We start from the raw sequence: 68,898 nt of genomic DNA, 5'->3' as shown, positions 1-68,898 counted from the left end.
ACACACACGCCAATGCCTGAGGTAGGTAGGAGAGCTGGTCCTGTGGCTTTGACCCCTGCCAGCTGCAACACTCAGGGGAGCAGGCCCTGTACCATGCCAGCGCAGCACATAAGAGCCAATACTGATAGCACCAGATATGGGAGAGTAATTCCCATTACCCATCCGTCACAGGGTAGCATGGATGGGAGAGAGCTCCCCTCCTTCTTCCCTCACCCTGCTCATCAAAGCCTGGGGCAGGTGGGAGAGCTAAACCCGTTGTCGTAAGAGCAGGAGAGCTGTCACTGACCTTCACCAGCTGTAAAACTTGAGAAAGCAGGCCCCGCACCTCACCAGAGCAGCACAATGGAGCCAACCCTGTTAGCAGAACTGTGGGTGAGCCATCCCCCAAATTGTGGCCCATGAGAGCCATCCTCTTTTCCCATCTGGTGAACCAACCCTATAGTTCTCCAGGCCCAGATCCTTCACCTGTCTCAACATCCACCAGATGTATGATCTGCTGGGACTGATCATACAAAGGCACCTGACACACAGACCCCAGAGTTGCAGGATCTCCACAACACAGGGTGACAGCCGGATGGCTGGGAAGAGTCCTAGTGCAGGCCCAGCGTTGATCATGGAGTGAAAACCAAAGGCCTCAAATTAGACCAAAGACTCTGCCATGAACACTTGGGAACGGAGATGTATGGACCAAAGGGCCTACGGTGTGACCTGATGGGTTGACTGCAACTTCCATGATGAGATTTTTTTTCCTATAATTAGTTTTTCATTTTACTTTCTTCCTTTTCTCTCTTGAATTTTGTTTTGTTTGGGGGAGTGCATATGGAGCCTTACCCTCTCTGAAGAGTGGATGGGGGTGGGATGGGGTGGGAGAAGGTGGGGGGAGCTCTGAGAAGAAGGGAGAGAAGGGAAACTGGGATGGTGTGTAAAATGAAAAATGATTGTTTAAAAAATAAATTAAAAGATAAAAAAGTATGATGAAGTACTCTCAGAAGAATACAGAAGAGTTAATTTATATCAAGGTGAGACCTTCCACACAAGACATAAGAATACCAGTGGCATTCTGGGAGATGCATGTAGCATGTTGGCAGATGAAGGTGTAGAGGGAAAACTGCTCCTGCCAACACTAGGGAATTCCTCTGACCATCCTCCTCCACACCAGTCTTTAGAGAGTTTGGGTCATAGTGTCACAAACAAGTTCCCTTTAATTAATCCTAAGAGCCTTCTCCTTCAGTTTCTATCCCAGGAGTCCCTTGGACAAACACTTGTCCCTGGTCTCAGAAAATAACAGGGTATTTATGAAGGACAGAAGCTTCAGAGGGACACTAAAGACTTGGCGCTTATAGGAAAGGAGAGTCTGTGCTCAACAGTGGGCACCTTTGTGGGAGCCATCTGTCACCTGAGTTCACTGTGACAGATAAAGGTAAGTGGGAGTTTAATTTCCACTGTGTGGCTCTTCCAGCTCACAGTGGAGCTCCAAAATAAAAGTCTCACTATGGAAGTGACATTTATTCTAGTGTTTGGATATCAGCACAAAGGGACATCAATTCATGTTCTCAATGAGTCCTGAGATTCAAAAAGAATTCTGGGTCAGAGAAAAGATTATGACAGAAAAGATTTGTTTTCATGCTCCATTGTACAAACAGGAGAATGTCTAGATTCCAATCATGATGAGAGAGTTTATTTATCTATTATTTGTTCCTTATGTTCAAAATCCGACTTCTTTATTCATCATGCACAGTGTTCACACTAATGTTGAAATGAAATCAGAAGATTTAGATGAATCTATGATTTATGTATAGATATATAATTATATTATATATACATATATATATATATATATATATATATATATATATATATGACATTTGTCTTTCTAGGTCTGAGTTACTTCACTCAGGATGATTGCTTCCAGGTCCACCCATTTTCCTGAAAACTCCATAATTTCACTTTTCTTAACATCTGAGTATGTTTCATTTTGTAAATACCATAGGTTCAGGATTTATATTCCTATGGTGGACATTTATGCTGTTTCCATGTCCTAGCTAATGTGAATTGAGCAGCAATGATCATGAAAGTGCTTGTGTCATTTCTTAAGATGTACAGTCTTTCAGGTTTATTCCTGATGGTATAGCTGAAGCATGTAATATATACATATACACATATACACATATACATATATATATATATATATTTGTATCTTTCTATGACCCTCCCTATTGATTTCCACAGTAGTCTCCCAGTTTTACTCCCACACAAAAGTGGTTCAGTTGCAAGTGGGCCTGTTTGTCAATGATTTGTGTCAAATCCACTATTACCATGGTCCTGTTCAGAAAGTCCTTTCCTGTAACAAGGATTCAAACATTTTTCCTATTTTCTCCTCTTGTCAACTTTCAGCTTTAAGGTTTCTGGGTCTTATGCTGAGGTCTTGGTCCACTTAGAGTCGAGTTTTGTAAAGATGAGGAATAAGGATCTATTATAATTTTTCTAAGTGTAATTGTCCAGTTTGACCATTGCCATTACTTGAAGATGCTGACTTTTCTCTATTGTGTATTTCTTTTACTCCTTTGTAGTGAATCATATGTCCATCAATATATGGTCACATGCCTGGGTCCACAAATCACCCAGCTTATTACATTTCGCTGGCATTTCATTTGAACAATGCCATTTAAAAATGTATGGGTTATTTTCCATGTAATTAGATTTCTTAGATGTACTGTGAGTAATAGGAGAATTCTATCAGATAGTAAATATTTTGAATTTTTTTTCTTTTTTTATTGGTCAAATCTTTATATTTTTATATATATTTAGCTGAGAAGTTGAAACACATGATGAAAAGGCAAGTGTCATCATTCTGAAAATTATACAATTTTTAAAATACTTTTCATTTACATAACAAAGTGAGATGTGTTAGCATGGCAACAGATGTCTACGGAGGAGCTACATCCCCCAGATGTAAGGCTCCCTGGAGAGAAATTTAATTTGTAAATGTTTAATCACATGTTAAGGTGTTAATTGACATTGCAAAGATTTCTTTCAGGCAAAATTATTTTTGTGACTTGACTTAGATATTAAAATGGAAATTAGACGAGAAAACAAATGCATTTGGCTATTGCTGGTGTGCAGTCAAAGCTGTATTGAACTGTAAAGGTATTTTTATTTTTTTATTTTTTTTATTTTTTCTTTTTTTTTATTGAGAAAAAAAATTTCCGCCTCCTCCCAGCCTCCCACTCCTCCCCCCTCCCCCCACTCCTCTCCCCCTCCCCCACTCCTCTCCCCCTCCCTCTCAAGTCTGAAGAGCAGTCAGGGTTCCCTGCACTGTGGAAAGTCCAAAGTCCTCCCCCCTCCATCCTGGTCTAGGAAGGTGAACATCCAAACTGGCTAGGCTCCCACAAAGCCAGAACATGAAGTAGGATCAAAACCCAGTGCCATTGTCCTTGGCTTCTCAGCAGGGAAGCACATTCTTAATTAAGGGAGCCATCTTAGGGTTGGGAAGAGACTTGGACCTAGAGGGGCTTCCAGGTGCCCAAGGCGAGGTCCCCAGTTAGTTCCTGGGGCAGCTGAAGATAGGGAACCTGAAATGATCCTATCCTATAGCCATACTGATGAATATTTTGCATATCACCATAGAACCTTCATCTGGCGATGGATGGAGATAGAGACAGAGACCCACACTGGAGCACTGGACTGAGCTCCCAAAGTCCCAATGAGGAACAGAAGGAGGGAGAAGATGAGCAAAGAAGTCAGGACCAAGAGGGGTGCACCCACCCACTGAGACAGTGGAGCTGATCTATTGGGAGCTCACCAAGGCCAGCTGGACTGTGACTGAAAAAGCATGGGATAAAACCGGACTCTCTGAATATGGCGGACAATGAGGGCTGCTGAGAAGCCAAGGACAATGGCACTGGGTTTTGATCCTCCTACATGTTCTGGCTTTGTGGGAGCCTAGCCAGTTTGGATGTTCACCTTCTTAATTTTATTTTCTTAAAATTTACTTTTAAAAACTATCTTTTCTCATTTTACATGACAAATCTAGTTCCTACTCCCTCCCCTCCTTCCACTTCCTCCACTATCCCTCACATCCTATCGCTCCTGACCCCCCATCCACTCCTTAGAAAGTGTAAGGTTTCTGGCTTTTAGGAAACCATTCTCTTTGGAGGGATACCTTGTTTAGACAGTAAATACTTTTATGGGTTTCAATTATTTTAAAATCTTTCCCTCTACATCAGCCTGGGGCCAACTTAATGAACACTCCCTGGTACTGGGGGTAATATCACCCACAAATTACCAATAATTTCATGAGAGTAGTGCAAATTCAGGTATACTTGAATTAGCCAGACAGATCCAGAAAGTGCCAAGAACATATGAGTAATTTGTTTCTGTCATTTATTTTCCATGAACAACTGGAAATATCAAACTATGCACTGGTATTCTTTTTGCAACTGAATCAACAGCAGGAGAAACATGGTCAGACATAACACTATGCACGTGGTTGCAAAGGGTGAATATGATATCTGAGTATCTCTCGTTTCAAATGGAGGCAGTAATAAAATGTTGAATTGTAAATAAAACATTTACCATTAAGATGGGGACAAAATGGGTTGCAAGCCATAATATAGAAATGATATAGGGGAAAAAGTGTGATCGAAGAAAATGAAGAGTTTTAAGACTGGTGTGGGGCAAAGTGTGGAGGGGAGAGTGACACTGGATTCAGTAAGTGAACATACTTCACAGGCTATATGTCATGGATGTGCTCAGAAATGAAAGGAAATATCATTTTATCTTGGCCACTGAAAGAGACATGCAAAGCAAAGAATATTTCCAGGTAAGTTTCACTGCAAATCATTTCCACAAAGTTGTTTATAGATAGAGGTAGAGTGTGTTCACATATGAACTCATGAAGTATTCTATAGAAAGGGCTAATGTGTGATGTCAGATGGGCTTTCTATGTCAAGCTATAGAGTGTATTTTGTTGAAGAAATGGGAAGAGACACAGTGAATTTGACTTAGGGGAAGATAGCCAGTTATCATAAGGTGCACAGTCTATAGTTCTTGGTAATGGAGGAGAAAACTGGAAATGTTGGAAACTAAAAAAATATAGAAATGAAGAAAAAGCTGGAAAAACTGGGAAAATGAGGGATAATGTGAGGAAATCAACAGTTGCAGGCTTTAAGGACCATTGGAATGAGAGAGGTAAGAAGATACAGAACACATACTTGGTCTATAGAATATGATTCTACTGAGGATCTATCATAGGCTAAGGGCAAGACCATGAGTCAAAGAGATGGAGCTGTGCTCTTTAAAATAAACATCTTAAAGGCGGTGGTAATAAGTTTCTATGCATGGCCACTGAAAGCACACAAGAGCATCTGTAGAGTATGGCAATGATTTCAATGATGGGTCTGCTGACTTTGATGTTACTGGGGATAGCTGAGACAGAAAAGGCACAGAAGTACATTCTGTTCGTAGGCTGAGGTTTTGAGAAGTGCTCTCTGGGCTGATAGATTTGCGGTGGGTTAGAGTCAGGGCGGTTTCATCCACAGCAGAAGTCACAGGTCACAGTGGGCTAAACCAGATGGTACATATCTACTTAGCCACGGGTAGTGGTAATTTTCAGCTTTCAGTGGGTAGTAGAGACCCCACTCCAAATATTAGAGAAAGGAAAGTGACTGAGAAGCCAGGAGGCCAGGTATCATCTCAGTGTGCATTCATCCAAGAGTTTCCATCGTGGGGAGAATACCTGCTGTGGAGGTAAGGGGAACTGTGCTTCCAGCAATGTCAACATCAACAGAGCACAGTGTCGCAGGGATAGAGAAGCAAAGCACAGGCAGGTTCCGGGTGAGGGCTGCTTCACTCATCCACGTGTTCAAAGGATGAGGAAGGTACAGATGTCCCACTTGACCCAAGAATACAGGGTGAAAGATTCTAGGTGGGAAACCCAAAGTGAATGAAACACCAAATGGTCTGGTAAGGACACAAGAGACAGAGGCTTTCCTGATGGAAGTACACTCACTCTCTCCTTTTCTGTCAACAGAGAATTTTGAGACGATCAAGTTTAAAACTCAGGCTTTGGAGAGGTGAACAGTAATATGTTCTCAGAAGCTGGCAGACACACAATGATGATTAGTCCCAATGAGACAATGGTGACTGAGTTTGTGCTGGAAGGGTTCTCAGAGCACCCTAGTCTAAGGCTGCTCCTGATCGGCTGCTTCCTGACCCTCTACATAATGGCTCTTATAGGAAACACTGATCATTGTTTTGGTTACCTCCAGCACTGGGCTCCACAGTCCCATTTACTTTTTCCTGTGCAACCTGGCCACCATGGATATTATGTGCACCTCTTCTGTGCTGCCCAAGGTGCATCTCCTTCAATGGGTGCATGACTCAGCTCTTCTTCCTTGTGTGGTCTGCATCCTCAGAGCTCCTGCTGCTCACAGTCATGGCATATGACCGCTACGTGGCCATCTGTCATCCCTTACACTACACTTCTAGAATGAGCCCATACCGATGCAGGGCTCTGGCCACGGGTGTTTGGTCCCTCTGTGCTCTGAATTCATCCATCAATACTGGTCTGATGACACGGCTGTCATTCTGTGGCCCCAACATCATCACCCACTTCTCATGTGAGATTCCTCCACTCCTCCCACTTTCCTGCAGCTCCACATATGTGAATAGCATCATGACTCTCATGGCAGATGCCTTTTATGGAGGCATCAACTTCTTCCTCACCTTACTCTCCTATGGCTGCATCATTGCCAGCATCCTGCGCATGCATTCTGCTGAGGGCAAGAAGAAGGCCTTTTCTACCTGCTCCTCCCACCTCATCGTGGTCTGTGTGTACTATTCATCTGTATTCTGTGCCTACATCAGTCCTGCTTCCAGCTACAGCCCAGAAAGAAGCAAAGTGACTTCAGTGCTGTACTCGGTCTTCAGCCCAACCCTGAACCCCCTCATCTATACACTGAGGAACAAGGATGTCAAGCTGGCCCTGGGGAGGCTCCTGCCCTCTTTCTCACATTAAGTGGAGATGTTCACGCTCTATTCCTGGACTGAGGTTGTTCTCAGGAAAGCCCATTTAACAGCCGAAAAGATGCTCTATCCTTTTTATACTGAACACATTCTTCATTAACTTTCTTTCTTATTTTTCTTAAATGCTGAACCACTCCAGGGCTTGTGATGCAAATCAGCTATGTTGAAGTAGTTAACTCTTCATTCTTCTGGGAAAAATACTTTTTCTTTTTTTATTATTGAGAAAAGGAGAAAAAAAAAAACAAGTTTCCACCTCCTCCCAGCTGCCCATTTCCCTCCCCCTCCTCCCACCCTTCTCCCCCTCCCCCCACTCCTTTCCCCCTCCCTCTCCAGTCCAAAGAGCAGTAAGGGTTTTCTGCCCTGTGGTAAGTTTTAGGTCCTCCCCCCTCCGTCCATATCTAGGAAGGTGAACATCCAAACTGGCTAGGCTCCCACAAAGCCAGCACATTACGTAGGATCAAAACCCCGTGCCATTGTCCTTTGCGTCTCATCAGCCCTCATTGTTCACCATGTTCAGAGAGTCCAGTTTTATCCCATGCTTTTTCAGTCACAGTCCAACTGGCCTTGGTGAGCTCCCAATAGATCAGCTCCACTGTCTCAGTGAGTGGGTGCACCCCTCGTGGTCCCGACTTCTTTGCTCATGTTTTCCCTCCTTCTGCTCCTCATTGGGACCTTGGGAGCTCAGTCCAGTGCTCCAGTGTGGGTCTCTGTCTATCTCCATCCATCACCAGATGAAGGTTCTATGATGATATGCAAGATATTCGTTAGTATTGCTCTAGGATAGGGTCATTTCAGGTTCCCTATCCTCAGCTGCCCAAGGAACTAACTGGGGACCTCAGCTTGGGCACCTGGGAGCCCCTCTAGGGTCAGGTCTCTTGCCAACCCTAAAGTGGCTCCCTTAACTAAGAATTGTGGTTCCGTGCTCCCCTGTCCAACCTTCCTTTATCCCAATCCTCCTGTTTCCCCAAGGGCCCCCCTCCTTCCCTTCTAACTTTTCTCTCTCCATCCCACCCCACCCCCAAGATCCCAACTTTCTCCCCGGCAATTTTGTCTACTTCCCTTAGCCAAGAGGATAACTATATGTTTTTCCTTGGGTTCACCTTCTTACTTAGCTTCTTTAGATTAACCTATTGCAGACTCCATGACCCTTATTTATGGCTAGAAACCAATTATGAGTGAGTACATCCCATGTTCATCTTTTTGGCTCTGGGATACCTCACTCAGGATAGTGTTTTCTATTTCCATCCATTTGCATGCAAAATTCGAGAAGTCATTTTTTTTACCGCAGCGTAGTACTCTAATGTGTAGATATTCCACACTTTCTTCATCCATTCTTCCACTGAAGGGCATCTAGGTTGTTTCCAGGTTCTGGCTATTACAAATAATATTGCTATGAACATAGTTGAACAAATGCTCTTGTCATATGATAGGGCATCTCTTGGGTATATTCCCAAGAGTGGTATTGCTGGGATTACAGACCTGGGACCCCATGTTTGGAAAGACATTTCTATTTTAATGTCTATGACTTCTTGAGATTTGTGGGGAGGGACCGCTGATAGGCCAAGCTGGAAGTTGACAAAAGACCAAGGAAGTGTGGATGCAAGGTACCAGGGGGAGGAAGGGAACTGCACCAAGTGATAATGAATCTGGGTTATCTTGCCTCTAACAAGCACCCGTGGAGCATGGAGCTGCCACTTCCCTGGGTGTGTAGACAGCAAAGACCCAACCGATGGAGACACACATAACTGACAGGCCGGCCCTGAGCATCCCTTCAGCCTGGCCCCTCTCCAGCTCACAGTTTTGATGAGTCTCTCCACTGGTCACTGGCCTCCTGGGATACAAAGCAGGAAAAATAAAGCTTTAGAGAAAAATCAGGCTGGGGTGGGATAAGTCAGTACAACTGTGAAGTTAATCAGGGCGTGCTGGTGCGTGCCCGAGCAGCCAGAGGAGCAGCTGTGATCTTCAAGGGGGAAGCCTTGTGTCCCTGACTGTGTCCTACACTTCCAGAGTAGCTCCTCTCAGGGACAACAGAGACAGCTCAACACTGCCACCCCCAGCCCAAGGTCTTCTCCCCCCCCCCCCCCCCCCACTTGGACCCACCACACAGTAAAGCTGGACTATACCACAGACAAGAATTTTAGGATGAGGCAAGGAAAGCTTTTAAGATTGAAGAGAGATTTCAGTATGTAGAAGGAATGGGAGGGGTCGGGAAGGGAGGAAGGGAGGGAGAGGGAAGGTAGAGAAATTATAGTACCCATCAAAGCTATAGGTGTGGGTTTCTTGAGAAAGATACTCACACGTTACAATAACTGTATATGTGACCCTCTGGCTAAGTTATGTTCTTCAAATGATATAATGCACATGTTTTAAAAATTAAGCAAGCCTTAGGATGTAAACAGGCATGAGCACACTATGCCAGCAACATAGAGATGTTTAGGTCTTTCTTCAGGGTCAGACTTTGAATGAAAATGAGGACATGGCCAAGGCCAGGTATGGTTGAAGGGAAGGTTTTATTGTGGACACGAGGGAGAGAACAGCTGATGGAATCTGGAAGAGTCCAGACTGAACAGGGCCAGCAGAATATACCAAGTCATGGGGGAGGGAGGAGTGGGAGAGAAGAGAGAGAGAAGAGTAGAGATAGCAAGAAGGCCCTGAGGATCAAGGAGTGGAGCCAAGACAGCCTGGGGCCAAAATGGCTGTTAGGTTGGAAAGAGAAGCTGGGGAAAGGAAACAAAGTTTGCTCAAATGCTGGAGAAGTTTAGGGTAGGGCACCAGGTGGTGGTGGTGATGGGGGCGGAGTTGAGGAGTGCTGAGAGCAGCCAGGACTCTGTAAGGGGTACTTGAGATGCTGAGAGCACCTGGGGCCAGAGACTGCTTTGATATGTTAAATGGGCATCTCAGTCTTTCTTCCTGAGTTTCTTTGAGACCTAACTGGGTTCACAAACTGCATCGATTTCCTTGGTTACAATCTACCCCTTCCTTACTCCAGACTTCACAACCTACCCCTTCCTTACTCCAGGCTTCCCTTCTGAGCTATTGGCAAACACAGATTTTTCTTTTCCAATTTTATGGTGTTTGTTTGGTTGGTTTCTGTTTGTTTGGAATTGAGGAGGGTGCTCAGGGCCTTGTACTTGCTAAGCTCTACCCTTGAGCTGAACCTCAGCTCACACACCACATGTGAATTATGCTCTGTATGTTTATAGGTTTCAGAGTGATTGCAGAGGGAGTGAGGGTTTCAAGGATGCCTAACTGGAGACAGAGGCAGCTACAGCCACCCAGCTGGAGAGTTCCTGAAAGGGCAGAGTGGGGCTGCAGGGTCACAGGGTCACAGGGTCACAGAGTAGAGCTATAGATGCAGGGGGCAGGACTTCAGCTCTGCAGAGGGAGGTGAGGTCTGGGTGAGTGGGCAGATGGACAGACAATGAGCAGTGGAGACAAGCTGAGCTAGAGCCCCAGAGACAGTGGGGGGGGGGTTCTCTACCCTTCTGTCCCTTGATGCACACAGCAAGTGGTCATTTGACAGGTCCAAGGGACCATCACCATCAGACCATAGCACACCCTCATGGTGGGATGTGCACCCTTGCTCGGTCAGGTGTGTTCCGGAAATCCTTGGTTCTGGTATTTCTGGTACGCCATATGTGCCTGTGTTCCTAAATGACTTTGGTAAATTTACAGAGATTCTTTTTTAGCTCCTAGAATAAGTTACTTCTCAGCCTGTGCCTCACAAGTGGTACCTATGCGCATGGTACCACACAGAGTCTTCCTTCATCCACATTATCGCTCTACATGGAACCAGGCACTGTGGCAAAATGGAGTCACTCAGGGCAAAGCTGAACATAAAAATCACGGTTACATGCAATATGCAGTCACTTCGTGTAGGATGCAACCCGGTCTTTCTATAAGGTTTAAACATTCAGGAAAAAGCCACTTTACCCTTTTTTTCTGGTTAATGAATGGCAGTGTGAAAAATACTGATCTCACTCAAAAGGGATACAAGATGATTTTTTCTGAAGCCAAAAATGAGTGACCATGGCCTAGGAACACAGATTGAGGACACCACAAAGGCCATGTTCCAGTGTGGTAGCAGTTTGAAGTTTTTATAAGAACAGTTGCAAGTCAAGGCACTTTTCTTTTTTATTTATTTATTAAAGATTTCTGCCTCCTCCCCGCCACCGCCTCCCATTTCCCTCCCCTTCCCCCAATCAAGTCCCCCTCCCTCATCAGCCCGAAGAGCAATCAGGGTTCCCTGCCCTGTGGGAACTCCAAGGACCACCCACCTCCTTCCAGGTCTAGTAAGGTGAGCATCCAAACTGCCTAGGCTCCCACAAAGCCAGTACGTGCAGCAGGATCAGAAACCCCATTGCCATTGTTCTTGAGTTCTCAGTAGTCCTCATTGTCCTTTCAAATATATTGGTGGGCCCATCAGGAAGTTGGGTCACAGCACAGCCATGGGCTTTAGGTGTTGACAGTGTTTCTATCCTTTTGACTTGTGGAAAGAAGCAGTCTCTCCCGGTTAGTTTTCTGTTCAACTTGACACAAGCTAGAGTCAACTGGGAAGAGGAACCTCTAGTGAGAAGATGTCTCCACCAGATTGTCTGTGGGCATTTTCTTCATCAGTGACTGGTGTGGGGGGAGCCAGCCCACTGAGGGCAGTTCCACCAGGGCAGGTTAACCTGAGCTGTGTAAGAAAGATGGCTGAGCAAGCTACAGGAAGTGTTGTGAGGAGTGGCAGGCCACTTCCGCCACCCGGCTAGCTTTGCCGGAAATAATTACACGGAAACTGTATTCTTTTAAACACTGCCTGGCCCATTAGTTACAGCCTCTTATTGGCTAGCTCTTACATATTGATCTAACCCATTTCTAATAATCTGTGTAACACCACAAGGTGGCTTACAGGAAAGATCTTAACCTGCTTCTGTCTGGAGTGGGAGAATCATGGCGACTGACTGACTAGGCTTCTTTCTCCCAGCATTCTGTTCTGTCTACTCCGCCTACCTAATTTTCTGTCCTATTAAAGGGCCAAGGCAGTTTCTTTATTTAACCAATGAAATTAACACAAAACAAAAGACTCATCCCCCATCAAGGAAGTGAGGCAGTAAGTGGCCTTCCTTCATGGTCTCTGCTTCAGCCCCTACCTCAAATTCTTGCCTTGGCTCAACAGACTTGTAACCCACAACCTCTTTCCTCCCGAAGTTGCTTTTGGTCATGGTTTTTATCACAGTAACAGCAAACTAAGGCAAGGTTTGCTTGTACATTCTAAAGGATATTAGACAGCAGATATTGGCTCAGATACAGAGGAGGGCAATGAACGTCTCTTTAGGAGGGTAAAATACCCCAAGATCATCAGGCCCTGGAACTGCAACATTCCAAGGTCTTCACATGACAACAGTTCTATTCAGCCAATTAGTCTTTGTAGACACAGCTTCTTTTTGGTTTTTTCAAGACAAGGATTCTCTGTAGCTTTGGAGCCTGTCCTGGAAATAGCTCTTGTAGACCAGGCTGGCCTCGAACTCACAGAGATCGCCCCCCCACCTCTCCCCCACCCCCGCCCACCTCCGCCTCTGCTGGGATTAAAGGAATGCACCACCACCACCCAGCAACACAGCTTCTTTCAGTGAGTCTTGGTCATAGCGCCCCTGCTGGCTTGGCATTGTGACATTATGAGGCACATCAAAAAATCTGGGGATGAGAGTTGTATGTTAATCGCATAAAACTCAAGGTTACAAACATTTTAGCCCTGTGGAAGCAGAGGGTTTGTTTTGTTTTGTTTTAAACAGAGTCTCATGTAGCATCAAACTTGATGCGCAGCCGACATTTGTCATTGTTAGCATCTTTGTCTGGGGTATCGTTAGGGAACGGCACATTGTCTCTGAAGGAAATTTTTGGTTTATCAGTTGAGTCGAAGTTTCTAGACTCTCAGTCAGCCTGAAAGGCAAACCAGATCTTTGCGTTCTCAGACCCTCTTAATTCCCCTATTCTTTCTGTCTTCCTTCCATGACCCAGGCACAAGAACGAGCACACCACAACCCCCTCCTGTTAGACAGGGTGGGGTCAAATCCTCCAGAGCAGTCAGATGGTATTTGTTGGAGAGAGTCTGTTGGCTGTTTGCTCAGTCACAGCTGGGTCACAAGGTTCTTACACAAGTGTGTGGCCTCAACTTGGGCCTGGTTTCCTTTGAGGCAGGGATGACTAAACAGCTTTGGGAAGACCTCAGGGTCACTCCCCTGCAGGTCCACCTCTGGCCCTTTGTGATGGGCATGTAGATAACCAATCCAATTCTGAGGCTGCAGGACAAACACACGGTTATTAATGCTAAAACTAATGTGGGGTACTGTGGGGTGTCTTCAGGGAAGCCAAAGAGAGGAGGCTATTGAGTTATTAGCCTAAGTAGTGACGTGTATACACACATTTGATTGTATGGGCTCCCCAAACCTCAACAGGCAGGCAACAGGGGAATTAAAAGAAGGGAAAGAAAAGAAGAATGGAAGAAAAAAATGAAACAAAATTTCATAAAAGCCAAAAGCAGAAGAGAGACTCACAGGTTTGAGATGAACATTGAAACCATGGCATGTGGAAACAGTTCACAGGACAGAGTCAACACTGTGTTGGTCTGTGCAGCTTGGCAGGTTTCCTCTCCAGCACTCACCAGTCTGAGGGAGGCAGCATCAACCCCTCTAATGTGCCCAGACTTAAGAAGTTTCTACTCTGGTTTAGAGGCAGGGCACAGGACACAGAGTGGGTCACACACATCATTTGTGCTTCAGAGCATGTCTCCAGAGTCCACACTTTCACGTGACACAGGACTTAGGCTCTAAAATCAGGAGGTCTTAGTACATGCCACAGGAAGGACCAAAGTGCGATCGAAACTAGAGGCAGTGGAGAGTGTAGGGGGATAATTACCTCAGCCCGACCTCTCACCTCACTCCAGCAGCAGCTGCCCCAGTTCTGAGCAGAATGTTATTATTTCTTCTCTGGTGGCCTTGCCCAATGAGCACAGGGGAGACATAAGAAACTGGAGATTGAGAGGAAGTTCGTGAACTGAGCAGAGGCTGCGGGGACCTCTCTGACTTAGCTCTCATGTGTGACAGAAAGCACATGTGCCCCACACCAGGACTGAGATGCTGACCAGCAGAAGGTCAGCACTGTCCTCAGATGACAAGCCCTGGCCACATCCACAGAGTTCACACCATGCTTTCTTTCCACTTTTCCACTTTCATTTTTTCATACAGAGAGATATGTAAATATCAAAATGACAGCAAGGTTCTCTATAGCAATGACACTGAGCTCCAGAGGATGGTATAGAAGGCCTGAAAAATTCTAGGGGCAGTGTAAGCAGTAAGCCTATATTGTAATTGATTCTGAGTCAACGCTCGTCAATAATTGAGTGACTAAGTCCATAAAGGGAAGGGACAGCTCCACCTTACAAGAGAATTTCAGTTCATAAGTGTAAAAGTACGGAGAGGAACAGAAAATCACCCTAGAATATTCTAGCAATCACTGCTGCAGGTTAGCTTCATCATTGGATGCTTAAATTATGTGGTGAGAATTTGAGACTAACCTGGGCTACATTAGGCCTATGTGAAAAACAAAGAAACAAACAAGTAAAAAACAAATGTTTAAGGGGAGCCCACATGACATGACCACTCAGACACAGTTTATAGCCAGTTGGAAATCTTTATTCCAACTGTCTGGAACTATACCCAGGTATTCAGGACCCAAGTATAATGTCAAGTGTTTAGGGTAAAAGATTTTAAAAGGCAAGACCATACCCTGGTATCTCGCCCTGTAGCTGCAATAGTTTAACAGATACTAAGATAAACAGTTACTTGAAGGGGCAGTCTGGACAAGCAAGCAGGTTAACAGAAGCTAAGTTAGCTGAGGCATCTTGACCTCAGGTTCCTAGAATAGAGGTGGGTAGTTTTCCATGGGTTTCTCCATCAAGGAGATAAAATTTTGGAACCTAAGTGGTCTCAGCAAGAACACAAGATGGGGAAACCTGTGCACTATTTTGCCCTGTAACAAAATTATAGTGGGAAAATGCAGAAATCACTTAACCATGTGGACAGGTCTGCATCACTAGCATTAACTTAAAAAAAAGCAGGAAAAAAAGAATGAAAGATAAAAGAAGAAGAAACAGCTCTCATCTCAAAGGAATAAAAGACATGGTTTATCTTGGAGCTAAATATGAATGACCAGGGGGCAAAACCATAGATTTTCAATCTCCCAAAATACTATGCTCCAGGAAGGTAGCAATTTCATGAACCTTTTATGATAAAAGAACACAGTCATAAATCAGGACGATTTTCAAGCATATTGATGGGTACATCAAGTTGGTGGGTTATAGCCAGCTACGGAAACTGCTAAAGGCCTTGGATTGTGTCTGACAACACTCTAAGCCCTTCCATTGGTGGGATACAAAGGTTTTGCTAGTATGTGCTAAAGGTATCTGTCAGGTATTAGGTCTGGCTATGTCTGTTAGTGATGGGATACTAAATCTGATACAGCGCCATGTAAGGAATGGCTATTTAGTCAGTTACAGGTGCCCCAAGAGAAACTACAGCTAGGTTGTGGACCTACAACATGCCAGGCTCTCCCCATCACTGAAGTTTTCGTCAGTCACTTGGCTTTGCAGACACAGCTTCTATACAGGAATTCTCATTCTCTCCAGTAACAAGTCCGATAAGCTTCATGCTCCCTGACTTGATGCTCAGAGAAAGGCATGCTCCTTGGAGCGTCCTTGCCCCAAGCCTAAAACTCACTGTAACCATGAGGAAAGCTTCAGAGAAATCCAAACTTCACAACATTCTAAGGGATGTCAAGGTTGTGAGAAACAGAAAGACTGAAGACTTAGCCCAGAGTAGAGGACTCAACAGTTACATGCAACATAGAATCCTGGAAGAACAGGATGACATTTGTGGAGACCCTGGTGGAACGTAGCTGGTGGAGTAGGAAACCATGGGGCATGAAGTTAATTTCCTACTGCAATGTAGTAATAAGGCGGCAGCAGGGCTGCGTCCCCAACACCCCATCCGCCTGCCCTGCTAGCTTATGCCCCGAAATAATTACACGGACACTGTATCCTTTTAATCACTGCTTGGCCCATTCTCTTCTAGGCTAATTCTCATATATTAATTTAGCCCATTTCTAATCATCTGTGTGTAGCACCCCAAGGTGCACTTACCGGGAAGATTCTAGCCTATGTCCATCCTGGGTCGGAGCTTCATCCCGGGAGCGGGGCATGGCGTCTCTCTCAGGCGTCTGCTCCAGAGAGAAGAAGCTGTCGAGACTGACCTCACTTCCTCTTCCTCCCAGCGTTCTGTTCTGTTTACTCCTCCCACCTATCCTCTAACCAATAAAATGGGCCAGGGCAGTTCCTTTATTAGCCAATGACCTTCCTCCATCATTTCCCCTTTTTCGGTTTAAACAAAAAAAAAGCTTTAACTTTAACATAGCAAAATTACATATAACAAAACAGTTATCAAGTAAAAGTTACAATAATCTTTATCATAACTAAGGAAAACTATAACTATAACTAACTATTCTTAACTCCATCAAAGACTCCAGAAAGATACAATACTATATAAGCAAACAAGAAAAAAGCAACTTTTAAAATTCTAGAAATGACAGAGACATCTTGCTGCCTGGACAGTCACCCAAAGTTCCTCTGTACCATTGGGGCATCCATCTTCAGCCTTCAGGCCCATGGTATCCAGCAGACATTTCCATAAAGCAGGAAAATTCAAAGTCAGTTCAGTCACTATCTGTTGTGTCCTGCAGAATGTCTCGCAGACTCTTTCATGAATCAGGAACCCCGAAAGATCATCTCACCTTAGGCAAGTTCAGTAGTCCTCTCTCTGCGGGTTCTCTGTGTCCAGTTTATGCAATAGTCCAGGCAAGAGCAGTTTCTTGCCCAAATGGCTATCAAACTCCATAAGGTGCCTCTTCGATGCCCATCTTCCTCTTGAAGTAGATTGCTGCTGCCAGGAGCAGAGTGTCTCATTGTCATGAAAAGTCCCCAGTTATTAAAACATTAAATGTCCTATTCTATAATCTTTGAAAGACATGAAGAATGTCTATCTAAAATATATCTCTATATATCTAGAAAATCTAACTAACATGACTACAATGATTATCCATTAACAACCTATATTTCTTAATTATACATTATATATTTAAATGAACTACACAATCACAATACCCTAATCAAAATCAGAAATATATATACATATAACAAAATTGACCCTAAATTTCTATCAATAAAGCAAAGTCTATACTAATGCAAATTATTCATACCTATATCATATCCTCCTTTAAATGTAAAAGAACATTTAGAAACCATATTTGGGAACATGGGCACAGTTTTTTCTCTCCAAACTGCTTCCTGCTGAATGGGGGCGTCGTTAATTAGGTCTTTCATGGTATAACCTGTGTGCTAGTTTCATCTCAGTTGGCAGTTGAGCGAAGCAATTTTCTAAAGATGTTCACTGTAACCCTTCAGGAGGGTGTGGTCCATCATACCAAATTGGAATAGAAGAAATGAACAGCGTCTCACCCTCTGTGAAAACAAAATAAGAAACTCCTTTCCAAGCATCATGTCCTTAGATCCAAATTTCAAATTCAAGGCATTTTTAAAATATCTATGTTGGATTAGTTCAGCAGCATTTATAAATAAATATCTTTTAGCATCTGTTGCTCCTTCCTCAGCATTTAAATAATTCAAAGAGAGCATAATAGCATACAGTATCAAGATTCTCTGTGTATTTTCCATCTTTGTACAGCTTTGTTTTAACCTCTATTTCGTTTATTTTTACTTTTAACTTTTTGCTTTTTGAGACAGGTTCTCTGTATCTTTGACCTGAAGTAACTCTGTAGACCAGGCTGTCTTTGAACTCTCAGAGATCCGCCTGTCTCTGCCTCCCAGGCATTGGGATTAAAGGCGTGTGCTACCACACCTTGAAGTCACAGAGGTCAATCTCCCTCTGCCTTCCAAGTGTTGGGATTAAAGGTGTGTACCACATGCAACAACTCTCTTCCTTTTTTTTTGTTACTTTAAGAACTTTAAATTTTAGTCTGCATATATTTTTTAACACACTTCAAACCATTTAGAAATTTTCTTTGTCTTTGAATCTCTCTTTACTGTATATCTCTCTTTTTCTGACCACACGAGTTCTTAATTTACCAAGCAATATCAGTAGGATTAAAGGCGTGGCTTTGCCGGCTGGATCCAGCCCATTCCTTAGCTTTCCAGCCTCATGGCTGAGGTACTGGCTGTAGCCAGCAAGCGAGCTTCAGCAGCCTGTGCTTGCAAACCGCAAAAACCGCCTGCGTAAAAGAGTCAGAGTTTGTCCTGGCAGGACAGCCCAGAAAGCCGGCATTTTTAAACGGCGCAGCTTTTTTCCTGCTATGGTTGAAAACCGAAAAGCATGCGTTCAGCTTTTCGTCAACACCGTTTAAGTGTTTCGTGGCAGGACCTCTTAATGAGCTGCAGGCTTTGCAGCTAAAGCTGAGTCAGGAAGCTTCTCTTAGAAGAGGTGCTTGTTTGCCTCTGGCAAGCAGAGTAGAACCGAGAAATTGCTGCTACCAAGAAACCAGGCACAATGCTTTCCTTTTGTTCTAGAATTACTTCCCAAGCTGTCTCAGGCTTTATGTGGAAGCAGTTGTCCATGTGGGCGCCATATGAAGTAATAAGGGCAGCGGGGCTGCGTCCCCAACACCCCAGCCGCCTGCTCGGCTAGCTTATGCCCCCAAATAATTATACAGACACTGTATTCTTTTAAGCACTGCTTGGCCCTTTAGCTCTAGCACTTACAGGCTAATTCTCACATCCCGATCAACCCATCTCTAATAATCTGTGAGAACCGGTCTTACCAGGAAGATTCTAGCCTAGTCCATCCTGGGTCGGAGCTTCATGCCGGGAGCGGGGCATGGTGTCTCTCTCAGGCGTCTGCTCCCGAGAGGAGAGATGTCAAGTCTGACCTCACTTCCTGTTCCTCCCAGCGTTCTGTTCTGTCTACTCCTCCCACCTAACTTCTAACCAATAAAATGGGCCAAGGCAGTCCCTTTATTAGCCAATGACCTTCCTCCATCACTGCAAGACATACTGTGTCTGTGTGAGACGCCAGCGTGAAGGAGAGCTGGGTAAAGCCATAGGGCAGAACTCTACACAACTCGATACTTCTCTGTGAGTATAAAACTACTTTAAGATAAGAACACACACAAAACAGTGAGCTTATGTAGAATTACTTTTGCCCTACAATTTTATACCCAATCAAACTATGCATCCACTGTGACGACAGAGCAATGACAGTTCTCAGACATGGGAGTCACATGTGATGACAGAATGGTGGTTCTCAGACATGGAGGTCACATGTGATGACAGGACAATGGCAGTTCTCAGACATGGGAGTCATATGTGAGGACAAAACAATGGCTGTTCTCAGACATGGAAGTCACATGTTCTTTCACCTCCTCAAAGAATAAACCAAGCTGAAGATGGAGATTCAAGTAACACTGTGGTCAGCACTAGAGAAAGTCAATGTGTTTCCAGAACAATGCTATGGAGAGGCCCCAAGGCAACCAGTATGGATGGGAACCTAGGAACTAATGTTTCCTCAGAGGCTTCTAACTTACCAAACACCTACTCATTTAATTATACCAGTAAATTTTCAGTTTGATTTTTAATATTTATTTTAAAATGTGTGTTTGCTCACATGTATGGATGTCCAAAATGTGTGTTTGCTCGCATGTATAGATGTCTACCACATGGCACATGACCACAGAGACTAGAAGAGGGCACCGGGACCCCTGGAACTGAAGTTATATATGGTTGTGAGCGGCCGTGTGTGCTGGGAACCGAACCTGGATCCTGAGCATCATGATTAGCCAGGGCTCTTAACCATTGAGCCATCTCTAACCTTACTTTGATTTTTGAGACAGGGTCTCATTCTATAGACCACCCTGTCTCAGTATCCAAAGAGCTGGGATTATAACTGTGATTATAAAGCCACCAACTTAGATGTTTTCTTTTTTTCCAATCCTGGGAATGAACCTTATACATGCCTCCTTGCTGAACACAAGTGTTCAGTACTGAGAGTTTGGAGCTGTATTATAGAGACGCACGTAGAAAACAGGGAGGGAGGGAGGGAGGAGGGAGGGAGGGAGGGAGGGAGGGAGGGAGGGAGAAATGGAGGGCAAGGGGGAGAGGGAGAAGGAGAGAGAATTGTAACCTGTAACCTGCAGGGAGAGAATTTCACTAAAAAGAATTACAGCCCCAGTACCCCAAATAGCTTGTTGTAAACAATATTTGCACAGTCTAAGAACATAAACACTAAGTATTCATTTAACCAAATGCCCCTTTGGGGAGAAGGGAAGGAGGGAAGTTTGTGGTAGAGAAGGAACGCAGCCCCCCGCAGCTCCTTACTACATACTATGTCTCCAACTGGTCTCAGCTTGGCTCAAAAGATCCTTCTGCCCCAACCTCTGGAATAGCTGAACCCACAGATTCACATTTCCAATACCCAGACTGTTTTGCTTACTTTTTGTTTCTTTTTACTCTTCCAATTTTCCATTCTCAGCATTGCACATCTATCAGTTTTAGTTCTGGGGTTTTTTTATCGTACAACTGGAACTCAGGGTGTCGGCCCTCTGGCACCACAGCCAAGCCCTTGTAATAAAACAAGTCTTAAAGGAAGTTCATCCAGGAAGCATAATATACTGGGTTGCCTCGTCTATTAACTTCTTAGGTTTAACTAATGGGTGTGATTGCTTCCTGTAGTGAAGCAAAGGTGAGAAATGAATTACATATGCCATCTGAGGGATGTCTAGATGTGCTTCATGAAGAAGATGCAGTCTCCAATTAAAGAGTGAGTGGAGGATGGTGGTGCCCTTGTCCACCTATGCCGGACATGCACTGCCTCGTACTTTAGGGCATGGGAAGTCAGGGAAGTATAGCAGCTAAGCTGCTTATCTGAGACTTTGCACAATTAATCTCTTTATAGATGATTTTATGTTAACATAATTTCTTTATTGATTCTTTGGGAATTTCATGCACCATAATTCCACTCACCTTCCAGTTCCCCTGTTGCCCTCCCCTTACTCCTGCAGTACCCCCAAAAGAAAAATTTTTAAAAAATCAAACCAAAATAAAATAAACAAAAAAATAGGCACAAAAAATCCCAAGAAATTAAAACAAAATAACAGAAAAAAAACTCTTGGCTTCTCTTCCTTCCCCTTCTCTCCAATACCTCCTCATTTGTCCTGGTGGCTTCGGGAGCAGTATGCCACATGATACACCCTTTTGTCCAATCAGCTTTAGAAGCAAATGTTCATAGCAACGAGTGGTTGGTCTGGATCAAGGGCTCTGGTTTCTGGTACACCGTCTTCACTGGATCCTCACCAGAACTCCTCTGGGCTACCCAAGGACTGCCCAATCATGCAGAGACATTGAGTTTTGTTTACACCTACACATCATAGTCCATTACTGAAGGAAGTCAGGGCAGGAGCTCAAACAAGGCAGGAGCCTGGAGGCAGGTGCTGAAGCAGAGGCCATGGAGGAGTGCTGCTTCCTGGCTTGCTCATCATGGCTTGCTCAGCCTGCTTTCTTACAGAACCCAGGACCACCAGCCCAGGGGTGGCACCACACAGAGTGGGCTGGGCTCTTCCACATGAATCACTAATTAAGAAAACGCCCTACAGGCCTGCCTATTGCCCCATATTATTTTCTCAATTGGGGTTCTCCCTTCTCAGATGGCTTTAGCTTGTGCCAAGTTAGCATAAAGTTAGGCAGCATGCTAAGAAAGCACTTACCAACTGAGCTACATCTCCAGCCCAGGATTTATGTTTTAATAAAAAAAAAACAAGCAATGGGTTTTATTTTGACATCTTGAAACATACTTTGCCCTTATTTGTCTTCTTCCCCACGGTTCCTCTTTTCTCCTTCAGCCTTCATGTCCCACGTGTTCTAATTACCCCCTCCCTTTCCCACAACCGCAAAACTGCTTCTTCCACTCCCATGGTTCCTAGGTTCTTTATCCTCCACACAACAGATATGATGAGAAGTCAAGCACAGGGCAATTGATTCCTAAGCAAAACATAAAATGTCCATGTTTTATTTATTCATTGTATGTGTCTGGATGATTAAAGCATGCATGCATGTCTATGCAACTTGTGTGCCCGGCATCTGAAGAAGGCACTGGGCATTCCTGGGAATGGAGTTACAGACAGTTGTGAGACAGTGTGTGGATGCTGGAAATCAAACTCAAATTTATAGGTAAACATTAGCCCGAGGTGAACACAGCCCCTAAGGGGCGGGACTTATCCCTACATCTCCCCTTTTTGTCTAAATAAGACAGAACTAAACCAAATACAACTATATACAATAATAACAAATAATAAATATAACAAACAATATTGAGAACAAAAGTTTTGCTAAACATTCTACCTCAAGGAGTCTAAATATGTAGAGAGTAACTACAATTATATAATCTTCAACTCCGTCAAAGATCTGAGAAGGGAATAAATATTACTTAACAAATGAGATATATCCAAAATGTGCAACAATTGACAGAGACAACTGACTACCTGGGCAATCACCAAAGGTTTCGTTTGCAATGTTGAGTCAACCAACTTTGGCAGCAATCTGTACAGATGGTCCTCATTCCCATAAGAAAACAGGCTGAGAAAGCCATAGGGAACAGGCCAATAAGAAGTAATGCTCCTTGGCCTCTCTCTCTCTCTCTCTCTCTCTCTCTCTCTCTCTCTCTCTCTGTGTGTGTGTGTGTGTGTGTGTGTGTGTGTGTGTGTGTATGTGTATTTGTGAAAGACAAGAAAGATATGTAGAGGTCAGAGACACCATCTGGGAGTTGGTTTAAATCTCCTATCATGGATTCCAGAAATGGAATTCAGGTTATCAGACTTGTATGGAATATGGTCCTAGGTGCAGAGCCATTTCAATGGCCCTTTCCCCATGTTTTCTTTCCATTAAAATATAAAAACAGAAGTGTTTTTTTTAGATTTCTCTCCCTCTCTAAATAAGCAAATGCTTGTAAAATGCTAGCTAGTAAGGAAAACATAGGGCTGTGCATGAGCTTGGGGGTAGTGTGAGCTTGCCTCATACATGGGTCCAGAAGAAATCATTATATATTCCCTGCTCTTTAATTTATTCTCATGTGTTGTATATAACCATATATAGGCCTATAGGGAATTTTCTTCAGAATTTAAGATTTCTTATAACTTAACACTAGAACGACAGCCCAGTGACACAGAGGGAAAAAAATGGATCTGAAGAGAAATTTTGTTAGTATTCAGGCACACCCTCACACAGCACCTCACACCATCTGCCTGGCTGTATAGCAAATGGTATCCTGTCCCTTTAAGAGACCCTCCGTTCACTCTCAGTCTCTCTAGTGCTCTCCCTCCCTTCCTTCCTCCCTCCCTCCCTTCCCTCTCTCTCTTCTTCTCTTTTTCCCCCACTGAGGAAAGCAGGTCTCAGCCTCTTTTCCGTCTCCCTCCTCCCTCTCTCTCTGTTTCTCTTTCTCTCTGTCCCTTCCTCCCATCCCTTCCACACCACTACACCGCCCCTTTTAATAAAACTTTGCACCCATTCTTCATCTACATGGCATATTTGTCTGTCCCTTACCAGCCGTGGGTTGAACCTCACCCACATGCCATGGGACCTGGAAAGATTTCCAAATGTCCCACTGGCACACTGGAAGATGTTCAACACCATCAGCCGTCAAGTGTTGCAAATCAAATTTCAATGAGATGATACTTGTGAAAATACAAAAGATAAGTCAGTCCTGGTTTCACAGCTCTGCAATCCCAGCACTTGGAAGAGGAGTGTGTGTGTGTGTGTGTGTGTGTGTGTGTGTGTGTGTATGTGTGTGTGTGTGTGTGTGGTGTCTATCATATATGAGTTTGAAGCTGGACAGCAAAATATGGTCTAAGAATTGAAAAGTACATGTTGCATGCTGAGGATATAAGTCACAGGGAAGGCACTTGTCTAGCATGCACAGGTGCTGAGACATATGTGAGAGTGTAAACATACCAGAGAACAGGAACCTGCTACATTACTGGTGGTGCAACTACTAGCAACTGAGCGTTTATATATAGAAAAAAAGGAGATACCCCAATTACCTACTGCTTGATGAGTAGGTAAACAAAGGGTGGTGTGTTAATACAGTGGTCTAGTTTCTAGTCATGGAAAAAGGTAGAGAAAGGATACATCCTATAACATGAATAAATATCACAAATATTAAGTTCATTTGAAAGTAGCCAAAGGACTGAAGAATGGGACACTTCTTTATTAGATGATTTGATTTCTCTTTAATACCCAGAATGAGACACTTGAAACAGAAAGTTAGATTGGTAACTAATAGGTGGTGGGGGTCTGGAGAAATGAAGAGTAACTGCTAATGAATAAAGTGATTTTTCTCAAATGACAAATTATTTTAAAAGTAAATAGAATAATGGTTGCGTTATTGTAAGAACATAGTAAAAAAATACCTACTGGGTTATATACTTTAAAAGAGTAAACTTACTACATAAATGTATTACTTCTCAATATCTACAGATCACATTTCATGTCTATGTTTTGTCTGCATATATGTATGTTCACTGTGTGCATGTCTGGTGCCTGCAAAGAGACAAGAGGGTGTTGGATCCCCTAGATATAAATATCTGTGAGCTTCCTTCCATTTGGGTGTGGTTGTAGGTTGAAGGGTTTGCGCTGAGAGGTATTGAGGACTACTTTTCTCCTCCAGGGGCATGTAGAGTACCTTCCAGTACAGTGAACTGTGGTTAGTAGGTGAATAATGTAGTTAGACACCAGCTCAACGTCTCCATATTCAGTGATAGAAGTGTTCCCTCCAGAAACAAGACCTTAACATCAGCTTGTGTGAGCAACCAAGAGCCTTGGCAATAGCCTGTGCTATTTGGTGGTTTCCATGGGTCCCTTTGGTGAATGACTCAACAGGCTGTAACCTGTTCCTGGCACTGGAGGTTTAATTTGGTGGCACAAGATATCTAGTTGAAGTCTTCTCTCCCCTGTTGTTTTTTGTCTCCCTGTGGGTTCCTTTCACATATGTAAAGGAAGATTCTAGGATAGTCAGTGTCCATATAGTTTTTCAAAAGACCTTTAGTATTGGTTGTCTCTCTCCATTTTCCTTTCTTTACCTTTCTGTCCCATCCCCCTTTCATTAAACCATCCAATTCTAGTTTTCCTTAATAGCTAAATAACACTATAGACTTTTTTCTTTCCTTTCCTCTCCTTCCTCCTGGTCCCTTACTAGGTTCCATACCTCTGTGGGTATTCAGATTGAAGTTCCCATATCAGAACCATAAAATCCTTAAAAGAGAAAACATACAATATTTGTCTACATGTACTGAGCACTGTATGCTTTTGACGCTGAAGTCTGACATGGGCACACACAGAACACAACCTCGGTGCACAGCTGCTGAGTACCATTGTGAGCTCATAGCGCATCACTATGCCCCTAGAACTGTGTTGCTAAGGGTGAATCAGAATTCAGCTCACACTGAACTAAGGATCTGCCCAAGCAGGACGCTTATTTGGTTCAGTGGGGAATTTTAACCAGATTTTGAACGTTTACTACTGGGTTTGGGAGGGTGGGGGTGGTTAAAGGGGAAGGAAGGGAGGGGCAGTAGGCCCGGGAGGGCCAGGAGGGCCAGGAGGGCCGGGAGGGCAAGGAGGGCTGGGGGGGGGGCGGGGTTGTCGGGAGGGCCAGGAGGGCCTGTAGAGCCTTAACATGCAGGAAGATATGGAGTATGATGCCCTAACCATTCGGGCCCCTCAGCGGTCTCCCTGGTATACCCACCTGTGGCCCGCATGCCTGGGTCGTGGGTGCTTGGGTAGAAGACAGCAGCGATTTCCTTTGTACCTAATTGGGTACGATCCCGTGGGCCGATTACAAAGGGCGGCCAGTGTGGGTGATGTCAAATTAGTCGAGAGATTGATCAATGCCAGGGAACACCGTGTTAACGAGTGCGACAGAAGGAGCAGGTAATGGGGCCTGAGGAGGGGCGAGGGGCAGGAGGGGCAGAAACTGTTGGGGACAGTCAGGGTCTACTAGGGAGAAACATACCTTCCAGATCTGCAGCCTGTGGGAGGGCAGATGTCATGCTTAAGGCTCTTCTTTCATGGAGACCTCTGGGTTTGTACCTGCTTTAAGCTCCTAGGCACCTGAAACCTGCACACCTTGGAAGGGCAGCTCCGAGGCTTTCTTTAAGAGAAGCAAAACAAAGAACTTCAGTTAGTTTACAAATCCCTTTACATTGTCTCTTTTAGAGCACTTTACTGAGGGCTTTAAAGGAATTTAGCTAAGGAAACCACATACATCTTTTTATGTGTACACTTATAATGTTTTAGGTTTGAGTGTTTTGGCTGCATGTATTTTCAGTGTACCACACAAGCATAGGAAGAGGGTGTTGGATCTCCTGGAACTGGGGTCATGGACAGTTGTGATCTGCTGTGTGGGTACTAGGAATCAAACCCAGGTCCTCTGCAGGAAAAACTAGAGCTTGTAAATGCCAAGCCATCTCTCCAGCCCTTTAATGTATATGTTTTAATGCTATGTTATATGCAACACAGAAAATTGTATCATAAGATAAATTTTCACATAAAAAGCCAACTCAAAGCCAAAAAAACCCAAAGAATTAACAAGAAATCTTATGTCTGTTTTATGCTTGCTGAGGGATTTCATAAGGAAATTTTCAACTTGAACTATAACTCTGTCCCCCGGCCCCTTATATACATGTTGTGTGTGTTTTGGTAAATACTAGAAGGCTAACGGTTGACATTCTCTTTGAAAATTTCTTTTCATCTCATTAAAAAAAAATCATATGTGTGTATGCACCTGTGCCTCACACATGCCAAGCAAGTGTCTGAAGGTCAGAAGAGAACTATCGACAGCTGTGTTCTGCCACGTTGTGGATTCTGGGGATTGAACATAGGCCACTGGCTCTGCCAGTAGGAGCCCTCACCTAATGAACCACCCTGTGGTTTCTCCACCTCAGCTTTTTTTTTTTTTTTTTTTTTTTTTTTTTAACACAAGAACTTATGTTTATTGCAAACAAACAAACAAAAAGAGAGCGAGGGAGAGAGAGGATGGTGAGGAGTATGGTGAGAGGAGCGGAACGGTAAGGCTAAGAATTGAAAAGCGTCTTACATTCTGCCCTAATGGCAGCATAATTAATAGCAACAAACGGCCGTCTCGCTGCCTGCCGCAGCCGCAGGGTGTTTTTGCAGACCTGACGAGCAATTTTTGTGAAATATGTAGTATGAAGGAAGAAAGCTTGGCGGGTCTTCACTGCAGACTTGGGGCTCCCAGTGTTCCGGACCGGCATGCCCTGCATGGCCTGCCGGGACAGGTGGCTTCTCACACGTGGGTCCTCTGCAGTAGGGCTGGGAGACTTCTGTTCTTCTGACTGGGTGGGCATTTTCAGACCTCCATACTTTTTCCAGTACAGCCAACAGGTCGCACACAGTCTACACTGCATATTAGGCGGGCCCCAGGAGTATCACTGGTGAGACTGTGTGGCAAAGCAGCTCTCACAGGCTCGCCCGAGGAGGGTGTTCTGGGGCTGGATGCAGTGTTGCCCTGCTGAATGAGACAGAGTCGGTGTTGTCGTACCTTGATAAAGAGGATACCTTCTTTTACTCCTTGGTGTATGACCCTTCAGTGAAAACATTATTAGCTGACAAAGGGGAAATCAGAGTGGGACCAAAGTACCAGGCCGACATTCCAGACATGCTACCAGAAGGAGACTCAGATGAGAGGGAACAATCAAAATTGGAAGTTAAAGTTTGGGATCCCAATAGTCCACTTACGGATCAACAGATTGACCAGTTTTTAGTTGTAGCCCGTGCTGTTGGGACGTTTGCCCGTGCCCTGGATTGCAGCAGCTCCGTGAGGCAGCCCAGCTTGCATATGAGTGCGGCTGCGGCGTCCCGAGACATCACCTTGTTCTATGCCATGGATACACTGTACAGGCACAGCTATGACCTGAGCAGTGCCATCAGTGTCCTTGTGCCACTTGGAGGACCAGTCCTGTGCAGAGGTGAGATGGAGGAGTGGTCGGCCTCCGAAGCCAGCTTGTTCGAAGAGGCTCTGGAGAAGTATGGCAAAGACTTCAATGACATCCGTCAGGACTTTCTCCCGTGGAAGTCCTTGACGAGCATCATTGAATATTACTACATGTGGAAAACTACTGACAGATACGTGCAGCAGAAACTCCTAAAAGCAGCCGAAGCCGAGAGCAAACTGAAACAAGTATATATCCCAACTTACAAACCAAATCCCAACCAGATATCCACCAGCAATGGCAAGGCTGGCACTGTGAACGGAGCTGTGGGGGCCGCGTTCCAGCCCCAGAACATCCACCTCAGCTTTTTAGACAGATTCTCTCACCCAAATCCCTGCTGTGTTTGACTGATTGTCTTGGAGTATACTGATTGACCTAGACTTGCTGGCAAAATAGATTTGGGGATCCTCCTGTATCCATATCTCCAGCACCAGTTTCTCAAGGTGCTGGGGATTCTGAAGTTGGGGTCTCAGGCTTGCAGGGTGAGTGATTTTCCAACTGAGTTGTAACAATCACTGCAGCCCTCTTTCCTAGTCCTTGTTTCCTGTTTCTCACTAGATTATAGGCAGGAAACAATGACCCTCAACAGTAGATTCTCCATAGCTCACATGCTTCTTGATCATGTCTGTAGTTGTGAGGTTATTTAGTCTATAGTTATTCAGTCTTCCAAATTAGAGCTTCATACAAATAATAGAACAGTAAATTTTTGTTTCAAAGTATTTTTGCTTAATATGTGTATTCTTTAGAAACACTGAATTTTCCAGCTGTATTTATCCATTCTGCCAATCCACTTATTCCCTGCACATAACTTAGATATCTACTGTACAGCATACAAATCTACTAGCTCTCAAGACCCTCTCATTCATAAGATATTACATTTCTCTGTTCAGTCAGCTTTCCTGACGTTCTATAAATTTAAATATTGAAAACAATGAATGATGCTCAATTGAATCCCTAGTAATTTTTGTCTTTAAACTTTTTGAAAATCAAAGCAAGGGAGCTATGATACCATGGGTTATCTCTTTCTGGATAGATTTGCTCAGTTTTGGTGCTAATTCATGGAGGTATAAGGCAAGGCCATTTGCTACCACCTGGTGTCTATATTAACATGGACATTTTGTCTATTGACTGAGGACTATGCTGTGTCCCTGTTGGAAGCAAATATAGAAACATTAATTCTGGGCAAAGAGAAATGAAAAAAAAAGTTTAAGTATTGATGACTGAAATTTTAGATTTTTGTTTGTTGTTATTGCTATTCTAAATAGTTTACATTTCATAGTCTTAAGAGCAGAAATTTACATAGATACATGTGACCTTTAGAAGTGTCATGGGCCTGTGGATTGTGTCATATTTCATTGGATGTCAGACACAATGGACTGCATGGTGACCTTTATTTTGTATGGTAGCAAAGTAAAAAACATTGCCAATTATTGTCATAAAATATCATGAATTATAAGTGGCAGACATCAGCAATGCTAAAGTGTGAAATAAAGAGTAAGGTGGGTGCAGTGGAACTGCCTGCATTCCTACCTACTGGGAGGATTACCAAGTTCAAGGCCAGCTTAGGGAATATAGTTTTAAAATATTGTAAAGATACTTGAGTAAAATCTTTCACATCTGCAGTAGGTATAATTCTGCTATTTCTCTTCATTGAAATATTGTGTTTGTTACCATTAGGAACAAATTGTAATTGTATCCAGCAACACTGAGCTGTCAGGTGCTGGAAGCATTTGTACGTGCTCTTGAAGATGTGAGTTGAAGCGTCACAGCAGCACTGTGTAAGAGAGCTGCAGTGTTGAATCCCCATTCTACAGATGGAGAGATTGATTTGTGGAGCTCATAGGAGGTCTATGTTGTAACTAGTAACACTCGGTGATTAGAGTAGGATTCAAATCCAATCTGAATTCAATCTACTGGGCATTCTCCTGTTATCCAGAGAGGCTGCTCTGAGGAAGGGTGAAGCTTGTGATAGAGCACTCGCCTTGAATGGGACAGCCATGCGCTATATACCTAGCACAGAAAATGAACACCTGAGTAGAGAAATAAGTAAATAAGAAAATTTTAGTTTCTTCTTTTACATCAGAAGGAAATGCACATTGGTGTCTACTTGAGTGTGCCTTTACATAATAATCTGTAATTTCCTAAAATGTCCTCTCAATTTGTAGAAGTCCACTGCACTACGCCTCTGCCCATAATCATCCTAATGTAGTAACATTGCTATTATCCAACGACTGTACCGATATTAATATGAAGGATGATGAAGGCTGCACTCCCCTAATAAAGGTAACTATCGCGAAACACTTTTGGTACAAAATGGATTAGAAATTATCCTTGTTTGGTTTTGTTGCTGTGATGAAACACTGGCCAAAACCATCTCAGGAAAGGAAAGGTTTATTGGCTTACAGTTCCACATCACAGTCAGTCATGAAGGGAAACCAGGTCAGGAGTTCAATCAGGACCTGAGGCAGGAAATGAAGCAGAGGTCATGGGGGAATGATGCTTTCCCGTGGCTTTTTCCAAGGCTTGCTCAGATATCTTATACTACTCAGAATAACCTTCCCAGTCATGCCACCACCCCTAGGAAGCTGTGCCCTCCCAGATCAACCTCAATCAAGAAAATGCTATACACGCTTCTCAGAGTCCAGTCTGGTGGAGCCAATTCTTCAAGTGAGATTCTTTTTTTCCAGGTGTCTTCAACCTGTGTCAAGTTATCAAAACAAGCAAATGAACAAGCAACCTCCCCCACTACAAAAATGGCCAAACGGTGCTAGTGAAATGCTTTAATATCTAGGTGTGGTGGCACACCTCTGAAACTCTACCACTTGGAAAACTTTGGTGGGGAGGTTATGAATTTAGGAAAGTCTGGTTACTTGAGAGGGATAATATGCATAACCTAAACAATTGGTCTGATCCAAGGGTAACTAGTCAATGGAATTGTTGGAATGCTTATTAAAGTTCTTGATTTCAGTGTCTCTTTCTTTATCCAATACCCACAGGCCGCCCAGCGGGACAATGTAGAATGCATCTCTATTCTCCTCATGCACGGGGCTGATCCCCACATTGTAGATGCCAATGGCGATGCTGCCCTCCACCACGCCATTTGCAGAGGGAACATACCAGTTGTCAGCAAACTGCTGGAGTATAATGTAGATATTAAAGCCAAAACAGAGGTAAGAATCATTCAACTTCATTCACAATGTACTTCTAGCAATGACTCTCAGATCTCTTTCCACATTCTGAAGCTCAAGCAGTCTCACTGAATCTGTTCAGAGTAAAGCATTTTTTCCAAATCTGTTTTTCATAGTTTTGTAGGTAACTTAAAGGAACTCAGCACAGCACATTTTGTTTCAGATTTGGGCTTTCCTTTAAAATTCAACAAGTAAAGGACTTGGGCCCACACATACTTCACATACACACAAACAATAGAAAAAAATAATTTTAAGATAAATGTCTGTAGAAAAAAACAGAAATCTGTTGCAATTAAGAAGTTACTGATGTGACTTGTCTCTCAGAGATGAGGCTAGAGTGGGAAGGTCACAGGCACACAGGTAAATGTGGAAATTTGATCATTGAAGAAAACATGCTGAGAAGACATTTTCACTTAACTTTTTCAGATGTTACATGTACATAACAAAGGGGCCAAAATGGGACTCTATCTTAGACAAGGAGCAACTCCATTGTAATTAATGACCTAAGCCTGAATCCAGGACGTTCCCCAGTCAAGTTTAGCCAATTGGCTAAACAGTTCCAAACCTGGCCTTATAAGGCTGGAAGACCAGAGTTGCAGGATCTGGCTGCTACTGACTATATGTGTCAGAAAAATCCCACAATGGATGAAACTGTTACTAATTCTGTCCAATCAACATGCCCCCCATGTAACTGCTCCCTGACTGCCCAATTATTGAAAAAATATTTAAAAGACTAAAAAGATAGAATTCCCCACGCCCACTTTAAAAGGGCCTGTATGTCTTTGTGTGTGGTCCTCATTATCACTTTATATGGGTGATGGACTGTTGCATGCTGGCTATTTCTGAAGAATAAGCACTCTTTGTGTTTACATACCATTTGAGTCTGAGGTCTTCCTCCAGCATCTTTTGGACCACTACAACAGGAAACGATGTTTGGTTTGGGAGAAAATTTTTAGGTTAGGGAAAATAGTTTTGAAGAACAGGTTGAGAAACTGCTCCAGAGATGCCACTTGGGTTCACTCATTCAACAGAGGCATACCAAATCCATGTTTTAGGATTGGGGTAATTGAGCTCTCTATGGAGCTAAGAAACTTGGAACCAGCAAGCGTTTGTGGGAAGTTCTGGAAATAGTGGTGTTCACGGGCATTGTTGGACAGGGAAAGATGTTTCAAAGGAAAGGGAAGCCCTGTGTGTGTGAATCTGCAGCAAGGGCTGAAGGAAAATCTATCCTTTTGTGACTCATTTTGTTTTCAAAATCTGTGATACATTTTTCATTTGAAAAGCATGTCAATTTATAAAATGAAATTTTTCCTTTACAGTATGGTTTGACACCCTATAAACTCGCTTTGTTTGAAAATCAACTTAAAATGGCGGAGTTTTTAATTGAAAACGGCGCAGATGCACCTTCGGAGCTTACACCAAATAGGTACCATTTCTTTTTTACAATCTTAGTGCTGTTCTTGAGGGTCTCATTGCTTAAGTAATGAACACTAAAATGGTAGAGGGAAGATGGCTTCAACTCATAAGCATATATTGAGAAAGACTATCTCACAGGGAGTGTGAGCTGGAAAAGAGACTGTTCCAACATAAAAAAAAGGAACAGTGTGTACCAGGGCTCAGCTTCCCATTCAAAAACAAGTGATCATTTCTAATCTGATTTGATTGGCAATTTTCTACTTGTTAAGGCAACTTCACATTAATGTTGTTTACTTTGAAAAGTGTCAAGTTTATTATCAACACTGAAATGTATAATTTTATTATTTTTAGCCTGTTCCTTATATATTTTCTTCTTATATATGTTCAATTTAAATATTTTTTTTCAAATCATGTTGTCTCTTTGATCACTCACTTTGCTTTAAGTGAATTTGAGTAAGCAAATAGTTTAGGGTATCCATCAATTAGATGATATTACCAGATGCTATTATTTTCCCCTGTCCTGTCTGAACTATCTTGACACTGTGTTAGTCAGATGTGAATCTGTACACCCAAACTCCTGAAACAGCTAATCTGGATAGGGACACTTGTCCAAAATGAGTACAAAGAACTAAGACTCCATTGAGAAAATGCCTCCATAAGATCTGGTTGTAAGGCATTTTCTTAATTAGTGATTGATGGATAAGGGCCCAACACATCATGGGAGGTGCTGTTCCAGGGCTCATGGCCCTGAGTTCTATAAGAAAGCAGAATGAGCAAGCCAGTAAGCAGCTCTCTTCCATGGCCTCTGTAAGCTCCTGCCTCCAGCTTCCTTCCCTGTTTGAGTTCCTGCCCTATCTTCCTTTAATGATGGACTATGATGCAGACATATAAGCCAAATGAATCCTTTGGTCCCCAAGTTCATTTTGGTCATGGTGTTTCATCACAGAAATAGCAGCTCTAAAATGGACACTTGGTATTTAAGATGATTTCAGCATTAAAAATTAAATGATTACCTTTTTTGTTCATACATGCAAGTTTAAAGTCAGATGAATTAAAAAGTAAAGCCTGTGTGTTGTGTATTTTATATTGAAAATACGCTTTGGACATACCATATATTCTAAACATGGTTTAGCATCCCTCATCTTCATGTACTTGTTTTTGTGTCAAAGGACATGCATGCACTGATATTCCCAACCAAGACACAGTACAACACTGTGTGATGGCTTTGTCTTCCATCTTATTTGAGGCATTTTTTCTATTTTTATTTGGCACTTGGCCACTTACTCCAGGTAAGCAGGTTGGGAAGCCTCTTTGGTATCTTACTACCTCCACTTCCTTTGTACTATAAAAGTGCTGGGATTATAGATACATTACACAGTGTCTGACTTTTTGTTGAATACTTGGCTACTGTGACAATATGTATACCCACTGAGCCATCTATCTGGCTCTAAAACACTCAATTTTTAAAAGAAGACTTTGTGTCTAAATTAAAGAGGTGGCTATAAGCGTATTGTTATTAATTATGGAACTAAGGCTTCTGAGTGCAGAGCACTTTCAATTAAACCTCTAATCCAGTTAGAGGGCCTGTGTTTCCCTCTAAGAAGAACCATTTGAGGTCATTTATTCTTCCTTCAATACAAGATAGACAGAAATTTGTAAAGCTGGTACTTTTGAAGCAAATGAAGTATGCTTGTTACTTTGACATGGAATAGCACAGTTTTAGGAATTCACGACTAGGAACATGTCTCAGGAATAAAGTACTTATCACACAAACCCAAGATTTCAGAGTTCAGCTCCTCAGAACACAGAAAGGGCCTCATGTGCTGTGTGCATCTTAATCTCAGGGAACCTTGAGGGACATGGGAGATGGAGAGAGGAGACTGTCTGGAAAGTTATACTTTAGATAGTCTTGCTTTGTACAGCTGTTAACAACAAGAAACTCTGCCTCAAAACTAAGTTAGGAGGCAAGGACTGCCAGTCAAGGATGTCCTCTGACCTAAAAAACATGCACTAGGATCAACAGACACAAATGCATACACAGATGTGAACAGGAATGCATATCAAATATGAAGATGAAAAAGTAAGTTTAGGTTGTTGATCTAGTAAGACTGGGGATCATTATCTGCTAAAAAGACATTGGAAATAGTGGTCAAGGTTGAAGGTTTTCTTAGTTTTCTGCAGATCACTTCAGCAGCGATGCTATTTTGGACTAGCTTCACACCACAGGTGAAAAGTCCCCATGACAAGTTCCAAGACTGTGATGACAGCCAAAGCAGAAACTAGGAAAATAAAGCTGCTGGTCCAGAATATCCTGGAAATGGGCCCTGAAGTACAGCAGTCTTAGCTGTGACCTGGGAAGAATATAGCTGACAAAAGAGTGTTGCTTTTCTTGAGTTTGGAAGCTGGTCGTGAGTTACAAAGACTCAGGATTACACAAAAAGGCTTATGAACAAAGAAACAGCCAGGCGGTGGTTTCAGCATTCACACATGAAAGAACTGTTAAAACAATTTGAAGGTGCCACAACTGTCATGGCTTCTAAGAATGCAGGCAGAAGGATGCTTAGAAGCAAAAAAAAAAAAATACTTTTTCATGTACTGACCATTGAGAGCATAGTACTCAACAAAATACCTCCAAAGAGTTCTGACAGATAGGACTGTGGGGCCTTAGGGACAAGCAGGCAGATGAGTGGAACAGGAACACTGACACCACGAGCATATAAATACAAGGTTACTGGAGCATTCAAGCAAATCTATGGAAAAAGCACTGCTATCATTCGTGTGTGTGTGCAAGAGAGAGAGAGAGAGAGAGAGAGAGAGAGAGAGAGAGAGAGAGAAGAGAGTGTGTGTTTTTATCAAGAGCTAAATTTCCTCTGTTTCTTCTCTATGTGGGAAGGTGGGAAGGACAGCAGTCATTAATCATCACCAACTGTTGAAGAATTAGTTTAGAGTTATTAGGCTGGGCCTTGTTGCCCATGCCTTTAATCCCAGAACTTGGAAAACAGGAGGCACACAGATCGCTTTGATTTCAAGACCAACATGATGCATATAGTGGGTTTAAAGTAATCTGGACTGCATAATGAGACCTGTTTCAAAAAATTATTTGTAAATATCTAATGAGAGATATATTAGGAACTCAAAAATAAAGAATTTAGAAAACATGCTAAGTATTTTTTATGACTAGTTAAATGCTGATCACTTTTAAACATATGTCACAGTGGAGGAGCAGCTGCAGTAGTAGAATCAGAACAATCAATGAAAACCTGTGCCAACTCCAACAAAGGTAAGAATGACTCCAACTGCTCCTACCTTCCCTAAAGAAAATAAGGAAGAGTAAAGATTTTAGATCCCCAAAAAGGAGTTAAGGAAATCCAGTATAAATGCAGTTCTGTGGTTTTCAAATATTCTGAAAAGTCAGAATTAAGAATTTATTTCAAAGAACTTTCAACTGTGAAAATATATTGTCAAAACATTGCTTATTTTACATTAATGCTGATATCTGTACTGCCTTTGAATAAAGGAGAAATCAACTTTACACACGTGTCCTCCATAGTCACATTGCAGCAAATAGGATTATTAGAAATACATATTCTACTTGAGTTTTATGACAAAAGTCTTGTATTTTGTACTGCATAACAGTACACAGGTAGGTGTCACTAGAATGTAATTATGTCACAAACCAACCACAGTAATCAATAACTTTCATTAAATAATTTCCTACCTTATGACATAATTAAAATCTTCTGACCTCTTTAATGTCTGTGCAATTTCTCAATTTGGACAGTTTTGTTCTACTGTATAATTGTTTTCTTTAGAAATCTCCCATTTAGGGGTGAAAGCTTCATTCTGTAATGAATGTATTGAGTTTATGAAGACTTATCAATCCTGACATGTTTTCCTTTTCTTTTTCTTTCTTCCTTCCTTTCTTCCTTCCTTCTTTTCTTCTCTTCTTTCCTTCTTTTTTGTTTTGATTTGGTTTTCTGAAGAGCTAGACATTGAGCACAAGGCTTTGGGAGCATTCTAGGCAAGCACCCTACCCATTATCCCTACCTTCAGTACTTTTCTCTTTAGTTTTTCTTATAGAACATGGTAAGGGTGAATATCATTTCCATGCCGCAAAGCATGATTCAGGAATAAATATTGGAAAAAAGCAGAGTGTAGAAAATGACATCATTCTGTATTTCAAAGAATTCTCTGCTTCTCCATTGAGTCTGGAGAGACTTTGTGGCAGTGGCAGGAACACCACGTAGTATTTACTTTCAGTAACTGACATCACAGTGTCTTTTATACCTCAGTTGTCAGTGACAACCACACTAGGTAGTGAATCCAAAACCCTCTTCTCCCTTCATCTGGTGATGGATGGAGATAGAGACAGAGACCCACACTGGAGCACTGGACTGAGCTCCCAAGGTCCCAATGAGGAGCAGAAGGAGGGAGAAAATGAGCAAAGAAGTCGGGACCACGAGGGGTGCACCCACCCACTGAGACAGTGGAGCTGATCTATTGGGAGCTCACCAAGGCCAGCTGGACTGTGACTGAAAAAGCATGGGATAAAACTGGACTCTCTGAGCATGGCGAACAATGAGGGCTGATGAGAAGCCAAGGACAATGGCACAGGGTTTTGAACCTATGTAATGTGCTGGCTTTGTGGGACCCTAGCCAGTTTGGATGTTCACCTTCCTAGAAATGGACGGAGGGGGAGGACCTAGGACTTACCACAGGGCAGGGAACCCTGACTGCTCTTTGGACTGGAGAGGGAGGGGGAGAGGAGTGGGGTGAGGGGGAAAAGGGTGGGAGGAGGGGGAGAAGGGTGGGAGGAGGGGGAGAAGGGTGGGAGGATGGGGAGAGAAATGGGAGGCTAGGAGGAGGAGGAAACTTGTTTTTTTTTCTCCTTTTCTCCATAAAAAAAAAGTTTAAAAAAACAAAACCCTCTTCTCTCAAGAGGTAAGATGAAGAGAGTCAATATTATTGTGATGGAGACAGCTTTGTGTCACTGTATTATGAAGTTTGCTGTTCATGGCATTTATGGTGGTGAGAACTGACTGAGGCCTCCTGCATAATAAGCATAGGCTTTCCTACTGAGCCGCAATCCCAGTCCACTAGTTGGTGGTTCAAATGACCTTCCTGAGTCATGAGGAATGCTATGAAAGCACATTAAGTTTCTCTGACTTTAATCAAGACAAAAAAATAAATCAAAGTTTCATTTCATTTTTGTTTTCTTATGTTTATTTTGGTTTTGTGAGACAGGGTTTTCCTGTGTGTTGACTTTGAGCCTAACCTGAAATTCATTCTGTAGACAAGGCTAAGCTTGAAATTACAGAGATCTGCATGTCTCTGGTACCAAGTGCTGGGATTAAAGGAGTGTACCATCACTGCCCAACTCAAATGTTTATTTCTAAAAGCAAGCTGCAAGTGTCTAGGGAAGGATTCAGTGAGTTTATTGTTTACATATGTAAGCATGTACAATGATCCTATGTCAGAAGGAAGCCCATGGAATTTGCTGCTCCAGTCTCACAGCTTCTCTGCTGCTCTCTCACCTGAGGTAGAGCTCGGGGTTATTACTACCAAGGGAGGGATCTTTCCAATAATTCTTTTCAGGGGAGATGATGCCTGCTTTCATGAGCATCCTTTAAGCTGCATATAAGGCTGGGAACACAGATAAAACTAAGGAACTTCTTCCCTCAACAGGGATGAGGAGAGGAATCCTGTTGCACTCCCTTGAGCTGTTAGGTAAAAGTTTTTGCCCCTCTTCTCTTTCTTTCTGTTAGGTTATACCCTGATACAAAAGACAAAAGCCATACATGTAGTCCCAGTGGTAGCAGTTTGTACCATAAAATGAACAATTTTAACTAAAAAGCTGAACAAGATTCTTAGTTTCCCTGAAGAACAAAAATGTGTATAGGATCATGGATTTTTTTTTCCATTTTGAATCTGTTGTTTTGTTTGTGAGACACCATCTCACTGTTAGGTAGTTCTGGCTGTCTTGGGAATCACAGGGATCCACCTGCCTTTGCCACCCATGTGCTGGGATTAAAGTTGTGTGCCACCATCCAGACTCTAGAATTTTTCTCAAGTGTCATTATCCCAAAGTCAAACAAGAACCACAGAAGCTATTTTGTGACACAGTCAATTGATGCTTATACTGGTAAGGATGCTACTCTCCATCTGTCTGAGAGAGATCATTTAGGATCATTTCAATTGTTTATGGGTGGGTGTTTAACTTTAGGTATTATGCTTGTTAAATTTAAGTCTTCTTTTATTTGAAATATTAAGAAAATGAATGAATTCCCCATGAGGAAATTTCTTACAAAGGAGTATTTACTCTAGAATAATCTAGATTAATCTCAAAAAATTATACTATTTGTCTAATAATTTTATGTGTTATATTTCTCTAGCATTGTAATGAATTAATTTTGATTTTTTTAGAAGAAAATTTCAGCACTGACATAAAGCCTTCTTGCAGGTAAGGTCTAACAATATATAAAGACTAAGGAAATTCAAAGATAACAAGCTAATTATTGGTTGTATTCTCAATAGATACTGATTTATACACTCAATTTTTGTGTTGTCTTACAACCCCACAGTTTTTTCAATGTATTTTTAGACTGAAAATTTATTGTTTTTAGATCGTGGACATGAGTTGTATACTCAACCATCATGTCCTGTAGTAATAGGGGGCGCGGCGGGGCTGCCTCCCAGGCACCCCGTCTGCCTGCTCGGCTAGCTTTACCCGAAATAATTACATGGACACTGTATTCTTTTAAACACTGCTTGGCCCATTCTCTTCTAGGCTAATTCTCATATATTAATTTAGCCCATTTCTAATCATCTGTGTGTAGCACCCCAAAGTGCGCTTACCGGGAAGATTCTAGCCTATGTCCATCCTGGGTCGGAGCTTCATCCCGGGAGCAGGGCATCGTGTCTCTCTCAGGCGTCTGCTCCAGAGCAGAGATGTCGAGTCTGACCTCACTTCCTCTTCCTCCCAGCATTCTGTTCTGTTTACTCCTCCCACCTATCCTCTAACCAATAAAATGGGCCAGGGCAGTTCCTTTATTAGCCAATGACCTTCCTCCATCATTTCCCCTTTTTCGGTTTAAACAAAAAAAAAGCTTTAACTTTAACATAGCAAAATTACATATAACAAAACAGTTATCAAGTAAAAGTTACAATAATCTTTATCATAACTAAGGAAAACTATAACTAACTATTCTTAACTCCATCAAAGACTCCAGAAAGATACAATACTATATAAGCAAACAAGAAAAAAGCAACTTTTAAAACTCTAGAAATGACAGAGACATCTTGCTGCCTGGACAGTCACCTAAAGTTCCTCTGTACCGTTGGGGCATCCATCTTCAGCCTTCAGGCCCATGGTATCCAGCAGACATTTCCATAAAGCAGGAAAATTCAAAGTCAGTTCAGTCACTATCTGTTGTGTCCTGCAGAATGTCTCGCAGACTCTTTCATGAATCAGGAACCCCGAAAGATCATCTCACCTTAGGCAAGTTCAGTAGTCCTCTCTCTGCGGGTTCTCTGTGTCCAGTTTATGCAATAGTCCAGGCAAGAGCAGTTTCTTGCCCAAATGGCTATCAAACTCCATAAGGATCCTCTTCGATGCCCATCTTCCTCTTGAAGTAGATTGGTGCTGCCAGGAGCAGAGTGTCTCATTGTCATGAAAAGTCCTCAGTTATTAAAACATTAAATGTCCTATTCTATAATCTTTGAAAGACATGAAGAATGTCTATCTAAAATATATCTCTATATATCTAGAAAATCTAACTAACATGACTACAAGCTTTACTATTATCGATGATTATCCATTAACAACCTATATTTCTTAATTATACAGTACATATTTAAATGAACTACACAATCACAATACCTTAATCAAAATCAGAAACACTTATATATATAACAAAATTGATCTTAAATCTCTATCAATAAAGCAAAATCTATACTAATGCAAATTATTCATATCTATATCATATCCCCCTTTAAATGTAAAAGGACGTTTATAAACCATATTTGGGAACATGGGCGCAGTTTTTTCTCTCCAAACTGCTTCCTGCTGAATGGGAGCGTTGTTAATTAGGTCTTTCATGGTATAACCTGTGTGCTAGTTTCATCTCAGTTAGCAGTTGAGCGAAGCAATTTTTTGAAGGCGTGCACAGGAACCATTCAGGAGGACGTGGTCCATCATACCAAATCGGAATAGAAGAAATGAACAGCATCTCATCCTCTGTGAAAACAAAATAAGAAACTCCTTTCCAAAGTATCATATCCTTAGATCCAAATTCAAAATATCTATGTTGGATTAGTTCAGCAGCATTTATAAATAAATATCTTTTAGCAGCTCTTGCTCCTTCCTCAGGATTCAAACAATTCAAAGAGAGCATAATAGCATACAGTATCAAGATTCTCTGTGTATTTTCCATCTTTGTTCGTTTTATTTTAACCTCTATTTTGTTTATTTTTACTTTTAACTTTTTGCTTTTTGAGATAGGTTCTCTGTATCTTTGACCTGAAGTAACTCTGTAGACCAGGCTGTCTTTGAACTCTCAGAGATCCGCCTGTCTCTGCCTCCCAGGCATTCGGTATTAAAGGTGTACACTACTTTACCTTGAACTCACAGAGATCTGTTTGTCTCTGCCTTCTAGGCACTGGGATTAAAGGCGTGTGCTACCACACACAACAACTCTCTTCCTTTTTTTATGTTTTTTACTTTAAGAACTTCAACTTTTAGTCTGCATATATTTTTAACACACTGTTCTCTCTTTACTGTATATCTCTCTTTTACTGACCACATGAGTCTTTAATTTACCAAGCAATCTCAGTAGGACTAAAGGCGTGGCTTTGCCAGCTAGATCTAGTCCATTTCTTAGCTTTCCAGCCTCATGGCAGATATACAGGCTGTAGCTATGTTTACTGCAACAACTGTATGGCATTTCAAGGTCCCTGCCAGCAAGTGAGCTACAACAGACAACACTCAAGTCCTCTCTCGGTAGCCGGCCCTCCTGCCTCAAACAGTCAGAGTTTGCCCTGGCAGGATGGCCCAGAAAGCCGGCATTTTTAAACAGCGCAGCTTTTTTCCTGCTACGGCTGAAAACCAAAAAGCATGCGTTCAGCTTTTAGTCAACACCGTTTAAGTGTTTCGTGGCAGGACCTCTTAATGAGCTACAGGCTTTGCAGCTAAAGCTGAGTCAGGAAGCCTCTCTTAGATGAAAGCACATGCTTGCCTCTAACAAGCAGAGCAGACCCGAGAACACTGCGAGTCTAGTTGCCATCAAACAAATTGTAGCACTTTACTCCAAATGCTCTATTCAAAAGCTCTGTCTCCCGCAGGAGCCAGACAGGGATCACAATGGCGGCACAGCCCCAGGAAGTCGCGCTTTAAAATGACACAGCGTTTTTTCTGCTACTATTGCCGAATCAGGAAATCTCTCTACAGCATGCCACCAACAGCAAAAATCTGTGTTAAACTCTCTTTCTTTTATTTTTAAGACTTCTCAGGTTTTTTAAGTGGGTTTAGTCCATCACCTGGGGCGCCACTTGTAGTAATTGGGGTGGCGGGGTTGCGTTCCCAGCACCCCAGCTGCCTGCCCAGCTAGCTTATGCTCTGAAATAACAACACAAACTGTATTCATTTAAACACTGCTTGGCCCATTCTCTTCTAGGCTAATTCTCATATATTAATTTAGCCCATTTCTAATCATCTGTGTGTAGCACCCCAAGGTGTGCTTACTGGGAAGATTCTAGCCTATGTCCATCCTGGGTCGGAGCTTCATCCGGGGAGCAGGGCATGGCGTCTCTCTCAGGCGTCTGCTCCAGAGCAGAGCTGTGGAGTCTCTGAGCTCACTTCCTCTTCCTCCCAGCGTTCTGTTCTGTTTACTCCTCCCACCTATCCTCTAACCAATAAAATGGGCCAAGGCAGTTCCTTTATTAGCTAATGACCAATTACCTTCCTCCATCAATGTCCCAAGTACCAATTCTGCGTTTTGGAAAATGAGCCTACTGATGATAACCACACTCACTATGTCCATCTGACACTTAGTGCCTTTTCAATTTTTTTCTGAAATCAGCTAGTGAACTAGGTCTTCATCGCATTTGTCATTCTGAGAGCTAACAGGATTTGGGATCATTCTGCATTATCACACAGTATTACAAGAAGCCAACAAATTACTTTCTTCCTTTGACACCATCTCCACATGCAGAGGCCCTTTTGTTCTGTGTAGGACCCTTTTATAGATGGTGCAAGATCCCATGCTTTCCTCCTACCACAGTGCTCCATCCATCACTTTTCCATTCCTTTGAGCTGTTTTCTACAGTAATGAAGTCTCTGGATCTCAGTAGATTATCTGGATGTAGAGAGCCAAACTGTGGCATGTTTACTCTTTATGTGTCTATAAAAGGGGCTTTGTCTTCCCCATCAGTAGGACATGAACATAGAGTAAAAGGCCCCTTCTGTCAGTGATCTGCTATCTCAGACACTGATTTGGCAGAAAATTAAAGGTGGTATGTCAAGCTAGTTCTGTGCTCATCTTAATTGATTACTTCCATAATAGAGGACAATTGTGTTAACATTTGTGGGAACATGTATCATAAAGCATTTGATACACATTAGTAAATTGCTTATTACTAATTATTTATTAATAAATTACTCCAAGTTAAAAGGTCCAAAGTGCAGATTCATAAATTACAGTAGCTACAACTGTTCAAAGACACACCTTGTAAAAAACTATGTTCTCTTCTACTAAGAGTTCTACACTGTCTCAAGCTGAAATTATCCACTGAGTTATATTGTTGTTTGTTCATATTTTTATCTCATTAAGTGAATAGCAATGCTCATTTGGCATAGAAACAGGCCGATTGTAATTTCAAGTCCACTCATGAATGGACTACTAAGGGAAAGCCTGAGCATAGCCTAGGCCATGGTATCTTGTCAGAGTGCTAGCAGAAGCAGAAATCTATTCTATGGTCCACAAACAAACTTTGTGAGAAATAGCATCACAAGCATTGAGAGCCCACAAAGTAACCTGAGAGAGAGAGGTTCTGTGATGCTCTAGGAGCAGATGATGACATGACAAGTGGACTTGGGGTACTAATTACATTGAGCACAAGAGTGACCATCAGTTACTACAGCATTAAAAAAAGTTCTGTGGAGAAACTAGTGTCTTTCTTCGTGTGTGTGTGTGTGTGTGTGTGTGTGTGTGTGTGTGTTTATGTTTTTAGTGGACTAAATTCTTTTCTCACATGAGAAAAAGTGTTAAGGAAATTGTCACCAAACCTAATCAACTGATTGAAGGACAATTTAATGGCTAATGGTAAATATCTAATGTATTTTAGGAAAACATTTGGTAAATGTTTTTATATGAATATTAAAATATTACTTTTTAAAATATGCCACAGTGCAGTAAGACCAGCAAGACAGCTAAAATCCCTATTGAAGAAGTCTTTCCTGATTAAGAGAGGTAAGAGTAATGGTGAATACTTGACTACCAACTCCCTAATTTCAAAAACAGCTTGGTTTTTTCAAAATATGAACAGAGGAAATAATATAGAAACGTAATTCCATCTTCTTTTGATCTGCCTTCAAATGGGTTTGCATTCAGAATTATTTAAGTAGTTTCTGAGAAATTGTCAGTCTCAAACTTTATCATCTGAAACATGTTTGTTTATTTAATGTGAGTCTCTGATGTACACGGTATCTTTGTATAAATAAAAAGATCTCTAACTATTCCACAGTATGTGTCCTCTATGGTCATGTAACCACAAGTTGGCTTGTTATAAATGGATTTTTTATTAAAACCACATTGTGTTTATGCTACATATTATTATATACATCAATGTCAATAAGATGACCATATTAAAAAACCAAAAATAAAGTATTCAATTATTTTAAGTTTTTTGACAACTAAATGCTAATAAGTTTTTCTGGGTTTTGCTCCTTCTATAATTTCTCAATTTAGACATATTAGACAATTCACATATGGTATTATGTTTATCTTTAATTATCTGTTATTTAATCTGAATATATCTTGACAAAAATCTTGACCTAAGAAATAATAGACTTGCCCAAAATTTAAAGAAATAAATGGACTTTGAGTCCTGTAGGCAGTTCGGGGGATTGAACACTGCTCTTATAAACATTCTCCGGTCGCGCACGCCCTATTGACTATATTGCCAGCACCTTTTTCCTTTGGTTTTATTAGTTAGTTTAAGATATGATGATACTTGGTTTATATGATGATAGACATAATTTCCAGAGCAATTTGCCACAATAGGAGGAAGGCTGAGAAAGTGCATCATTCTACAGTCGACAGCACTGATTGGTGCATTGAGTATATGGTATCTATCTAAAAAACTGTTCATTTCCTTTACATTTTCCAATATTGTGTAGTACAGGTTTTGTAGAATGACCTAATGATTTTCTGAATTTCCTCAATGTCTGTTGTTATGTCCTTCTTTTCATTTCTGATTTTGTTAATTTGAATGATCTCTCTCCATCTTTTGATTAGTTTGGATAACGGTTTGTCAATCTTGTTGATTTTTTTTCAAAGAACCAGCTCTTTGTGTCATTGATTCTTTGTATTGTTTTCTGTGCTTCTATTTTGTTGATTTCAGCCCTCTGTTTGATTATTTCCTTCTTCTACTCCTTCTGAGTGAGTTCTTTTTTTTTGGGGTGGGGGGTGGAGTGTTCTATAGATATCTGTTAAGTCCATGTGATTCTTTACATCTGTTAGTTCTCTTATTTCTCTCTTAAGTTTCTGTCTGGTTGAACTGTCCATTGGATAGAGAGGAGTGTTGAAATCTCCGGGCAATGGTGGCGCACGCCTTTAATCCCAGCACTCGGGAGGCAAAGGCATGCGGATCTCTGTGAGTTCGAGACCAGCCTGGTCTACAGAGCTAGTTCCAGGACAGGCTCCAAAGCCACAGAGAAACCCTGTCTCGAAAAAAAAAAAAAGAAATCTCCTACTATTAGTATGTGTGGTTTGATGTATGATTTAAGTTTTAGTCATGTTTCTGTTAGTAAAAAACATTCTTTTAGTAAGATTTCTGTGGTGTTGTGGGTGTAGTTAGCTTCCTTGGGTGGAAGTTTTCCTACTAGTACTTTCTGTAAGGCTGAGTTTTTGGATATGTACTGTTTAAATCTGCTTTTGTCATGGAGTATCTTGCTTTATCCATAGATGGTGAGTGAAAGCTTTGCTGAGTATAGTAGCCTGGGCTTGTATCCATAGTCTCTTAGTGTCTGCAACACATCTATCCAGGACCTTCTGGCTTTCATGGTTTCCATTGAGAAGTCAGGCATAATTCTCATAGGTTTGCCTTATATATTACTTGACCATTTTCCTTTGCACCTTTTAATATTCTTTCATTATTCTGTATGTTCTTTGTTTTGATTATTATATGGCTAGGGGATGCTATTCTTTTGATCCAGTCTATTTGGTGTTCTGTAAGCTTCTTGTGTCTTCATAGGGATATCCTTCTTTAGGTTGGGAAAGTTTTCATCTATAATTCTGCTGAATATGTTTTTTGTGCCTTTGAGCTGGAGTTCTTATTCTTCTACTCCTATTATTCTTAGTGTTGGCCTTTTCATGGTAGCTCAGATTTCCTGAATGTTTTGTGTTAAGAATTTGTTGGATTTAATGTTTTTTGACCAATGAGTATTTTCTTTATAGTATGTTCAGCACCTGAGATTCTTTCTTCTATCTCTTATATTCCGTTGGTTATACTTGTCTCTGTAGCTCCTGTTCATTTACCCAGATTTTCCATGTCCACAATTCCCTTGGTTTGTATTTTCTTTATTACATGTATTTCAGTCTTCAAGTCTTCAACTGTTTCTTTCACTTCTTTGATTGTTTTATCATGGGTATTTTTGGATTGTCTTTGAGGGATTTATTCATTTCTTCCAACTTTGTTTATCTTCTCTTCAATTTCTTTAAGGGAGTTTTTCACTTCCTCTTTAAAGGTATTCATCATTTTCATAAAGTTATGTTCAAAGTCGTTTTCTTCTACATCTGGCTTAGAATGGTCAAGTCTTCCTTTTGTGTGTCTACTGGATTCTCGTGTTACCATGCTGTGTTTTAGGATATTGGAGGAATTTTTGCATAGGCACCTACCATCTCTTCCTTCAAATGAGGCCAGCAGTGTCTTGGCATCTTGGTCCAATTTTTGCTGTGGCTGTCTCGTAGGTCTCCTCAGTATTGGAGCAAGCTATGTTTCAGAATTCCACGGAGCTCGCAGGCTCTTGGGGCCCATCAGTGTTGGAACAAACTGTGTTTTAGGGTTCCACAGAGCTTGCAGGTGAACAGGCACCACCTTGGATTTTCATTGTGGTAAAGAGGGTTGATGGAGGTCTCCTACATGCTAAGCCTCATTGGCAGTCCATTTGTTGGTGGGGCCAACACTCTGCTTCAGCCATAGGCAATGCCAAGGAAGTTATATTACAGTTTATATACTGTGAATAAAATAAACAAGAATTTGCTTTATTCCTTTTCAGAGGGCGGGCTTTTAGCATGCAGTGGAGCTTGATACATTGTCTGTGGGAACTCTGATGTTTCCTGTAAGGTACTACTACCATGGAATTGCTGCTTGGTCCCCATGTTTTTCCATGCTTCTCGCCCTAGAGATACAGTTCAGGGTGCATAACTACTGCAGGGGGCTTTGCAATAGCTCTTACCATGGGAGGTGATAGCTACTAATGCTGAACTTCTTTGCACTGCCCATTAGTGAAGGACCAGAAGCTAGAACTGAGGGGCTTCTGCAGCTTCCTCAGAAGCACTTAAGGAGAGTACACACCTTGACCCCTCTCTGGAGCTTTGCCAACCTATCAGTTTGAAATTCTTTGCAGGGGCCATTGTCCTTCGTCTGCTTGTGGTTTTGTTTTGTTTTGTTTTGTTTTAATTTTGCTATGCTGCAAAGGGCAGTCACCATAGACTTAGCTTCCTTGTGTCTGGAATTTTCATCTTCAATGGAATAAGGTCAACTCAAACCTTAGAGAAACTCTTTTCACTTCCATACAATATGAGTATACTCACTTACAATTCTCCTACCACCACTAGTCCAGAGACAAAAGCAACAGCAGCAACACTGTGCTACTGCTTTAACACTTCAGCTTGTGATATTGATTCTGGCTAAGATGTCTTATAGTGCTCAAGATCATAGGTGTTTTGTACACCAATTTATTATAAGTAGTAACTTTTGATAAGTTTGTCTCTATTTGAAACATACAAAGAAGTCTCAATTAAGAGTTATCTATATTTGTTGTCTATAAATCAATATTCACTTTAAATTTTAAACTCATTTGGGGACAAAGTATATGTAGTAAAAAAAAATATTGGCCTTGGCATTTAATGCTCTTATATTTTACAAATGATTATAACATATTTTGGTTTTCTACTTTATAGGTAGTCGAAGACTAAAGGATGAGGTCTCACTCAGGTAAGAATGTCTGGATTTTAAAATACACTGAGCATGTAGCGAATATAAAGTTTAGAAGCTGCCACCATGTTTTTCTCTGTGTAAGGCAGTTTCAGCTTCTTGATTATATGCTAATCAAAGTTGAATATTTATCTATGGAGAAGCATATAGTTTTAAATAACTGATTATTCCTCTGATACAGCATGAAATGCTATTAGGACTCCCTGTCTGTGGAGGTGATTCAGTGGGTAAAGTGCTGGCTGTGTATATGGGAAAATGGGAGACGGATTCCCAGGGTCTATATGAGGCCTGTTGGTCTTGTGTGCTTCTAAAATTCTGGTGAGGTTATGATGAGATTGCATGTGGACAGAGAGCATCCCCTGACATTTTCTGGATTGCTTGCCTGAGGTTTGCATTCATGAGTGAGAGACCCAGCTAGTAAACTAATGCTTAAGGTTAGGGTCAACTCCCAAGTCTATATTCCAATCACCACACCTACACACTGGCATGTATTTATCTTAAATCACACATACATAGAAATACACAGCATATAACATATTTTGCACATATATGTAAAAGGATCCATTTTCAAGCCATTAATCTTTTTCACTAATTTGTTTGTTTGAGTTGTCTGTGGGAAGAGTGTGAATAATATGGCAAGGTTCAAAACTCTCCAAGGCTTTGCTAAAGATTACCTTAGAATGGCCTTATCGACATGCTTCTGTCCAGCAGGTTAATAGCTCCCTTAATGAGATACCCAACTGTGGTGACTCACAAGGTAGGTGAAGTTAGAAAAACAAACTGGTTGGTCCAGAGCTTACCAACCAGAAGCCCTGAAATTTGGAGCTCTTAGCTGTAGTTCGGATGGAGTAGAGCTGAGGGTACTGTATTGCTCTGCAGTGCCCTGTAAATACTCAAGACTTGTGCAGGAAGTACTGGCCATTGCGAATAAAGAGGATCCTCATAGATCAAGGTGGTTTTGGTGCATGCTTTTAATCCTAGCACTCAGAAAAGCAGAGGCAGGCGGATCTGTGAGTTCAAGGCAAGCCTGGTTTACAAGAACCAGTTCCGGGACAGGCTTCAAAACTACAGAGAAACTCTGTCTCAAAAAAAAAAAAAAGAATTTCATCATGTACTTGTGCACAGACTACCAATAAAGCAGCTTCAAATCACCAAAATATGATGAATTCTGATATTGTTGGCAGCTTGAGGTTTAGAGTTTTTGATGTTTGATGTTCAGATCAAGATGTTGCTCCCAAAGCAATTTCTTGGAGAGAGTGAGTGACTAAATGTAACGCCTAAAAAGTTTCTTGACAGAAAACAGGACAAGGTGCTGTAGGTTTAGGGGAAGAAATGAAATAGGAGCATTAAGTACTTAGAGCACAAAACAGTCAGTTACTGCAACCATCAGAACAAAGTGTGTGGAAAAACCGCCATTCCCCTGTCTTGTGTGCTTGGATGTGTGTGTGTGTGTGTGTGTGTGTGTGTGTGTGTGTGTGTGTGTGTTGTTTTAATCAAGAGCTAAATTTTCTATGTTATTCTCCATGAGGAAAGGTGGAAAGGAGAGCAGTCATTAATCATCACCAACTGTTGAAGAATGAATTCAGAATTATTTGGCTTGGCCTCTTTGCCCATGCCTTTAATCCCAGAATGTGGGAGGTAGAAGGCATAGATCTCTTTGATTTCAAGACAAGCATGAAACATATAGTGTATTAAAAGTTAGCTGGAATACATAATGAGATCCTGTTTCAAAAAATGTTTTTGTACATATGTAATGTAAGATGTATTAGGGACTCAAAAATAAAGAATTTATAAACATGCTAAGTGTTTTTATATGGATAATTAAATGATGATCACTTTCAACATATGTCACAGTGAAGGAACAATGACAAGAGAGCCAGGGCAGAGAAAGAAAAAGTGTGTCACCTTCAACAAAGGTAAGAATTACTCCATCTGTCCTACCTTCCCCGAAGAAGAAGGAATAAGGAAGAGTAAAGATTTTTAGATCCCAAAAAGGAGTTAAGGAAAACAAGTATAAATCAAGCACTTTCAAGTGTGAAGTATTTTTGTCAAAACATTGCTTATTTCACTTTAATGCTGATATCTGTACAGCCTTTGAATAAATGAGAAAACATCTTTACACAGCACATGTCTTCCATAGTCACATTGCAGCAAATAGGATTGTCAGAAATACAGATTCTCCTTGAGTTTATGACAAATGCCTTGTATTTTGCACTGCATATCGCTAACACATCTCACTGCCACTAAAGTAAAATTAAGTCACAAAAAAACTTTAATCAATTATTTTCATTAACTAATTTCCTACCTTATGATGTTATTAAATCATCTGAGTTCTTAAATGTCTGTGAAAGTTCTCAGTTTGGAAAGTTTTGGCATACTGTATAGTTGTTTTCTTTAGAAATCTCCTACTTTAGGGTGGAAGTGTTTCTTTTACAGTGAATGCATTGATTTTAGGAAGACTTAACAATCCTTATATGTTTTCCTTTTCTTTCTTTTTCTTGTTCCTTGCCTCCCCTCATTCCTTCCACCCATCCCTAAATCAATCCCTCCCTCCCTCCCTCTCTTTCTTTCTTTCTTTCTTTCTTTCTTTCTTTCTTTCTTTTCTGTGAAGTGCTAGAGGTTGAGCATAAGGCTTTGGGAGCATTGTAGGCAAGTACCCTACCCATAATCTCTGCCTTCTGTTTTTGTTAAAAAGAACATGGTAAGGGTGTATATCATTTCCATGCTGCAAAGCATGATTCAAGAATAAAAACTGAAACAAGGAGCTGGAGAGATGGCTCAGAGGTGAAGAGCACTGGCAGCTCTTCCAGAGGTCCTGAGTTCAATTCCCAGCAACCACATGGTGGCTCACAATCATCTGTAATGAGATCTGGTGCCCTCTTCTGGCCTGCAGGAATATATGCAGACAAAACACTGTAGATGTAATAAATCTTAAAAGAAAAATTGAAACAAAAAGCTAAGTGAAGAAAATGACATCATTCTGTATTTCAAATAATTATCTGCTTCTCCGTTGAGTCTGGAGAGACTTTGTGGCAGTGGCAGGAACACCACGTAGTATTTACTTTCACCAACTGACATCACAGTGTCTTTTATACCTAAGCTGCCAGTGGCAACCACACTAAGTAGAGAATGCAAAACCCTCTTCTCTCAAGAGGTAAGATGAAGAGAGTCAATGTTATTGTGATGGAGACAGCTTTGTGTCACTGTATTATGAAGTTTGCTGTTCATGGCATCTGTGGTGGTGAGAACTGACTGAGGCCTCCTGCATAATAAGCATAGGCTTTCCTACTAAGCCGCAATCCCAGTCCACTCGTTGGTGGCTCAAGTGGCTGTCCTGAGACATGGGGAATGCTAAAAAGGCACACTAAGTTTCCTTGACTTTAAACAAGACAAAAATGAATGATTTCATTTCTTTTTTGGTTTGTTTATGTTTATTTTAGGATTCTTTTTTGAGACAGGGTTTTTCTGTATGTATATTTGGAGCCTGCCCTTTAATGTATTCTCTACACAAGCTTGCCTTGAACTCCCATAGAGCCTCCTGCCTCTGTTTCCAAGCACTGGGATTAAAGGTGTGAGCCACCACTGCCAGCCTCCAATGTTTCATTTCTAAAAGCAAACTGCAAGTGAACAGTGAAGGATTGAGTGAGTTTATTGTTTACATATGTGAACTTGTACAATGATCCTATGTCAGAAGGAAGCCCATGGAATTTGCTGCTCCAGCCTCACAGCTGCTTCTCTGATGCTCTTGCACTTGAGGTCAAGCTTGGGGTTATTACTCCCAAGGGAGAGATCTTTCCAGTAATTCATTTCAGGGGAGATGATGCCTGCTATCATGAGCATCCTTTAAGCTGCATATAAGTCTGGAACACAGATGGAACTAAGGATATTCATTCCCCAAAGGGGATGAGGAGAGGAAGCTTGATGCCTGCCCTCCCTTGAGCTGTTATGTAAAAGTCTCTGTCCCTCTTCTCTTTCTTTCTGCCAGGTTTCATCCTGATACAAAAGACAGAAACAATACATATAGTCCCAGTGGTAGGAATTTGCCTGATAAAATGAACAATTTTAACTAAAAGGCTCAACAAGGTTCTTTGTTTCCTTGAAGAACAAAAATATGTATAGGCCCATGGATCTTGTTTTCCATTTTGAATATGTTGTTTTGTTTGTGAGACACAGTTTTATTATTATGTAGTTCTGACTGTCTTGGGAATCACAGGGTGATTGTTTATTTTTAGGTATTGTGCTTGATAAGTTTAAGTCTTGTTTGATTTGAAATAAACAAAATGGATTAATTCTACATGAATAAATTTCCTAAAAAAGAGTATTTAGAATAGTCTAGATTAGTCTCAAAAATGGATACTATATATCTAATCATTTTATATGTTATATTTCTCTAGCATTGTAACAAATTCATTTTGATTTTTTTAGAAGTACATTACAATACCAATAAGAAGCCTTTTTGCAGGTAAGGTCTAAGAATACAATAATACTAAGGAAATTCCAAGATAACAAGCCAATTATTGGTTGTATTCTCAGATAGATACTGATTTATACACTCAATTTTTGCTTTGTCTTACAATCCCCATAGTATTATCAATGTATTTTAGCCAGAAATATTGTTGTTTTTAGATCGTGGACATGAGTTCTATACTCAACCATCATGTCCCAAGTACCAATTTTGCATTTTGGAAAATGAGCCTACTGATGATAACCACACTCACTATGTCCATCTGACACTTAGTGCCTTTTCAAATTTTTTCTGAAATCAGTTAGTGAACTAGGTCTTCATCGCATTTGTCATTCTGAGAGCTGACAGGATTTGGGATCATTCTGCATTATCACACAGTATTACAAGAAGCCAACAAATTACTTTCTTCCTTTGACACCATCTCCACATGCAGAGGCCCTTTTGTTCTGCGTAGAACCCTTTTATAGATGGTGGAAGATCCCATGCCTTCCTCCTACCACAGTGCTCCATCCATCACTTGTCCATTCCTGTGAGCTGTTTTCTACAGTAATGAAGTCTCTGGATCTCAGTAGATTATCTGGATGTAGAGAGCCAAACTGTGGCATGTTTACTCTTTATGTGTCTATAAAAGGGGCTTTGTCTTCCCCATCAGTAGGACATGAACATAGAGTAAAAGGCCCCTTCTGTCAGTGATCTGCTATCTCAGACACTGATTTGGCAGAAAATTAAAGGTGGTATGTCAAGCTAGTTCTGTGCTCATCTTAATTGATTACTTCCATAATAGAGGACAATTGTGTTATCATTTGTGGGAACATGTATCATAAAGCATTCGATACACATTAGTAAATTGCTTATTACTAATTATTTATTAATAAATTACTCCAAGTTAAAAGGTCCAAAGTGCAGATTCATAAATTACAGTAGCTACAACTGTTCAAAGACACACCTTGTAAAAACTATGTTCTATTCTACTAGGAATTCTAAACTGTCTCAAGCTAATAACCTGAAATTATCCACTGAGTTTTATTGTTGTTTGTTCATATTTTTATCTCATTAAGTTAATAACAATGCTCATTTGGCATAGAAACAGGCCAATTGTGGTTTCAAGATTCACTCATGAATGGACTACTAAGGGACAGCTTGAGCATATCCTAGGCCATGGTATCTTGTCAGAGTGCTAGCAGAAGCAGGAATCTATTCTATGGTCCACAAACAAACCTTGTGAGAGATAGCATCACAAGCATTGAGAGCCCACAAAGTAACCTGAGAGAGAGGGGTTCTGTGATGCTCTAGGAGCAGATGATGACATGACAAGTGGAATCGGGGTACTAATTACATTGAGCACAAGAGTGACCATCAGTTACTACAATTTTAAAAAATGTGCTGGAAAGAAACTACTGTCTTTGGTATTCTCTCTCTCTCTCTCTCTCTCTCTCTTTCTCTCTCTATCTATCTCTGTCTGTCTTTCTCTCTTTCTCTCCCTGGTGTGTTTCTTTGCTTTCGGTGGACTAATTTCTGTGGACTAAATCTTTCCTTTCTTTCACATGGGAAAAGTTTTAAAAAAGTGTCACCAAACCTAATCAACTGATTGAAGGACAAGTTAATGCTTGACTGTAAATCTCTAATGTATGTTAGGAAATCAGACAGCAAATAATCAAAGCATTTGGTAAATGTTCTTGTATGAATATTAAAATATTACATTTTAAAATATGCAACAGCGGCATACGACCACCTGGAGAGCTGAAACCAATACTTAAGAAGTCTCTTCAGATCAGTGGAGGTAAGAGTAATCATGAATACTTTGCTGCTACTTCCCTAGTTTCAATAGCAACTTAATTCATTCAAAAAAGGAACAAAGTAAATAAGATATAAACATAAGTTCATTTTTTAAAATTTGCCTCCTAATGTTCTTCACATTCAAAATTATTTCAGAAATGATTTTCTGAGAAATTTCAGTATCAAACTATATTTTCTGAACCATGTTTATTTATTTAACATGAGCCACTGATGCACACAGTATCTTTGTATAAATATAAGGACCTCTAACTAGTCCACAGTATGTGTCCTCTAGAGTTATATGACAGCAATTTTGCTTGTTATAAAATGAATTTTTCTTTCATTTTTATAATAAATATATTACATTTATGCTACATATATATTAGTGTCAATGAAAGGTGATCATGTAAAAAACAGAAATACAGTATTCAATTACTTTCATTAAGGATTTTGAGAACTAAATTAACTACATTTTATGGGTTTTGTTCCTTTCTGTAATTTCTCTACTTAGACATATTAGAAAATTCACATACGGTTTTATGTTTATCTTTAATTATCTTCTATTTAATCTGACTATTTCTTGGCATACGAAATAATAGGCTTGGTCAACTTTTTTTAAAAATGGACTTTGAGTCCTGTAGGCAGTGCTGCGGATTGAACACTGCCATTCTAAGCATTCTAGACTAGCGCTCGCCCTAATGGCTATACCGCCAGCACCTTTTCCTTTGGTTTTATTAGTGTAAGATATGGTGATACTTGGTTTATATGCTGATAGACATAATTTCCAGAACAATTTGCCACAGTAGGAGGAAGGCTGAGAAAAGAGCATCATTCTGCAGGGGACAGCACTGACTGGTCCACTGAGTCTGGATAAGATTCTAAGAGTGGGAGGAACACTGCAGAGTTTGGGCTCTCCGCTGTCACCACAGTGTCTTTCACACCTGCCTTGCCTATAGAGAGCACAGCATCAAGTGAATAGGAGTACATGGAGTGTAGAGGGTCTGAAAGACTTCATTGAAAAGAGTCAGCATTATTGTAATGTGGGTGACTGTCCTTTACATTATTTCCACACTAAATTTCCTTTGTGGTGACGATGGTTGATGGAGGTCTCTCACATGCTAAGTCCATTTGTTGGTGGGACAAATGCTTTGCCTCAGCCATAGGCAATGTCAAGGAGGTTATACTGCAGTTTCCATACTGTGAATGAAATAAGCAAAAATTTGCTTTATTCCTTTGTAGAGGGCAGGCTGTTAGCATGCAGTGAAAGCTGCTCACTTGAAGCTGTGTATGTGTGGACACAAACGTTTCCTGTGAGGTACTACTCCCATGGAATTGCTGCTTTTTCCCCATGTCTCTTTCATGCTTCTTGCCCTGGAGATACAGTTCAGGGTCATAACTACTGCAGGGGGCTTTCCCATAGCTCTTACCATGGGAGGTGATAGCAGCTAGTGCTGAGGTTCTTTGCACTGCCCATTAGCAAGGAACCAGAAGCTAGAATTGAGGGGCTTCTGCATCTTCCTCAGAAGCACTTGAGGAGAGTACACACAATGCCCTCTCTCTCTCTCTGTATGTAGCTTTGCCACCCTGGCATCTGGAAATTCTTTGCCCTTGGTCTACCTGTGTTTCTTAACTTTTGCTATGCTGCAAAGAGCAGTCCTCATAGCTTCCCTGTGTCTGGAATTTTCATCGTCAACGAAATAAGTTCAACTTAATCTTTAGAGAGGCTCTTTTCACTTCCATGCAAGATGAGTATGCTCACTTGCAATTCTCCTAACACCACTAGTCCAGAGATAAATCCAGCAGCAGCAACACTGTGCTACCAATTAACATTTCAGCTTGTGATATTGATTCTGGTTAAGATGTCAGTTTCTCTGTTTAATAATGCTCATGATCATAGGTATTTTGTATACCAATTTATTATTAGTATCGACTTTTGATAAAATTGTCTCTGTATTTTAAACATACAAAGAAGTGTAAATTAAGAGTTATCCTTGTTTTTATTGTCTATAAATCAGTATTCACCTTGAAGGCTACACAGATTCAAAGTATATGTAGTAACGAAGCATTGGCCTTGGCATTCAATGCTCTTTTTTCTACAGTTGCTTATAACATATTTTGCCTTTCTACTCTGTAGATAATGGAAGAAATCAAGACCAAATCCCACTCAGGTAAGAATGTCTGGATTTTAAATACAGTATGTAGAGAATATAAAGTTCAGAAGCTGGCACCAAGTTTTCCTCTGTGTAAGACAATTTTAGCTTCTTGATTATTTGCTAATGAAAGCTGAATTATGCCTCAGATACAGCGTGCAATGATGTTAGGACTCCCTGTCTGTGGAGGTGATTCAGCAGATAAAATGCTGGCTGTGCATATGGGAGAATGGGAGATGGATGCCCAGGGTCCACATGAGGCCTGTTGGTCTTGTGCACTTCTAAAATCCTGGTGAGCTTTGGTGAGATTGCAGGTGGAGACAGAGCATACTCTCACATTTTCTGGATGTCTTGCCTGGATTGCTAGCCTGGGGCTTGCATTCATGAATGAGATTCAGCCATATAACTAAGGCTGAGGGTGAGGGTCTACACCCAAGTCTGTACTCCAATCACCACACCTATACATTGGCACATATTTAACTGCAATCATACATACTTACAAATACACTGCACATAACATGCAGTTACATATATGTAAAAATATTAGTTTTCAGGCTGTTAATCCTGTTTACTAGTATGTTTGGGACAAGGTGTCTGCTGGGAAGAGTGTGGGCAAAACTCTCCCAAACTTTGGTGAGAAAATCACCTCAGAATGGCCTTATAGACATGCTTCTGGTTAGCAGGTTTATTTCCCTCTTAATGAGTTCCACCTCTGTGGTGAATCCCTAGGTAGGTGGAAGTTACAAAAAGAAAGTGTTTGATCCAGAGTTTGTCAATCAGAAACCCTGAAATTAGGAACTTTTAGCTGTAGATCCGATGAATCAAAGCTGAGGGGACAGTGTTGCTCCCTAGTGTCCTATAAAATGACTCAGAAATACCCTTGAGTATAAAGAGTTTCAACATATGCATGTGGACACACTATCAAATCTTCAAGGCCCCAAAATATGATGACTTCTGAGACTGATGGCAACTTAATGCTTAGACATAGAGTCCATTTCATGTTTTCCCAGAGCAACTCTTTGAAGAGAGTGCTATGAAATGAAATGCCTAATTTTTTTTTTTTTTTTTACAAAAAACAGGCCATGGTACATTAGGTTTAGGGGAACAAATGAAATAGGAGCATTAAGTGCTCAAAACCATCAGTTACTGCAACCATCATAACAAGTGTGTGCAAAACTCGCCATTTCCCCCTCTTATGTGATTGGATGTGTGTGTGTGTGTGTGTGTTGCATGTGTGTGTTGCACGTGTGCATGTGTCTGTGCCTGTTGCATGCTTTGCATATTTTTTTGTGCAGACATGAGGGAAAGAGGAGGATATTGGTGTCTTGCATCATTCTCTAACTTATCCACTTGACATAAGATCTCTGACTGACCCTGGAGCTGGTCTGGCAGCCAACAAGCCCAATTGGTAGTCTCTTCCACCCACAGTACTGGGGTACATGTGCATGTGTCCATGCCCAGTTTTTTATGTGGATGCTGAGGATTCAAACTCAGGTTGATCTGTGTTGGCAGCAAACATTCTTATTGACTGAGCCATCTCCCAAACCACTGGCTTTTTAAATTTTTATTTTTAAATAGAACTATGAGTGAGTCTTCACTGAATGTTACATAGATTGAGACAAGTTGAAACTGCCAAAGTAAAAACTTTTTAAAACCTGGGTCAACGTTGAATTACATAAATGCAAAAATATAGTGCACAGATAACAAATCTTTCAAGAGAGATGCTCTAAGGACCAAACTCACCCCTCACTGCATGCTTTTATTCTAAAGGCTCTCTGAAAACCCTCATGTTACAACAGAGGACACGGCCACCACCTCTGCTATTAAGGTAAAATTCTCCTTTGTGAAATTTGTTTCCTTATGAATTTTGTTAAAATGCAGCAGTACTCTACCTATCACAGTTTTTTTTTTTATGCTAAGGTTTTCTCTTTTTTTCCGTTTATTTGTTTATTAAAGATTTCTGTCTCCTCCCCGCCACCTCCTCCCATTTCCCTCTTCCTCCCCCAATCAAGTTCCCCTCCCTTGTCAGCCCAAAGAGCAATCAGGGTTCCCTGTGGGTAGTCCAAGGACCACCCACCTCCATCTAGGTCTAGTAAGGTGAGCATCCAAACTGCCTAGGCTCCCACAAAGCCAGTACGTGCAGTGGGATCAAAAACCCATTGCCATTGTTCTTGAGTTCTCAGTAGTCCTCATTGTCCTCTATGTTCAGCAAGTCCGGTTTTATCCCAGGCTTTTCCAGACCCAGGCCAGCTGGCCTTGGTGAGTTCCCAATAGAACATCCCCATTGTCTCAGTGTGCGGGTGCACCCCTCGCGAGCAAATTAAGAAAGCTGTTTTACAGCCTCCCAGTCTTTGGGGACCAATTATTTTGCAGTGTGGTTATTCTCAATCCTACATTTCGAACTACATAAGACAATTTGGAAAAAAAAATATTGGTTCCTGGGTCCCAGGTCCAGAGATAGAGGATGGCTACTCAGAAAAGGTCCCGTGGTAATTCCACAGGCCAACAGGATGGGCTACCATTGGTTTCGAGAGCTCCGAGACTCACACTTTAGTCTGCCACTCCGAACTTCTACAAATTTGAAAACCTTAGCATATTGGGTCTCTGTCTCTGTCTCCTTTCATCGCCTGATGAAGGTTAATATTCAGGAGGATGCCTATGTGTTTTTCTTTGGGTTCTCCCTATCACAGTTTTATATGGAAATTTGGTCAGAGAAAAGTGTTTGGTATCAGTGAACCATCCTTTCTATAAATTCCAGTGAGCAGTAAGTCCTTGCAGATAGCGGTGGCCCAATAGGAGAATGAACTGGAAACACAGGGTGTGGAAGATTGAGTGCAGTTCTCATATATTAGAAGATGCCTGGTGCTTGATCAAGGATGGTTTGCAGAAATAGATACACATTAGACTGATTTTTAAAACAACTGTGGTGATACATCTGAATACATTTTAGAGGGTCCGGTTATTGTAGTGGTCCAGGCATCACCCAGGTGCCTTTTCTCTCAGCATAATTGCAGGTAGGTTGTCTCTTCCCTTGGATAGTCCTATTTCAGGATCACAGATAAAAGCATCTCCTCTGTCTCTTTTCTTCTGTGTTTATATTAGCAAGAAATTTTGGAAATTTAGCTATTTGTAATCTGTTCAACCAAGTTTTCATTATGAAGAGATTACAGACTGTTTTCTATTTGATTCCACTAGGAGGATATTGACAACTCTTCCTCCAGGTACACAGTAAGTATTTTTCCCCAATTAGCCAGCAATTGTAGATGTGAAGATTCAATTACCATATAGTAATACTTTGGTTTCTGGATATTTGCTCTGTACTTGACAATAATATACACTCTGATACTTTGTATCATGTTTTTTATTTATTTTACTTTTTCTTTTATTCTTTAAGACAATCTTTTTTATTTTACATACCAATCCCAATTCCCTCTCCCTCCCTTCTGCCTACTCTCCCAACTCCCCACCACCCCACTCCACACTACCCCACTCCCCATTCATTCCTCATAGAGGATAAGGTCTCCCACGGGCAGTCAACAAAGTCTGTCATATCCCTTGAGGCAGGACTAAGGCTATCCTCCCTGTATCTAGGCTGAGTAGAGTATCCCTCCATAGGGAATGGGTTCCAAAAAGCCAGTTCACATACTAGGGGTAAATAAATACTGGACCCACTGCCAGTGGACTAACAAAACTGACCAAACCATATGACTGTCACCCACATTCAGAGGGCCTAGTTTGGTCCTGTGCCAGTTCCCTAGTTGTCAGTCAGGAGCCAGTGAGCTCCCACAACCTTGGGTCAGCTGTTTCTGCAGGGTTTTTTTTTTCTATAATCGACCTCATATTTGATCACAAAGCAAATCTCAACAGATTAAAAAAAGTGGAAATAACCCCGTGTCTTATTGGATCACCTATGGGTTAAAGTTAGAATTCAACAACACTAATTGCAAAAATTCCATGTATTCATGGAAACTGAACAATTCTCAACAGAATTACCCCTGGATCAAGGAAAAATAAAGGAAGCCTTCCTAGAATTTAATGAAAATGAATGCATGACATACCCAATTATTCGGGATACTTTGACAGCATTACTAACAGGAAAATTCATAGCACTAAGTGCCTACATAAAGAACCTGGAGAAATCTCACACTAGCATTTTAACAACACACCTGAAAGCTCTAGAACAAAAAAGGGAGTCTCACCCAGGAGGAGTGGATACCAGGAAATTATCAATTTGAGGACTAGAATCAATAAAATAGAAACAAAGTAAATGAAACAAAGAGTCAGTGGGACAAAGAAATGGGTTATTGAGAAAATCAGCAAGATAGACAAACCCTTATTCAAACTAATCAAAAGAAAGAGAGACAAAATCCATATTCACAAAATCAGAAATGAAAAGGGGGACATAACATCAGACACTGAGGAAATCCAGAGAATTATCAGGTCATATTTCAAAAGTCTGTATTTGAGAAAAGTGAAAAATGTAAAGGAAATGGACAATTTTCTTTTGTGTTTTAACCCTTCAGAAGGTATAAAGCAAACAGAAGAGCTCGCTCTGTTTGTATACCCTACTTAACATTACAAATGGCTAACAACTAGCTAGTTACCTTGAACCATCTAAATTCAACATTAGGAGAGACAGGGGCAGACTTGACATAATTATGACACTTAATAAAACCATTAGTAACTGTAATTTTAATATTGTCAGAACCAAACTCAAATGCTCTTTCTTTTAAGCCTAATCCAACTTGGTTTCTGAATTAATATTAGCTATTATGTATGATCAAAGTGAGTCATTGGTCAAGGGAGGTCTTAGCAGGGAGACAGATCTCAAGTGATTTTAATAAACAGACATTCAGTTGCCAGACATCTTCCAAGATTTCAGTGAAAAATCATTAGCATATAAATTGACATGATTAATACAAATGCAAATTTTAGACTAATGTCAAAATTTTAGTTTGATACAGAAAGTAAATGGTAATGTGATGAGTGTGGCAACCATGGAGTGTTCCCCTTGGCGTGAAGGGACCAACATCTTGGATATGCAAAGGATTAGAATACAAACCACAATATACAAACCACAATATCACTAATAGAAATGAGATCTTAGCACAGAAACATTGCGAGACCCTGTCTCACCCAGTGAAAGCAGAGAGCTGCCTCCTGAAAGTTATCCTATGCCCTTCACACACACACACACACACACACACACACACACACACACACACACACACGTGCACGCACACATGTATGCATGTACGTATACACACAGGCACTAGCATAGCACAAACAGGCATATTAATTCAAGCACACAAGCAAACACACACTCCAATAGTAATTTTTAGGATAATACAATATTGATTATTCAGATAATAAATGGTGTCTATATATTCATTGGCACTCCTGTTGTGTAACTAACATATAAGGAAAATATTTTCAGGGTCTCTCAGTCATCTTCAGTGTTTCTAATTTCCATGTGACATGTGTCCTGGAAAACCATACTTGTACCATGTGGCCCTTTCATTTCCCTTTTATAACTGGCTTAAGCATATTTAGTTAATGATGAAGCAATGAGTGAAACATATGGCGTGTGAAAATGTGTCTAAGGCTCACAAAACTCTAGCTTTGATGTGTTCACGCTCATCATTCTCAAGGAAACCAAATGAACTGAACATTTTCACATGATGCCCTTGAGCAGTTCGGACACACATGTAGTATGTTACTTCCTCATCTGTTTTCCTTTACAAACAATGCTTCTCAAGCTATTTTGTTTACCATCTCCACGCTACATTGTTTGATCATGTTATGTAAGCTCTGGAACGTTTGAGTATTTCACATAAGTAGCACAAATCCTCCTCAAACCTGGTACAGAAAGGTAAACATAGACTGCTAAGTTAGGAGTCTCCCTGAGATGTCATGAATGATTAAGGCCTAGCATCATTATTTGTAATTGGAATAAAAGCTGGGGAGGCTCTCCTTCTGACAAACAGCATCAAATGCATTTTCAAAACTGGCACTTCCTAAATATATTTATTTATTTATTTATTAAAGATTTCTGCCTCCTCCCCGCCACCGCCTCCCATTTCCCTCCCCCTCCCCCAGTCAAGCCTCCCTCTCTCGTCTGTCCGAAGAGCAATCAGGGTTCCCTGCCCTGTGGGAAGTCCAAGGACCACCCACCTCCATCCAGGTCTAGTAAGGCACATGGTTCCAATGGGATACATACAATTTCATCACCACCGTGATTGAGGCCGGCAGGCATGGTGCTGTAGCAGCAGCTGAGAGTTACATTTAAATCTATACAAGGAACCAAGAGCTCACTAGAAATGGCACCAGTCTTCTGAAACCCAAGACCACACAACTCCTCCACCAAGGCCACACCACCTATCCTTCCCCCCAAATAGTTCCACTGCCTGGAAACCAACATTCAAATATATGAGCCCATGAGTCTGTTCTCATTCAAGCCATCACAGAGATGCTGGAACAGGCCATTGCATTCATCAGCCATATATAAAAACAGTCATAGCTAAGGAGTAAGAGTTTGGATGGCATCTCCCAGAACCCTTCCTTCAGCCCCATAGTTTCCATGTGCTGTGGGTAGTGGCACACTTTATTCATGCATTTCAAAAGTCACCCTCACTATTCTGTTATCCCGGGAACCTAATGGGCAATTGTGAAAGCCATGGGGAAAGCAGTAGTGTGGTGCAGAAGAGCGAGGTTCTTTTTGTTTCCAAAGCCCCTGATTGTCACATTCTCTTAATCTGGATGGAATGTAAAATCCTTGTCATAAAGACAGGAGTGGACACATTGTGTCTTTTTTTCCATCTTTCTTTTATAGAGAGGTAGCAAAGAACAGTAGAAAAGAAGGCATAAAGCTGAATAGATCCCCTTTTAAGATTCTCAAACTCTGGGCCTTTGACTAAACCAATGGAAGCAAAAGTTTCAGGATATCAGCGGTTATGTGATAAAATTAGCCTGAGAAAACAAACATTTGGGGACTCTAAATCAAGACCCTGACATTAACAGATAAGTTCTAAAATGAACAAAAATAAGTGAGATTTTCAATGAAATCTAACATCTCAAAATTTCCTTAAAGGTTGAAACAAAGAAGGGAGAAGATTTCCTTCCTCCACTTAATATGCATGACATCGTGCCCCAGCCTCCTGCCCATGCCGATGCCACATCAACTTCTCATGTTAGTGAAACAGGTGACAATCGTCAGTCATCCGAGGAAACTACTGTTAACACCACCAGCGTTAGTGAAAGAGGTGACAATCTTCAGTCTTCGTCATCTAAGGAAATTATTGTAAACAACACCAGCGTTAGTGAAAGAGGTGACAATCGTCGGTCATCTGAAAAAACTACTGTTAACACCATCAGCGTTAGTGAAAGAGGTTACAATATTCCATCATCTGAGGAAACTACTGTTAACAACACCAGCGTGGATCACACACCTCCTCTAGGTACTTATACTGGGCATGCAAGGGGGAGAACACATGCTGTCCCTGACCTTGCTCCTGGTAGCCACACTGGTGACACCATGGACCCTGTGCAACATTCTGACCCTGTTCTTGATACCTGCTTAGAAGAGAACACAGTGTCTTAGCTTCACTACTGACCAGAAATCTGCTCTTGTTTGTATCCCAGGTGACACGTTGGACCCTCAGAATGCTCATATGTGGGTTCTTGCTTCACGTCCTGCTCACGGCACCAGCTATGCAGCGAATACTCCCGTCATGGTTTTTCCAATTTGGGCAGCAACCACATCCTTGCTCCTCCTAACATCGTCAATGTGGTTGCTGCAGTTGGTGGCTTTGACGATGCCGTGGGTATGGAACCTAATTTAGAAATCCTGCACAGTTAAAGTTAAAGGAGCTTAACAAGGTAAGTTAGACCACACCAATGGCTTAAAATAGATAAATATTTCTGTGCGGGAAATCCAATTCTCTTTGGCTCTAATATGCATGATGATAAATAAATTTCATACTTTGTATAGGACTCTTTAGATATTACCTATAACTAGAAAAAAAATGATTATCTTTTCTAGTCATATTGAAAATGCATCACATAAAATTAACACAATCAGTTTAGTCCAACCAAACTGACCAAGTAAGCACACAGTTGCCTCCCATGCTGGAATGAGGAAATGATTTTCACTCTTAATGTGAAACTTGTATTTTCTGAATGGCGAAGCAGGGAAATGTAACTGTTAGATATTAGTTGTTATTTTTCTGTGTCCATACACTGTGACTTATGTGGACAGCATTATTTTGGAAACAAACACCCCAAAAGAAACAACCTCTGAGAATAAAACCAATGAAACAAGACTCCACATTCTCACCATTCTCAAATACAATTTTACTCATTGTGACATGACACTACATAGGATTCTATGGGTGATGCCTCTGTTACTGCTTATCTTGACGATGCTACCAATGATGTTCTTGATACTACTGATAATTCTTGCTTTTCTTTTTAGTTTCTGCTGAACAACCTATGAAGAGCTCCTGTCATCAAGTGTCAGAAATATTTTTTGAGGTTTTTTTTTCATTTTATTGTTTGAAGAATATTTTCAGTTTACTCTTTGACATTTTAATGTATGTAATTCAGATCATCCATGTTGCTCATATCTTCCCCATCCCTGTCCTCTGCCTCCATCCCATCCCCTAACTTGTCCTCATCCCATTTTTGTGTCATTTATCTTAAGGAGTAAGACTTCCAGTAGGATCCCCACAGCCAAGTGCATGTGGACATTATCAGTTGGACTAAGTGAGTTATTTAAAAAGGGAGGGAAGACATAACATCCATCTTTCACCAGTTTTGCAGATAAATTACATATAGTGTTTTGTTCCTTGAATTACTGGCCAGTTTAAAACATTAAATCTTATCTAATTCTATAGACCTTATTATGCTTTCAGTACATGTAAAGCTTGCTAAACTTTCATTCACCTATTTAAACATGTACTGTACATGCATCCCCAGAGAGAGAACACAACTCAAGGGGATACACAAGTCAATAGGAATTTGACTTTATCTAGTGGAACATACTGATAAATACTGAAAGATAAACAAAAACACTTTGCTACTTGGACTTTCTCTCTTACTCCTTGATCAGAAGCCTCCTAGTTGTGCGGAATTCTAAGGAGGTTAAGGAACTGTAATGGAGAGTTGAAAGGAGCAAAGGCTCAAAAGTATTTCCAAGAGGTCAATAAATTCATTATTCTGCCATCCGATAAAATATTGAAATCAATTTCTGCCTAGAATGAATTTCATGAGATTTCCAGAAAAGGAGTAGAGTTGTTCATTTGTAACAAAAGATGACAAATATTAGATGCCGAGTTTGCCACATCTTTATGAATACAAATATAGATATGTATGGGTTCCTTGGCACCCTATTGTTCAACATTCAGGAATGAAAAATTCCACTGAGAGTTGTTGAGGCTAAGAGGCCCAGCTAGGGCTAGAATATAAGAATCAACATGGCTTATGTGTGTGGGGGTTTATATATTTATATATGTACAATTAAAATACCTGGTCTTTTAAATGAGCTCAATATTTTCAGAATGCATGATTTTAAAACTCTTTTTGAGGAAGCATGTGGAATGTACTGCAGGGGATGAAAGAATACTATAAAAATATATAAAAAATAAATTATAATGTATTTCTGGTTCCTTCATATGTAATCTAGTTCCTTCTTAGTCCACCTCCTTTTTGGTATTCTAAAAAAAAAAAACTATTAACCTGTTGTACATTATTTTGAAAAATTAAAGATATAAGACACCTTTAAAAATGATGTTGTTATGATATTATTACATTGGCTTTCAAGTGACAATCTGTCAGAAATATTTTATAAAATTTAGAAATTTTCCTCAATTGGACCTTGGGAGCTCAGTCCAGTGCTCCAATGTGGGTCTCTGTCTCCATCTCCATCCATTGCCAGATGAAGGTTCTATGGTGATATGCAAGATATTTATAAGTGTGGGACAGTTCAGGCGTCCTCTCCTCAGCTGCTCAAGGAACAAGCTGGGGACATCTCCTTGGACACCTGGGAACCTCTCTAGATTCCAGTCTCTTGCCAACCCTAAAATGGCTCCCTTAATTAAGATATATACTTCCCTGCTCCCATATCCACTCTTCCTCCATCCCCACCATCCCATTCCCCCAAACTCTCCCCATCTTCCCTTCTCACTTCTCTCTCCCCCTCTCCACCTCACCCATCCCCCAAGCTCCCAATTTTTGCCTGGCTATCTTGTCTACTTCCAATATCCAGGAGGATAACTATATGTTTTTCTTTGGGTTCACCTTCCTATTTAGCTTCTCTAGGATCACGAAGTATAGGTTCAATGTCCTTTATTTATGGCTAGAATCCACTAATGAGTGAGTACATACCATATTCATCTTTTGGGGTCTGGGTTACCTCACTCAGGATAGTGTGTTCTATTTCCATCCATTTGCATGCGAAATTCAAGATGTCGTTGTTTTTTACTGCTGAGGAGAGAGAACATGAACAAGAAAGTCAGGACCGCAAGGGGTACGCCCACCCACTGTGACGGTGGGGCTGATCTAATGGAAACTCACCAAGTCCAGCTGGACTGGGACTGATGGAGCATGTGATCAAACCGGACTCTCTGAACATGGCTGACAAGGAGGGCTGACTGAGAAGCCAAGGACAATGGCACTTGGTTTTGATTCTACTGCATGTATTGGCTTTGTGGGAACCTAGTCTGTTTGGATGCTCACCTTCCTAGACCTGGATGGAGGAGGGAGGACCTTGGACTTCCCACAGGGCAGGGAACCCTGACTGCTCTTTGGACTGGAGAGGGAGGAGGAGGGGGAATGAGGGGAGGGGGAAGAAAATGGGAGGAGGTGAAAAATTTTAATAATAATAATAAATAAAATCTGTACTTACTCTCAGGAAAAAATTAGAAATTATAATGTTAAATATTTCTCTGAAAATTGATACAGTATATATTGAATTTTGTATATAAGTTTTTAGTAGCTTTTCATTAAAATATACTATGAAAATATTTTAAACTATTTCTTTGTATTGTACAAGCTGATGGCATGACCTCTTGGTGACATGTTTAAGGAGAAAGCTTCTATTATAGCTATCAGAGATAGAACAGACAGTGGCACATCAAATCACGCAGAGCAGAAATAGATGTTGGCTGAACATAGTCAACTGCACCTGCCTATGATAGAAGCAGAAGCAGAGCAGAGAGGCAGATGGAGAGAGACAGAAGAAGAGACACAGAGAGAGGGAGAGGAACACAGAGACAGGAGGAGACAGAGAGATAGGTTTAGAAAGAGAATGAGAAGCTGGGAGAGGGATGCTTCTGAACTAGAGGGAGTTTAGGGTAGGGAGCAGGGTAGAAGACCTAGAACACGAGCATGGACTCTGACATGCACAGTGGGTACTGGTGCTACTGAAGGACCTGGAGGCTAGTCTGTACCTTGTTATAGTAATAGATAATGACCACAGATAGTCAACTTTTCCTACTGCCAGTGAGAAGAGAAATGACCCCTTTGAGAAGAGGAAGTAGCTTCACAAGTTTTTAAGGAATGTTGGATTTATGTACCCTCCAGAAAGCCTCCAAAAGTCCAGGTTGAGCCCATTTCTGGGTATCTGGGCCTGCAATTGCAGTTTTGGAAACTGGAGTTCAATGAATTTTAGTGGATTTTCCAAGGCACAGACAAGTCATGTTGAGGTTTCCCTTCTCACACTGCTCTCACATGAGTGAAAACACCACTCGAACTACTCTATTGGCCTTAACATCCATAGATTTAAACTGTGGCTGCTTACCTGCATTCCCTCTTTACTTTTTATGACATTCCATCACCCAGCACATATTAAGTGAGCAAAGTCCCTCACTGAGGGTGGGGCCTTATGAGCCCCTTCCTGTGTGTGATTATCATTGTGTCCTGGACACCATTTCACAGAAACAATCTTCAACCTCTGCCTCTCACTTCCAAAGCAGTCCCTGAGCCTTGCAGCGTGTTGTGGTTCAGGTGTCCTGCTGAGGTCTGAGAACTGCACAGTTTTGTATTCTCTAAACTTTGGCCAGGTGTGAGTCTGTGCAGTCAGCAGAGCCCACTTCCTAAAGAAGCCTCTCTCATTAGGGATCACAGTTGCTCAAATGTATAGGTGTCAGGGAGAGTACGTAGAAGGCAGTTTGATGCCATGTAATTTTAACAAATCAACAACAGAGGGCCTATTGTGTGGATTCATCACATCAGTGATTAACTCAGAGTCACCAATACTGCATCAGCATGGCAGTAAGGAAATAAAAGCACTTCCACTGGGAGTCATTTCCAGGTCTGAATTTTCTCCATGTTCCCTGTCTTCCCT

The 68,898-nt window shown here is 41.3% G+C and overlaps 2 protein-coding genes, 2 long non-coding RNA genes and 1 pseudogene across 4 annotated transcripts; 4 read left to right on the top strand and 1 right to left on the bottom strand.

Moving 5' to 3' along the window:
• The first annotated feature begins 6,113 nt into the window (after positions 1 to 6,113).
• Positions 6,114 to 7,018, top strand: LOC121457827 (annotated as a pseudogene).
• An 18,772-nt stretch (positions 7,019 to 25,790) lies between these two features.
• Positions 25,791 to 36,976, top strand: LOC121457631 (ankyrin repeat domain-containing protein 7-like). The gene is made up of 6 exons (XM_041666539.1): positions 25,791 to 26,044; positions 30,291 to 30,408; positions 31,122 to 31,295; positions 32,633 to 32,739; positions 35,945 to 36,009; positions 36,810 to 36,976. The coding sequence occupies exons 1-6, from the start codon at positions 25,791 to 25,793 to the stop codon at positions 36,974 to 36,976; spliced, it is 885 nt and encodes a 294-aa protein (XP_041522473.1).
• Positions 27,386 to 28,472, top strand: LOC121457486 (metastasis-associated protein MTA3-like). The gene is made up of 2 exons (XM_041666189.1): positions 27,386 to 27,439; positions 27,546 to 28,472. The coding sequence occupies exons 1-2, from the start codon at positions 27,386 to 27,388 to the stop codon at positions 28,470 to 28,472; spliced, it is 981 nt and encodes a 326-aa protein (XP_041522123.1).
• A 13,072-nt stretch (positions 36,977 to 50,048) lies between the features above and the next one.
• On the top strand, positions 50,049 to 59,781 carry LOC121457321. Its single transcript, XR_005975761.1, has 5 exons — positions 50,049 to 50,080; positions 54,348 to 54,409; positions 56,540 to 56,573; positions 58,326 to 58,383; positions 59,751 to 59,781. It is a non-coding gene; the product is annotated as an uncharacterized LOC121457321 (long non-coding RNA).
• Positions 59,782 to 62,655: 2,874 nt separating this feature from the next.
• On the bottom strand, positions 62,656 to 66,987 carry LOC121457907. The gene is made up of 3 exons (XR_005975791.1): positions 66,939 to 66,987; positions 64,169 to 64,401; positions 62,656 to 63,841 (listed from the first exon to the last, which is right to left on the bottom strand). It is a non-coding gene; the product is annotated as an uncharacterized LOC121457907 (long non-coding RNA).
• Between the last annotated feature and the right edge of the window lie 1,911 nt (positions 66,988 to 68,898).

The sequence above is a fragment of the Microtus oregoni genome, unplaced genomic scaffold (assembly GCF_018167655.1).
Source record: "Microtus oregoni isolate MIOR12 unplaced genomic scaffold, Mior012 000016F_ref0000370, whole genome shotgun sequence".
NCBI classification, from domain to species: Eukaryota; Metazoa; Chordata; class Mammalia; order Rodentia; family Cricetidae; genus Microtus; species Microtus oregoni.
This window is presented reverse-complemented; position numbering and strand designations above follow the sequence as displayed.

Excerpts from the sequence above, each read along its gene's own strand:
- LOC121457631 (XM_041666539.1), top strand. The coding sequence starts at position 25,791 with ATGCAGGAAGATATGGAGTATGATGCCCTAACCATTCGGGCCCCTCAG. Across the intron at positions 30,409-31,121 it reads GCTGCACTCCCCTAATAAAG|GCCGCCCAGCGGGACAATGT; the intron begins GTAACTATCGCG and ends CAATACCCACAG. Across the intron at positions 32,740-35,944 it reads TCGGAGCTTACACCAAATAG|TGGAGGAGCAGCTGCAGTAG; the intron begins GTACCATTTCTT and ends CATATGTCACAG.
- LOC121457486 (XM_041666189.1), top strand. The coding sequence starts at position 27,386 with ATGCCCTGCATGGCCTGCCGGGACAGGTGGCTTCTCACACGTGGGTCC. Across the intron at positions 27,440-27,545 it reads TCACACGTGGGTCCTCTGCA|GCGGGCCCCAGGAGTATCAC; the intron begins GTAGGGCTGGGA and ends ACTGCATATTAG.